The sequence below is a fragment of the Pimephales promelas genome, chromosome 4, assembly GCF_988280905.1.
Source record: "Pimephales promelas chromosome 4, fPimPro1.hap1.1, whole genome shotgun sequence".
In the NCBI taxonomy this organism is placed as follows: domain Eukaryota; kingdom Metazoa; phylum Chordata; class Actinopteri; order Cypriniformes; family Leuciscidae; genus Pimephales; species Pimephales promelas.
This window is the reverse complement of record NC_142772.1, coordinates 3,717,486-3,778,433: the sequence shown is the minus strand read 5'-3', so window position 1 is coordinate 3,778,433 and position 60,948 is coordinate 3,717,486. Positions and strand designations below refer to the sequence as shown.

General features: G+C 36.7%; 3 protein-coding genes across 6 annotated transcripts; 2 read left to right on the top strand and 1 right to left on the bottom strand.

The window, feature by feature from the left end:
- Nucleotides 1–611: 611 nt before the first annotated feature.
- kif1ca (kinesin family member 1C, a) lies at nt 612–43,460 on the bottom strand. 2 transcript variants are annotated; one of them, XM_089129847.1, is made up of 25 exons: nt 43,037–43,460; nt 42,899–42,947; nt 33,832–33,965; nt 25,448–25,524; nt 23,155–23,334; nt 22,112–22,177; nt 19,857–20,035; nt 19,627–19,738; nt 19,473–19,550; nt 17,676–17,741; nt 17,429–17,507; nt 15,640–15,718; nt 14,371–14,519; nt 13,417–13,577; nt 12,842–12,921; nt 12,371–12,446; nt 12,157–12,236; nt 11,984–12,078; nt 10,925–11,008; nt 9,964–10,144; nt 9,067–9,139; nt 6,880–6,978; nt 5,045–5,215; nt 3,492–3,863; nt 612–1,997 (listed from the first exon to the last, which is right to left on the bottom strand). In XM_089129847.1, exons 3-25 carry the CDS (start codon nt 33,935–33,937, stop codon nt 1,128–1,130), a joined length of 3,513 nt encoding a protein of 1,170 aa, XP_088985973.1. In that variant the 5' UTR covers nt 33,938–33,965; nt 42,899–42,947; nt 43,037–43,460; the 3' UTR covers nt 612–1,127. The 2 variants fall into 2 exon arrangements, with proteins under 2 accessions (XP_088985973.1, XP_088985972.1); XM_089129846.1 differs by having other exon boundaries at nt 42,899–43,460.
- On the top strand, nt 41,914–48,716 carry LOC120471840 (uncharacterized). 2 transcript variants are annotated; one of them, XM_089129848.1, is made up of 6 exons: nt 41,914–42,189; nt 44,562–44,654; nt 44,764–44,830; nt 46,028–46,191; nt 47,194–47,383; nt 48,180–48,716. In XM_089129848.1, exons 1-6 carry the CDS (start codon nt 42,155–42,157, stop codon nt 48,375–48,377), a joined length of 747 nt encoding a protein of 248 aa, XP_088985974.1. In that variant the 5' UTR covers nt 41,914–42,154; the 3' UTR covers nt 48,378–48,716. The 2 variants fall into 2 exon arrangements, with proteins under 2 accessions (XP_088985974.1, XP_039517693.2); XM_039661759.2 differs by lacking the exon at nt 41,914–42,189 and adding an exon at nt 44,063–44,272.
- A 988-nt stretch (nt 48,717–49,704) lies between these two features.
- On the top strand, nt 49,705–56,914 carry tnfsf13 (TNF superfamily member 13). Of its 2 annotated transcripts, none has more exons than XM_039661796.2 (6): nt 49,705–49,973; nt 51,892–51,991; nt 52,082–52,132; nt 52,765–52,847; nt 55,438–55,576; nt 56,342–56,914. In XM_039661796.2, exons 1-6 carry the CDS (start codon nt 49,749–49,751, stop codon nt 56,449–56,451), a joined length of 708 nt encoding a protein of 235 aa, XP_039517730.2. In that variant the 5' UTR covers nt 49,705–49,748; the 3' UTR covers nt 56,452–56,914. The 2 variants fall into 2 exon arrangements, with proteins under 2 accessions (XP_039517730.2, XP_039517728.2); XM_039661794.2 differs by having other exon boundaries at nt 52,729–52,847.
- Nucleotides 56,915–60,948: the final 4,034 nt, after the last annotated feature.

Below are 60,948 nucleotides of genomic sequence, written 5' to 3'. Positions count from 1 at the left end.
GTCATCCAAGATGTCCAAGTCTTTCTTTCTTCAGTCGAAAAGAAATTAAGGTTTTTGATGAAAACATTCCAGGATTTTCTCCATATAATGGACTTCAATGGGAACCAAACGGTTCAAGGTCCAAATGAGAGTTTCAGTGCAGCTTCAAAAGGCTTTAAACGACACCAGACGATGAATAAGGGTCTTATCTAGTCCCTTCGAGTCATGACTCGAAAAAAGAGTTCGAACAGGAGAGTCACGAACGCTCATCACATTAGCTCATCGCATTTGAGCAAATAAAACTTTAACTTTGTTATTTATTTTTGAAACGAGCGATCATTTCGCTTGATAAGACCCTTATTCATCATCTGGAATCATTTAAAGCCCTTTGAACAGTTTGCACTGAAACTGTCTTTTGGACCTTGAACCATTTGGTTCCCATTGCAGTCTATTATATGGAGAAAATCCTGGAATGTTTTCACCAAAAACCTTAATTTCTTTTCGACTGAAGAAAGAAAGTCATGGACATCTTGGATGACATGGGGGTGAGTAAATTATCAGCAAAAGTTTTTTTAAAAAGTGAACTTTAACAGTTTTAGGATTATGCATCCCATGTCTTTTTATCCCCCAACAACAGAAGACAATTTCTAAAACACATGCCCCTCAGGATGCAAGAATAAAAGGACATAAATGAACAGCAAGATAAAAAAGGAGGAAAAACAGCAACTTTAAAAAAAGGTTATGAGGCTAATAAATCACCAAATTCTTTGGCTTTTCAAGAAGGCACAATGTAAAAATCATCAGATTTCCAACAAAACTCTCCAAATATCTTCATTCAACCATCGCATAATATAAACGTTGCAGTGCATTGTGCGACATAAGAACCTCAATTCTCTTGCAAATACATGTTTTCAATTGATAACCTACTTTTATATATATACATCTGAATAACATATAGATATGTGCGCACATGTCGAAACTGCAATATGTACATAAAAAATTCTGGTGCATAAAATGTTTCGTCTTCTTTCGTACAGCATTGTTATTGCACATTTCATCATCTAAAACCCTCCCACAACAAACCACAACACTGTCTCTGAGGGTCCCGAGGTTTCCTTTCCGAGAACAACGCGCAAGATCAGGTGTAATCAGGTCTCCATGGGGGTGTTGTTGTAATCTGGGATAGAAGGTGGATTGGGATTGGCTTCAGACCTAAATTGGGTCATCTCTGGAGGGTTGTCCTGCGTATGAGGGTGCTGGTAGTGGTTGGGGTGTTTGTAAAGACCTTGGCGGCTTTGGTTGTAGTTATAGTGCTGGAATCCATCTCCAACAGACTGGTCTGAAGCAAAATTGGGATTGTACCAGGTGTAACGTGCTCTACCTTGCTTGTGCTGCCCACCGTCTCTCCGCTCAGCGTTCCCAGCCTGCTCGTTGGTTAAATATCCATCGAATGGATTGCGTCCCCTGTTTCGTGGCCGTTGCCTGTTACCCCAGTTCCCCTGATTGCGCCGTTGTTGTTGATGATGATTGTGTTGCCATTGGCCCTTGTTTGGTACGGGAGAAGATTGGAAGGTATGAACCAAATCAGTGGTAGACTGAGCCGATGGGTCCGGTCCACCTTCTTGGTGTGCAGACGGTCCCCAGAAGAAGCCTCTGTGCTGGGGATTATTCTTAAACGGGAACTGTAGCTTTCTCTCTTGAGGCGGCAAAAAGCGTCCGGTGCCTGGCATGAAAGGCCCGTTGGGGTTGCGAGAGCTTTGAGGATTGAAGGATGGATTTGAGAACCGAGATGATGCTGTACTAAACGGGTTGTTCTGAGAGTGTCCCGAGGGAGCGGTGTAGAGGACGCTGTTCGGCTGATTGTTGGTTCCTCTGCGGCGTTTAGGGTCGTGGTACTTCTCCGGGTACTGCCAACGATGACGACCCCGCCGGTACCCAGAATCCTCATCGCGTCGGTGGACTTGTGCTGCCGGTTTATCATCTCTGGCCCCGTCAATTTCAACGTCCTCATCGTCTCCCTGAAATACAAAAAATACCAAGAGAATCTTGACATTGGATTTAAAGGTACATAGAGTGATTAGTGTTTTTACCTTGTTGCTTCTAACTCTACTTTATGTGTTTGGTTAAGATTACTTCATTACGTTCCAAAACATAATATCTTACTTTTACTCAAGAAAAACATAGTTTCTCACTATTTCGAAATCGAGATCTGCTCCGAGAGTCAGTGAAAGAAGAGATTAAATCAAAATAAAAGTCCCACTTGTGCGAAGCATTAAAAAAATAAAATGAAATATCGGCTGATTTTTTGGCCTTGGCACTATATTGGTTGACCACTACATGATGTCACGCCTTTAAAGGAGTAGTTCACTTTAAAAAAAAAAAAAAAAACTTTTGCTGATAATTTACTCACCCCCATGTCATCCAAGATGTCCATGTCTTTCTTTCTTCAGTTGAAAAGAAATGAAGGTTTTTGATGAAAACATTCCAGGATTTTTCTCCATATAATGGACTTCATTGGGAACCAAACGGTTCAAGGTCCAAATGACACTTTCAGTGCAGCTTCAAACGAGTCCAGTCGATGAATAAGGCTCTTATCAAGCGAAACGATCGCTCATTTAAAAAATAAATAAAAAGTTTGAGTTTTATGAGCACAAATGCTCGCCTTGCTCTGTTCGGTGATGCGCATTCGTGACTCTCCTGTTCGAACTCGTTTATCAAAATGAACGAATCTTTTTTCGAGTCATTTGGTTGATTCAACGAACAAAATGAACGAAATTACTCGAAAAAAGATTCGCTCATTTTGATGAACAAGTTCGAACAGGAGAGTCAAAAACGCGCATCACTGAACAGAGCAAGGTGAGCATTTGTGCTCATAAAACTTTTTATTTATTTAATTTTTATTTTTTTTTATTTTTTTTATTTTATATTTACTTTTTATTTATTTTTTAAATGAGCGATCGTTTCGCTTGATAAGACCCTTATTCATCGACTGGACTCGTTTGAAGCTGCAAAGAAACTCTCATTTGGACCTTGAACCGTTTGGTTCCCATTGAAGTCCATTATATGGAGAAAAATCCTGGAATGTTTTCATCAAAAACCTTAATTTCTTTTCGACTGAAGAAAGAAAGACATGGACATCTTGGATGACACGGGGGTGAGTAAATTATCAGCAAACGTTTTTTTAAAAGTGAAGAACTCCTTTAATACAAGTATATGATTTGTATTTCCTTCTTCAATGCTTAATTGTTAATTGCAGTTTGTTTTGAAGTGTCGTTTCGGGACAGGTTTATCGAAAATAATGAATGCCAAATTAACACATCAATATTTTAATTCAATTAATAAATAACATATATTTTTAAGCACAACTTAAGCACAAACGTTGCACCGACACCTGGAAGTTGCGTATGGCGAGTCTATCAGATTTTTAGCCAGTTTCGTTTGCATCATACAGTTATAAAGTGGACCGGGGAGAAGAAGTGTGGCCGATTCTACAGTAGATATACAAGCGTTACCTGAACTTCGACAGGGAATATTTTCTCCATCTTCACCATGCGATCCCTTAGCGATCGTATCTCCTCATCCTTCATATTATTCTGTATCTTCACTTCCTGCAGTATATCAGTCAACTTGTCAATATGAGCCTTGAGATCTCCCATATCGGTCTTTCCTCCCTCGTTCCCTCCTCCTCCTGCTGTTGTTCTTTCCTCCCGGTCTCCCTCCTCTTCTCCGATGCCCACAGTCTCGCATACGTCCTTCGCCACACTTTTCCAAGTCTCTCGCTCCTGAGGGTCTTTTTGCCCGTATGTCCGACAAAGCTCCTTCATCCTGACAATGGCCAAGGCCTCGATCTCTTGCCGTGTGTGCCGAAAGTCTCCAAGCGCCACCTTAAGAGGAGGAATAAAAAGAGGTGCTCCTATTAATGTAAATTAATGTCTTGCAGACACTTACATAAGCAGGTGACAAGCCAATCAGCTTTCTGTGTGCTAAAAACCCATTTATACAAAGGACGATAATTACAATTTTTAAAATGTAAAAGTACACACTAAAACGGGATAGAGGAACAATAATATTGGAATTATTTTCAAAATCGTTAACAGTGGCCATGTGGTAAATATGCTGGGCAACGTTCGCAGATCCTTCATTGACCTCAAACTTGAAATATGCTAGTAGAAGCCTAACATTAGTCACTTTACACGGCCACTCATGCGAACATTACAGGAGTAGTTCACTTTTCAAAAAACTTTTGCTGATAATTTACTCACCCCCATGTCATTCAAGATGTCCATGTCTTTCTTTCTTCAGTCGAAAAGAAATTAAGGTTTTTGATGAAAACATTCCAGGATTTTCTCCATATAATGGACTTCAATGGGGACCAAACGGTTCAAGGTCCAAATGAGAGTTTCAAGTGCAGCTTCAAAGGGCTTTAAACGATTCCAGACGATGAATAAGGGTCTTATCTAGCGAAACTATCGCTTATTTAAAAAAATATATAACAAAGTTCAAGTTTTATAAGCACAAATGCTCGCCTTGCTCTGTTCTGTGATGCATATTCGTGACTCGAACTCGTTCATCAAAATGAACAAATCTTTTTCCGAGTCAAATCATTCATTCCGCTCGTTGAATCAACCAAATGACTGGAAAAAAGATTTTTTCATTTTAATAAACGAGTTAAATGATAAACAGGAGAGTCACTAACACGCATCACAGAAAAGAGCAAGGCGAGCGTTTGAGCTTATAAAACTTAAACTTTGTTGTTGTTTTTTTAAATGAGCGATCGTTTCGCTTGATAAGACTCTTATTCATCGTCTGGTGTCGTTTAAAGCCCTTTGAAGCTGCACTGAAACTCTCTTTTGGACCTTGAACCGTTTGGTCCCCATTGAAGTCCATTATATGGAGAAAAATCCTGGAATGTTTTCATCAAAAACCTTAATAAAAGACATGGACATCTTGGATGACATGATGGGGGTGAGTAAATTATCAGCAAAAGTTTTTTCAAAAGTGAACTACTACTTAACCTAAATAAATGAGCACTATTTTTAGCCACGTATGGAACACAATGAGGCACCTCATAGCAGATCTCTTTAACAGCCTGTGTGCGAAGCTCTTCCAGGCTGAGTCTGTGTTTGGGCTCCTGGGAGCCGGGTATGCGTCGGCGCTGTGGGATCTGATACACACGCAGCGGCTCCCTCCTCTTCCCACTGCTGGGCAAACCACACTTCTTCACGATAGACTGCATCTGCAAACATTTAGTGAGAACAGAAGACTCACTTCCTGGCCAGAGACAGAAATGAAATGTTCAGAAACAGAATGCAGTGTTCTCGAGATGAGCTTTTAAAACTCAATCTTAAAGAAGTAGTTCACTTTTAATAAAACTTTTGCTGATAATTTACTCACCCGCATGTCATCCAAGATGTCCATGTCTTTCTTTCTTCAGTCGAAAAGAAATTAAGGTTTTTGATGAAAACATTCCAGGATTTTTCTCCATATAATGTACTTCAATGGGAACCAAACGGTTTTAATCGATTCCAGACGATGAATAAGGGTCTTATCAAGCGAAACAATCGCTCAATTACAAAAAAAAAAAAAGAACTAAGTTTAAGTTTTATAAGCTCAAATGCTCGGCTTGCTCTATTCTGTGATGCGCGTTCGTGACTCTCCTATTCGAAACTCATTCATCAAAATGAACGAATCTTTTCCCGAGTCAATTCGTTCATTTTGTTCGTTGAATCAACCAAATGACACGAAAAAAGATTTGTTCATTTTGATAAACGAGTTCGAACAGGAGAGTCACGAACGTGAGTCACAGAACAGAGCAAGGCGAGCGTTTGAGCTTATAAAACTTAAACTTTGTTATTTTTTTATTAAATGAGCGATCGTTTCGCTTGATAAGACCCTTATTCATCGTCTGGAATCGTTTAAAGCCCTTTGAACAGTTTGCTGTTTGCACTGAAACTCTCATTTGGACCTTGAACGGTTTGGTCCCCATTGAAGTCCATTATATGGAGAAAATCCTGGAATGTTTTCATCAAAAACCTTAATTTCTTTTCGACTGAAGAAAGAATGACGTGGACATCTTGGAAGACATGGGAGTGAGTAAATACTACTTATTTAAGATTGCGTCACAAAAACACTCAAGGTGTAAGATATTATTTTTTTTAGAAATATGACAGCAAGATGCAATGATTGATTGTTTATTATTTAACATCATGCCACCAAACACTGCTATATCCATTGCGAGCAAAAAAGGAAAACATAACAGATAAAAGGCAAGTAAAAAAACTTTATTTTAAAGTTGATCTTTGATAAAATAAAAAATAAATCTGGTCTCCCTAAATAAGTAAATAAATATTTCCTCTCTTTCTTGGAAATGTAAAATTATAGCAAAATACTGCATATTATGGAGCATAACATGTAAAAAAAAGTATTTTCATATTCTCACTCTTAGTTGTTCCAAACCATAGCTTATTTTATAGCATGGATCACAAAATCAGAATTTAATAATATCCTGGCCGCTCTTTACAACACAAAGAGAGAGAACGAAGACTGAAAAATGCCTAAATAAGGTCTCATAAAAGTGGTTCATGTTGACGTGTGCAAAATTTCAAAATAAGTCTTCTGAAGCCATATAAAAGCTTTGTGACAAAAGTATGTGTAAATTAATACGTTATAATGTACAAAAACACACATATACACTCCTGAGAACAAAACACACATGACAATGAATGAGATCCCAAAGCCGCAAAGGCAATCCTCCAAGGTTAGCAGCTTATTTAAATGAATCAATAACCTAAGCAATTTCAAAACAAGTCTGATTGTGCGTGTGTTAGAGAGACAAACCAAGTGAATAAGTCAAATGGGTTCAGCGTCAATGTATAGGTGTTCCAGGGGTGCGTGTCTGACCTTGTTAGCAGGCAGTTTCTCTCTGAGAGAAGAGATGAGCCTCCAGCTCTCCTCACAGGACCTCTTATCGGAGTCATCGCCGCTGTCGGAGTCTGCATACTGCACACAGAGACAGACAGACACATTAGCTGCTTTCTAAAACCTAGTGAGCTCAATTACCGTAGCTTTTATGGCAATGCGCTAACTGTCACGGGACTGCTTAACGGACTAAATTGGAGCGCTTTGCATACATTAGGCAGCCATTATGCACACCACACACACTGGACACATGATATGATGCCAAGCTTGGTTCACATTGAAAATCTGGAATTCAAATTACTTTGGGATTAAAGGGATAGTTCACCCAAAAATGAAAATAAAAGTTCACGTAGTGTAACACATCAGAACGTAGGCTCACACTCATGACTAGGGTTGGGTATCGAGAACCGAGACTAACTTTTCGTTTTTCCCGGAATCGTTCAAAAGTTAAAATTTCGATTCCTAGTTTCGATATTCACAATCCGCCGAGCGGAAGAAGAAACCGCTCAACAACACCAACGAAGAAGCGTCTACCGGAAGTGTTGGCATAACCGCGCGAGTCGAACATGAGTAGCTTACGTCGGCGATCCAAAGTGTGGCTTCACTTTTTTTTTTTAAATTAACGAAATCTCGGCAAAATGCAAAATTTGTGACAAAAGGAGTATTTCCTTCAGAAAGACTTGGTTAGCAAGGTTAGCTAAACTTTTTTTGACCCTGCCTCTTAAAAGAATCGGAATCGAGAATCGTTAGGAACCGGAATCGAAACAGGGAATCGGAATCAGAATCGTTCAAATTCAAACGATACCCAACCCTACTCATGACCAGCGTCGGCCAATAGTGAGCCTACGTTCTGGCTACGGGAACTTTTTAACTTTCCGGTCCGGTGTTCTGACGGTTCATGCTACCCATCGAGATTTGCTACTTATCGGTTATGCGCATGTGCAGTCTCACTTTTTTTTTTTTACAAAAGGTACATTTTCCTGTTATAATGTATAACTTCCCTTTAAAAAATGCTTACTACCATGTGAATATTTGTACGGTCAGCCAGCTGAAAAAGAATAATTCAAAGTTTCAGTTACTATGAGGAAAAGTGTACTTTGACAAGTCAAACATGAATTTTTTTTGATAATTTTTACTTATCACACTGTTTTAAAAATAAAAACAGTAGTCTACAGTATACAGTAGCTACTCATAACTTAGAATTGTATTATAATTGCATTTCATACGACTTTAATCGGCATTCTGTGATCAATTCGCGCTACGGTAGCATTTTTCGACAAGGCAGCAAAAATCGACAGAACACCGGCAGTTTTCAATTACAATAGAAGCCTATGGAGGAGTGATCCTGCTCTCAGGTTTAATCAAAAATATCTTAATTTGTGTTCTAAAGAGAAGAACGAAAGTCTTACGGGATTGGACCAACATGAGGGCGAGTAATTACAGACGTAATTTTCATTTTAGTGTGGGTGAACTATCCCTTTAAAAGTATTTTGCAGTATTGTGGATTGTTCATTTCTTATGTTCAGTTCGAAAAGGTCAGCCATGAGTAAATCATGAACACACTAATGGAGAGTCGCTTTATTGTAGAAAATTAAGTCTTAGGCCCATTGCACACCGAGTCCGAAATTCGCACACGTTAAAAAATAAATACGATCTCACGTTATGTCAATGACGCTTGCACACTGCCTCCGAAAACTTTCGTCCATCATAAAAAAAAAAAAAATCGAATCGGGTCCGATTTTCTGCGTTTTTCGCATCCATAGCAAGCAGTTTGAATGGTGTTTTGACAATTCAGAGCCACCGAATCACGAATACGAAAAAACGCATATGAAAATTTCGGACTCGATGTGAAAAGGGCCTTTACGTCGAATTTAAAGAGACTGTTTTTAAAGTTTAATACTGTAAAGCTGCTTGCATTTAAGCTATCTATTGTATAAAGCGGTATATAAATAAACGTGACATGACCGGCGGACTGAACTGCACATGTTCACATCACTCTGAACAGTTGCTTTCTTAACTGATGTCATTTTTGTTGTATTCATTTTGTAACTGAGAGAAAAGCTCAGATGTAAACGACCTAAATCTGCATCACGAGACTCTGGTCCTGGGGAACCCCCATCACTACACATTTTGGATGTCTCTCTCATCTTAAACAGTGTCTTTTCTTACTAGTCTCTGCTGTTCCAGTATCTGGTCGGCCTCTTCCTTCTCTTTGCGGTACTGATTCTCCAGATCCTGCAGTCTAAGAGAGGGTGGGTTTGAAAGATAGAAAACAATAGCAAGGAAACGAAAGAAAACACTGAAACCAGGTTTTACAAGATCACCGAACAAACCAGCATCTTAAAGGGATAGTTCACTTTCAAATTAATTTTTGGTATGTTTTAGCTTATGTCAAGGGCATCCAAGATGTAGGTGTCTTTGTTTCCGCAGTAGTTTCAATTTTATATTTTTAGGTCAAACCGTTCTTGTCTGTCAGTCATATAATGGAGGTCTATGGTCACCACCTCAAAGAGCATGCACAGAGAAGTCCAAATTAAACATGATTTAATGACTCGTAAATGATGGCCTAAGACAAGAAACGAGCGGTTTGTGTGAGAAAACGAACAGCATTTATATCGTTTTTACCTCTCGTAACTACAGCCACAAAGCGCCCGCGCCCTCAGATCACTATGGTAACAAGAGGTAAAAACGATATGAATACTGTTCGTTTTCTCACACAAACCGCTCGTTTCGTGTTTTAGGCCATCAATGTGTACTTACATTTACGAGTCATTAAATCATGTTTAATTTGGACTTCTCTGTGCATGCTCTTTGAGGTGGTGACCATAGACCTCCATTATATGACTGACAGACAAGAACGGTTTGACCTAAAAATATCAAAATTGAAAATACTGCGGAAACAAAGACACCTACATCTTGGATGCCCTTGAGGCAAGCTAAAACATACCAAAAATTAAATTCAAAGTGAACTATCCCTTTAATGCATTTTAATACTCATTTCACATATATATTTTTACCTGAACACAGATCCATCCATATAGGTACATTTGTTAAATGTGTATTTACCTCTTCTCCATCTCCTGCTTTATGTCAATGCCTTGTTTCTCCAGCAGTTCTTCCTGTGCGTAGCTCCAGTCCACTGGCTCCCCCTGCTGTTCCTGTGTGGCACTGCGCTCTCTCTCCAGGCGGGCCTGCTCAGGGTGGTTAAACCTGAACACATGGTTCTTCCCCATCACTATACGGTTACCTATACAAGAACAGGACAAAGAAGAACAAACGGGTTTTCAAGCTACGGTAAAGATGCATGATGGGAATGAGAACTGTACACAGCATGACAATTTTCTGTGTGAGAAGAACATCCAGATGACCAGTGACGTTTCCCATAAAAGGCTTGGGTTCCCATAAAAGGTTGTTGTATCCCACAATTCAAAATGACTTTCCTTCCCTAAATGGTTAGTTCACCCAAAAAAGAAAATTACTTTCGCTCACATTCGGAAGACACATGACATTTTTAATGAGAGCTGAGATATTTCTGTTCACCCAAAACTCTGATGCGTCAAAACATTCATAAAGAGATTGTAAAACGTATCCATATGAATCAAGCGGTTTAATCAAAGTCTACGATCGCTTTATATGATGTACAGAGTGTATTTAGGCTAATATTCACATAAAAGCTCAACCGAACCTGTTTGTTCTCATGCTTGAGCTTCCATTTACCAAATAAAATGCTTTATGTTTGTTTGCTGACTATGCTGAACAACACAAGGGTGAGTAATTGATGACGAATTTACATTTTTGGGTGAACTAACCCGAACTAATTTAAAAATGCATTATAACTGCAGTTATTTCCAAATTAAAGTAATTGAAATGTTTACCGTTGCATGTTAAGTCCTGTATAACAGTGTTTTATATGAAATAATAGTAGGCAGGTTTGAACGGTGAGGTCTGTAGTAAACAATACACTAATATTCCATTCTGAACCACAAAATTAAAAACACATGAAGAAGTAAATTGAAAAAAAAGTCACCTTGTTTGAGTACAACACCGTCATTGATGCGTTTGCCATTGACGTATGTTTCTGCTCCAACTAACGGCTCCAAAGTCACCACCACTGCAGACACACACATGAGATTACATTAAAAACATCAAAATGGTTTTGTCATGCCTAAAACATCACATCAACATTGTTGATGTGGCAAAATACATTGTCACTGCATTATATAACTACTATACGAGTATATGGCTACTTCTGTGACTTTTAAAAGTTTAAAAGAACCGTTTTCTATGTGAATAGATTTTAACCAACAAATTCGTAAGCTAATACCTTCTGATTACGTAATAATCAGTATGAAAGGTGCATTTCTCTCTAAAGGTGCATCCAGAGATGGAGATATTTTTTTAGCTCATTATTTTTAAGTTTTGAAAATTCAACAACCGTTCATTTTTTCGTTTTGCAATTACGGGTTAAATAAGGGAAAACGATGACTGTTTGGACATAATATGAGATAGAGTTCTTTATTAAATTCATAAAAGAACCAATAATTACAGGAATAGCCTACTGGACTCTAAACCTCAAAGAAATGCCACAATCAAGACCTCGGAGCAGAAATGAGGGAGAAACACCCAGGAACTCCGTGTCTTTCCCTGCCATTAATGTTTGGATAACACACCACATCTCCTTCTATTAATAATAATAATAATAATGTCTAGTGCGGTGGCTGCGATATACTAGGTTATAAACCTACCAACGTCCGCTGCCATGATTTTTGGAATGACTTATCGCGAGAGGAAAAAAAAAGACGTTTTAGTCGCATAACATCGGTTAATGGAAACGCCGTCATTTCGCAATCGTTTTTTATCAACATTTAAATCTGTAATGGAAACGTGCCTACTATTATTATTATGTTGAAAACAATGGTGCTGTGTGTGGAAACCATGATTTTTTTTTAAGGATTCAAGAGCGTTTACTAAACTTTTTAATGAATAGAAAGTTCAACAGAACAGCACTGATTTTAAAATAAATGTTTTTAGTGTCAGCTTTTGTGGGACTCCAGAAATGTAATGAAAGTCATGCGACTGCTCTCACCCTCGTTATTTTCATTGACTTCACTGCAGAAGACGCAATGCAGCTCCTTTATAAACTGACCACTGAGACGAATGTCCACATCCTCCTGACCAACTCTGCAACACACACAGTCATGAGACACACAGTGCAGTATTTACAAAGAAACAGATCAGTCCTTCAATCTCACTGCTCACCTAGTGACTCCATCTTTAATATAATAGATCAGACACTCTGACATCAGAGGATCCTCGTTCAGATTCACCAGGTTGGGCGTCTGGGGATAAAACACACATCCTGATTCATGAATTCATATCGAAATGACTGGATTCCGTACATGTGACCGCACCTTTAACAAAATGTGTATTGTAAACAGTGCAATACAAATGAATATGACTTGACTTGACTCACTTTTTTGGGTGAGAAAACACCCACTGTACCTCCATCCTCTTTCACAGACACACCCATCTCAGCCAGCAGTGACTCCCTAATGTGTCACAACAGAGAAAAGCTGTGGGTTTAGTCTCACTTGACTATCAGAAAGCACACATGGATTATCCAACAAGAGATTTTTTGCTGTAGTTTAGGCTGGAATCTAGTGGTGTGCGATATGGATCGTCTATAATATCATAATTTATAATAATAGAGTTATTTCCTATCACACAGGCACAGAACGCATGTGTTAGTTGGTTTTTGCAGTGGATTCAAGCTCAACTTTTCAGCCCAGATGCTTTCGTCGGCACTAGTTCTTGTCAGTTTAGTATATCTGGACATTTACATTCACAGGGTACATTTATTCCATGAATTATCCACAGTTTATGTTATAATTGTGCACACATTTTGAATACTGTCAACACTTCACTGGGTTGTGCCTGCTCTCACCTGTCTTGTCGTATCGACTCGGTTTTCCTGAGTTTCTCTTCCCATGTTTCATTCAGCTCTGCAATTATCTTCTCTGTTTCCTGTTAGAGAAAGTCCAACAATTTCAGTCAGACATATTTTCTCTATTTTACACTTATTTTTTGGTAAATATATATATATATATATATACATACTGTATATATAAATATACACTGTATATATATATATATATATATATATATATATATATATGAAGAGTTCAGATGCAAAAGCCTCTAAATGCCATTTGAAATTTTCTTCTAAAATGATCATTTTTATCAAGCTTGTATATTTAAGTTCAGTAATTTCACTTAAATGGCAATGAAGATTACCTATTAATTGTCATTTAAGTGAAATTACTGAACTTAAATATACAAGCTTGATAAAAATGATCATTTTAGAAGAAAATTTCAAATGGCATTTAGAGGCTTTTGCATCTGAACTCTTCATATATATATATATATATGATGCATATATATATATATATATACCAAAAAATAAGTGTAAAATCACTTATTCAATGATGTTGGTAACAGAAGTGTGTCTGTCATGTGTACCTTGAGTCTCTCCACAGCCTCCTCTTGGCTGATGTGCTCAGTTGGACTAGCGGGCGTCTCACCCTCCATCGGTGCATCAGAGGTAGACTGTACATATGAGAGCGACGGCTGACAGAGCTCACTTGATGCAACTCCCAAAGACGGGCGGCCCGTTTCAGACCCTTAGAGAAAATGAGCATCCAAGTTATTTGTTATGGAAAATTACTTTGACTGTGTACAGCTAAAAAATACCATGAAATCAAAATTCAAGTTAGTGGCCTTTAGTCCAGTTCTGATAACTTCTGTGCATCAGATTTCCCACCTCAGCACTCACTACTGTAATGCAAAACACATTTAATTTCTCTAATGAGGAAAAATACACTACCAGTTTTTTTTGTTTTTTTTTTTACTTTTGTTGCATTAAATTGATCAAAGACTTCTTTCAAAAACAAAACAAAAAAAATCTTGAACAGTATTTAATAGTACTTTATTACATTTTTTTGTGCCGATATAAATAATAAAACACTTTTTTATAATAGAAAATAAATACAGTCCTTTATTATTTTAAGTAATAAGAATCACAAATGAGAATGATGAATAATGATGTCCATGCAAAAATCTGGTCCTAAATATAGGCTTTAAAATATAATTTTGCTTTATTTATATTTTTATTAAATATTGCAGTATTTAATATAAATTATTTATCGACTCCTTCTTGCAGCAACAGGGCGGGGCAACCTGTCACTCACATGAGATCGACCAATAGCAAACCACAACCATGCAATCAATTTCCTATGGACAAAATTAAACCCTGCCCTACATCATCTCTTGTTCCAGACGCCATTTCACTCAGACACATCTCAATAGGCAACAAAAGAACACAACTTTCATTTCATGCCGACGTGTTACCCATGTTGATACCTATTTTGGCACCGTCCACTTGTGAACAGACCTCTCTGACAGCTGTAAATATACCTGAGGCAGTGATGAGGTTGCTGAGTCCCTGAGACAGCAGGAGCTCTTTGAGTCTGTTGACCTCGTCTTTGAGTTCCCGGACGAGACGTGCGTTCGGATCCTCATTTATCACAGCATTGCACTTTATCTGCTTCGCTCTGTCTGCATACCTGCAGTGGGACACACAGTGCTGGAGCTTACGTAGTATATACAGGACAATGTTGTATTTTCAAAATACTAATTACTTGTATTTTATTTACAGTTTTTCTCAATTGTTTACACACAAATTTTGGTACTTGAGACACAATGACCACAACATGTAACTCATTCACCAACCCCCTGAACCAATTCTGCTAAACTACAAGCACAATTCCTGCTTTACACTCAAATTGCAGTTCTAAAACACACTTTTTTCAAACACTACACACAATTATCTGCATTTGGCACAATTTTCATCCAGAAAATCTCTTGTTTTCACGAGGAAAACACTGCCATTCAAATATTCACACTGACTCGTCACATGGGTAAACACATGTCACACTGTTTTACAATTAGCAATCAGAGCTTTAGCATACAAGACTGAAACAGAAGAGAGGATGCAGCATATTTATTTATTTATTTATTTGTTTTTTTACTGTAACTCTATAAGTACATTTTTCTGTTGTGTAGACCACTGTATGTGCAAATTTGTGTTGCTGGGATGTACGAAATGTGCGATCTATCTCCCTTTGTTTTTGTGGGAAAAATAAAATATATTTGTTACCGTGTATTTGTGTGTTCTGGGTATAAAAACAATATTCTCAAATATTTTACAACACACTTTTGTATGTAATGTCTGTAGTAGTAAGTGAAACACTGAACAAAAAAAAAAGGCCTAAGTCATTATGATGAATGGACTTTTACATTGAGCACATCAGTGTTCAACTGGTTCTTATAAATGTCTATTCATATGATGGTTTGTGTGTGTCATTTGAAAACAAAATAACATTTTGAGAAGATATAACATTGTTTTGAATGTAAAGTTTCATTTTGCACTAGAATTGAGGGGTTTTGCCCATTGTGTGTGTGTGTTTTTAGATTTGTGTGTAGAGTTCTCAGAGTATTAGGCACGCTTGCAGGAAATGTGTGTATACAATCGAGAAAAACTGTAAATACATTATTCACATCAGTATTTTGTATTTTATTTAAATACATTTCATGAGCCAGTATTTTTATTTTGTAACAAAATACTTTTTGATGTATTTGTGCCCACCTCTGACCTCAAATGTATGCTGAAAAAGAAGTTTTCACCTGAGAGTGCTGAGTGTTTCTTCATAATTAATATCTGCAGGGCTCAGAGCAGCAATCATGGCCGTGCGAGAGTTTCCACCTTCAAACACAAACACTCGTGTAAACATCCGTGTTTAAAGACTCGTTCGATCCAAGAACACACTATTTTATGTAATCATTAAAGCTACAAATAAATACATAAATCACAAATTAAAATAACGCAATGGTATTTAGCTTATATAGAGAAAAGAATTTCTCAATTAAGTGACTTTTCAAGTTTTTCTAGAAAGACAGTAATAAGGAAATAAATGAAGAGAAGTGGTTTGATATTGCCGTTTGATTAATATTAATAAAATAGTAGAGAGTGACAGGTGTATAAGGCCTGTTTATAAATTACGGTTTAAAAATAACATAATACATTATTAATGTTTTGAAAGAAGTGTCTTCTGCTCACCAAGGCTGCTTTCATTCAACCAAAAATGCAGTAAAAATATTCATTTTGTGAAATTTTATTACAATTTAAATAGGGCTGTCAAACAATTAATGGCGATTAATCGCATCCAAAATAAAAGTTTAATATATGTGGGTGCACTGTGTATAATTATTTTATATATATATTCATGTCTATACTGTATATAGATTTATATATAATTTATATTAAATAAATATATATTTATAAATTTATTAAAAATATATTTATTTTATTCTGATAATATTTTTTTTAAAAAATATTAAATTTACATGTCTATTTTATATATAAATATTTTTTTTCTTAAATATACATGTATGTGTGTGTATTTATATATATATATATATATATATATAGATAGATAGATAGATAGATAGATAGATAGATAGATAGATAGATGGATAGATGGATAGATGGATAGATGGATAGATGGATGGATAGATGGATAGATGGATAGATGGATAGATGGATAGATGGATAGATGGATAGATGGATAGATGGATAGATGGATAGATAGATAGATAGATAGATAGATAGATAGATAGATAGATAGATAGATAGACACAAAAATAATCATATTTTTGCTTAAAAATTAATCATATTTTTAAAGCTTAATCATATTTTTGTGAAAACCATGATTTAAAATGTTATGTAACATTATCTTTACAGTCATTTTTGATCAATTGAATGCATACTTGCTGAATACAAGTTTTTTTTGTTTTTGTTTTTTTTTAAATAAAACAGTAAATTATTCTGGTTTCATTGACTTTCAGGACAGAAATCCCTCATGTTATACTAAATTAATCTTTATTTATTTATATATATTTCAAGTCAGTGATGACAGAATATTGGGGTTGAATTAATCAATTAAATATAGCAATTTTCTTAAGACAAAAAATAAATCTAAATCATAGACAAACAGCCAATATCTGCATCTCTGTAAGTATGATACACAAGATTTGCTCATCATTTATCTTTTGTTGTGCATTGTGTTTGTCTTCAGAAGCAAGTTAGAGACAGAAGAATGTCTCAAGGTTTTTAAAAATAAGACAATGTCTTAATGTTGGACTGATCGAAGAGTTAATTCATAAATATCTGGATATTAACTGGTATTAGGTGTCAGACCAAACTGGTTTTATAAGCAGGACAAAACAGATCTTCTGATGGGACATACAACAGGGTCTAACAACACATGAACCAAAAGCATCTTATTGGTCGATTCGTTTATTTCAGTGACTCTAAACGGAAAAAAATTGTTTCGCCCCCTGTACCAGTAGATCTATAGGAATGTATCGGTGCAATAGAAAGCCTGTGAATAGGCCTTTAGACAGAAAGACATACCTAGATTTTCTCTCAATAACCACGTGAGCACAGAATCCCTGTAGGGAATGAAATCAGAGCGTCTCTTCTTTGTGCCGTGCTGTGGAGGGGAAGTTATAGTGTTAGTCTTGACAAAGAACTCAACATATGAGACGAAGACAAGTGAAGACAAGGAGACGACAGATGGGAAACAAACAGAACTGAAGCAGCAGAAAGAAACAGAGGAGCGACCGGACGATTTATGAGCACAAGAAGGAGTAGTTCTCACCATGTCTGCCAGTGCTGAGATGACTTTACCCAGTGTTGTCAGAGATTTGTTAATATTGGCTCCCTCCTAAAAACAAACAATACTGTTTAAATGATCTGTTAATACTTGAGATTAAAAGGTTAATTCAACAGAAAGTGTAATTTGTCATAATTTACACAACTGTGCTGTACAGAAAAGCTTTCTGAAAAAGAAAACTCATATTTCATAATATGTGATTCCCTTCCGCTCATATCGCTTATTACAACTTCCACATTTACAAATATATAATTTATTGTTCTTTTACACATATCATATATGTAGCAACAGAAAACTTAATATAGAAATTTATCTCTCTATTTATCTATCTATCTATATATGTATATATATATATATATATATGTATATATATATATATATATATATATATATATATATATTAGGGCTGTGCAAAAGTTAATTGCGATTAATCGCATCCAAAATAAAAGTCTGTGTTTACATAGTATATTTGTGTGTGCTGTATATAATTATTTTGTATATATAAATACACACACATGCATGTATATGTTTAAGAAAATGTGTTATTCCTATATCAAATATTTATATAATATAGATTATGTATTTATATATATATATACAGAATTTAAGCGCAAATAATTCTTAAATATATACATGCATGCATAGGTATTTATATATACAAAATAATTATATACAGCACACTCAAATATATTATGTAAAACAGAATTTTATTTTGGATGCGATTAATCGCAATTAACTTTTGCACAGCCCTAATATATATATATATATATATATATATATATGCACACACACATGGTTAAGTTTAAAATAATTAAGATTTTTGTCTTTTTTTGGTTTTGAAAGAAGCCTCTTCTGCTTACTAAGGCTTACTAAGGTTGATCAACAACAGTAAAAACAGAAATATTGTAAAATATTATTAAAAATTTCAATTATTTTCTATTTGAATCAATATTTAAACTGTAATTTATTAATGTGATCAAAAGCTGAATTTTCAGCATCATTAGTCCAGTCTTCAGTGTCACATGATCATTCAGAAATCGGTCTAATATGATGATTTGATCCTCAATTTTAATAATGGTTCTTACAATTTTGAACGGCTGTGTTAGTGTCTCTCTGTGTGTGTGTGTGTATGTATCTCTATCTACTTCATATACAAGTCATATGAACTACTTTTATGATTTGTTTGAGTATTTTAATTCTGACATCCCCTTGTGCTTCCACTGTATGAAAAAGAGCAGCATGAACATCCTTCAGAATATCTCCCACAAAAACTCAAAGTTAAAGGTGCAAAACGCAAGTCTCTGAGTTTTTGCAGAACTACGCCCCCTCTGGCGACAAGCGAAACTGCAACCAGAGGTGTGCGGGCTCATGGACCACACACACACGCACTCTTCCACTTTTGCCGAAAGTTGACTAAAGTTGTGTCGCTCGAGTTGTCTTCTCTGATACGGAGATTGGTGGTGAATACACAAACCTGAAGACTAGATGAGTGTGAACGCGCATGACGTCATGCCCAGTCTCAAATTCGAACCCCTCTTATTTATTTTACTGTACAGGATTATAGAGTCAATCGCAGTGATCAGAGAAGGGCTCGTTCAGCCCATCAGGCGATTGTTTAAGCATGTATGGGGTAGAAAAACTGGTATTTTTACATTGATTTGTTGCATAATGCACCTTTAAATGGTTTTACAACAATGCTGAGGGTGGGTAAATGATGTCAGCTTGTTGTTTTGGTTTAAAATCCTTCCTTTAATCCATAACTAATAATGACGTCAAACACACCTTCAACCTCAAGCCTTTGGCTCCAGATGAGTCTGCTCTCTCACTTCCTGCCAGATCAACCAAGCTGATCTTGCTCACCTGAGAGTTACACAAAGAACGCAGAGTGAGAAGAGAAGAAGAAAAAAAGGATTGTTTTCTAATCTCTAACACACACCTTCTCAGTGTCCAGGCTGGTCATGTGGTCGTGTCGACGCTGTGTGAAGAGGATGGTGAAGACCGCGTGCGAGCGACTGCTGGTCTCGTTCATATTGGTAGCAGCAACCGTCCTTTAAGTAAAAGGAAAATGATTTTTAGTCTTTTATCTGCTTGATTAAAGTAATCACTGATCCAGTATCAATCAAAAGTGCTTATTTTCAAACTGAATCATAATCATGATGATAGTACCTGGCTTTGTTGCCAGTGTCCATGAGATCTGCGATATCGCTGTAGTTTGTAACCGCCATTTTGGAGAGGTCTTCTACGTAAGGGCCCATTATAGGATGCTCTCGGACCCTCAAGGACCCTCTGCTTTTTGGGTTCAACAAGTCCCGAACCCGCTCGCAGTAAATCTCCATATATGAAACCTAAAAACATATTATATCAAATACTTAATTGACTATATAATATATAAAGAGTTTTATTGTTTTATATCAAGAAATTATTTATTCACAGTTTAAAGGAGTAGTTCACTTTTGAAAAAACTTTTGCTGATAACTCACTCACCCCCATGTCAACCAAGTTGTCCATGTCTTTCTATCTTCAGTCGAAAAGAAATTAAGGTTTTTGATGAAAACATTCCAGGATCTTTCTCCATATAATAGACTTCAATGGGAACCAAACGGTTCAAGGTTCAAAAGACTGTTCAAAGGGCTTTAAACGATTCCAGACGATGAATAAGGGTCTTATCAAGCGAAACGGTCGCTCATTTTTTAAAAAAACAACAAATTTTAAGTTTTATAAGCACAAACGCTCGCCTTGCTCTGTTCGGTGATGCGCGTTCGTGACTCTCCTGTTCGAACTCGTACATCAAAATGAATCTTTTTTTGTGTCAATTGGTTCATTCAACGAACAAAATGAACAAGTTGACTCTGGAAAAGATTGGTTCATTTTAATGAACGAGATTGAACAGGAGAGTCACGAATGCTCATCACAGAACAGAGCAAGGCTTGCTCCGTTAGAAACCGTTTGGTTCCCATTGAAGTCCATTATATGGAGAAAAATCCTGGAATGTTTTCATCAAAAACCTTAATTTCTTTTCGACTGAAGAAAGAAAGACGTGGACATCTTGGATGACATGGGGGTGAGTAAATTATCAGCAAAAGTTTTATTTAAAAGTGAACTACTCCTTTAATCTGACGGCATATGCTTTATGAGTCTATGCGTCAATGGAAAGTCATCCGTTTTAAAGTATTTTAAAGATTCCTCATTTTATTTCGGAAGTGTTTACATGCAACCAAGTTCAAAAAACACTTTCTTTTTCTCATAATATACATTGCAGCATCTGCTCTTTTCTTAAAGTGTCTGAAACCATTCGGCCTCACAAAAATTTTCAGAGAACCTGCCCTGCTCTGATTGGGCCGGTTCTCGGAAAGTTTCGTGTCTGTTGTGATTGGTCGACCTCTTACGCCGCCTTCACACTGGCAGTTGAAATCAGCTCCGTAATACGCAATACGTTCCCAACGGACGTCGTACTACACAGTGAAAAGCGTCGGACACGGGTAGAACAAAAATGGCAGAGAGAGAGATTAAAGTTTAATTCTGTTTTTTTTTTATTATTAAAGTTTGATTCTGTCAGTTCTGTATGATCTCTCTGATGATACGTTGACATGTCAGGTCAGCTAAAATATGTGATATAGTGGTCAATAGTTCAATGTCTACCTTCAATTTAATTGTATTAACTGCCCTTATAAACGTTAGAAAGTCATGAAAATAAAAAATGACATGACAACTTATCGTTATAAAATCATAATTTATTTCATTAAAAGTTAATAATTCAGGTTTGTTTATCAGTACCATAGCAACGCTCAACTTCTGCTGGAATTGTCGGATAGGAACCGTCCGTAGCTTTTCGCACGAGTTCAAATTTTTTGAACGCATCCGGATGACCAACGGACACGATTTTCTTCGCACCGCACTCGGCCGGACCCACTTCGGACCCATTCGCATGCGGTCTGCGAATCTCCATAGGAAATGAATGACTTCCGGTCGTTTCGCAGCCGCATCGGAGCTGATTTCAACTGCCAGTGTGAAGGCGGCGTTAAGGTGCGTTTCGGAAAGCAAAGACCTATTGTCATGTATAAATGTCTGCTCTAGATCTCCCTCACACTTAATAGACCGTGACATGAACAGTAATGATCGGTTTTAACAGAATCAATTCCAGCGTGGGACTCATCCTTTAATGAGTGCATCAAACTTCTCAAACCAAACTCTTCCAGTCGCAGCTACAACGACGCTGACGTAGACGCTGTTCGCTTGCAGCCAATGAAGAGCATAGACTCGTTTCAGTCAGTTCAGAATCAAGTCTCTTTTATTTGTTGTGCACTTTCATCTTATCAGACTGTTTACATTCACATAGATACTTTACACAATGCATGAAATCTATTATTCGAAAAAGCATAATGGGGCTTTTTAAACACAGTGGTTTAAACACACACACATACCTCTACAGAGAAGGACAGGTCAGGGTCAGTGTTATTTGCTGTTTGTCTGAACAAATCCTCACACATCTAGGGGGGAAAATGCACAATGAGAGAGATGTGATCAGTAAAAGAGCTCAATTCAACACAAGTACAGAATAAATGATTAATTACTTCAAGTAATGAGAACCACTCACTAATGGACCCTGCTGTTTTTGTTCATTACAAATTGCAAGCATTCTTGAGCTTCTGTTTACCAAATTTGTGTGCTTTATGTACAGATCAATCTTTATATGTGATTATTACACGGCTCTGTGGAATACTTGATTCTGATTGGTCAATCGCATCATTCAGCGGTAAAATATTCTCAGATAACCACCACATCCGGGTCACTGAAGTCAGCAGCGATATACACTTGCTAGGAACGGGTTTTCTTTGTGGATGTTTTGCGTTTGGGGAGTTAATGAAATATTAAAACTCAGTCGAATCAATATTTTGTGTACAGGTATTTAATTATGCCATCCAGTATCGTGGACTCGCTCTCTCTTGTTTCATTTAAACGCTGCTGCCATTTTGTGACTATTGTTTTATACACTGTTGGATTATGAGATACAAACAGGTACGATTTTAAAACAGTTTAATCTGAAATCAATATATCGAATCCTTATAATTATTAATGTGGTGAAATGCTGTGTAATAAGAGATATGAGTGACTGTATACCGTAAGATGTTCAGTCACTGGATTTTGTCAATACTTACAGTATTTTCTAGTACAAATAGTACAGTATGTGAAAAGATCAAAGAATATTTGATGCCTCATGCCAAGACGTTTCTCAAGAGCCGTTCATTCGGTTATATGCAACAACAACAAAAAATTAGCACCAAATTTTTTTTAAAAATGCAGCACTTTTAACAGATCAATCGAATAGTTATTCAGAAAACCCAAACCTACTGGTAGATTTTGAGAATATAGCTTTACTCATCTACAGACTACAATCAGTGTTGTGCCTGAAGTGAACGCGTTCATATTTTGGAAGGTTTCATTCATGCTATCTTCATACAAACACCTGTGGTATGATGCCTTGCTGCCCCGGATCTTGTTTTCCCATCATTGTGTACGACTTCCCTGCTCCAGTCTGTCCATAAGCAAAGATGCACACGTTATAGCCCTCGAAAGCATGAAGCAGCATCTCCTCGCCGATGTCCTGATAGACCTTCTTCTGAGATGCAAAGGATGGGTCTTCTTCCTGCAACACAGCAAAAAGGGACAAAGTCAGGAGTTTTCAGTGATCAGATGAATGTCCAAGGAAAACAAGAGTGTTTAATAAAGGCCCAACTCACATAATACTTTACAACTAAAAGTGCATATACATCAGTGTTTTTTTGTAATCGATATGTTGTAGGGCTGTTAAACGATTAATCGCATCCAAAATAAAAGTTTGTGTTTACTGTTTACATAATATATGTGGGTGCACTGTGTATGATTTTATATATATATATATATATATATTTGGGCTGTGCAAAAATGAATTGCGATTAATCGCATCCAAAATAAAAGTCTGTGTTTACATAAAATATTTGTGTGTGCTGTATATAATTATTTTGTATATATAAATAAACACACGCATTTATATATTTAAGAAAATGTGTTATTCATATATCAAATATTGATATAATATTGATTATGTATTTATATCTATATATAAAGAATTTAAGTGCAAATAATTCTTAAATATGTTTGTATTTATGTATTTAATGTATTTATATAGATACAAATAATTATACATGGTGCACCCTCATATATTATGCAAGCACAAACTTTTATTTTGGATGTGATTAATCGTTTGACAGCCCTAATATATTGACTATTATATGCAGAGCATTCACAGCTAAAATGTGCATGCATACAACGCAAGTACATACTTTTAAATATGCAGTAATAGAGTATTGGATTGCATCTAAAATTGATGTATTGCGTACATCAATTATAAAGTATCATCTATTGCGTACTTTGTGATTGCATGTAAGATGTGGCATGGCTATCAATCAGGTTTTTGAGGAAACCGTTTCGGTCGAAGCCCACAGTAGTAGATTGTCGAGTTTGCGCGTGTGATCATTGTTAAAGGGTTAGTTCACCCAAAAATGAAAATTCTGTCAGTATTTACTAGAGCCCTACCGATAAAGGATTTTGAAGGCCGATACCGATACAAATATTTTTGGGTTTTAAAATCCGATATTTTATTTATTTATTTATTTAAACTGGACAGTCACAAACTGATAGTCACAAATTTTGTCATGCTTATTTGAGTTAAGAGAACTGATGGGGATGATCTTTTAATTGTTATTCCAGCAATGTATGTCTCGTGACCAACTCAACGAGTGTTGCCAAAAGGAACGGTGTAGAGTGCCCTCTGGTGGACAAACTATACAACTCCAACACTCATGAAATGGTTCAAGCGTGTTTCGTCTGTTTTTATTTTATTTTTGAAATATTCATTTATCGGCCATTATAACTGCCGATACCAATTGTCTGGAAAATGCCTAATATCGGCCGATAACATCGGTCTGCCGATATATCGGTCTGGCTCTAATATTTACTCACCCTCATGTTGTTCCAAACCTCGATGTGTTTATTTGTTCTGCTAAACACAAAGGAAGATATTTGGAAGAATGTTTTAATCAAACAGATTTCATTCCCCATTGACTTCCATAGTAGGAAAAAATACACAATGGTAGTTAACAGGGAATGAGATCTGTTTGATTAAAACATTCTTCCAAATATCTTCCTTTGTGTTCAGCAGAACAAATAAACACATTGAGGTTTGGAACAACATGAGGGAGGGTAAATACTGACAGAATGTTCATTTTTGGGTGAACTAACCCTTTAACTAAATGATGTTCAACATATGATTCAGATGAAGGTTCAGTGGCAGGTTTGAGATGATATTCACCAATGATCGCGCACGTTAACTCGACAATCGACTACTGTGGGCTTCGAACAAAAACAGGAAGCAAATACAGGTACGTGAGCTGGCTGAATTAACATCATTCTTATTCATATCTTTCACATCTACTGCAGTCAGATTGACCGTGGTCACTCTTAATAACACCACTCACATGGCTGTGCACTTGTAATGACAAATCAAGGATGTTAAGAGGCTAAAAGCAGGTTTAGAACATGCCCCAGGTCAACAGGGTGCGAATTTTAAAAACAACACTGTGTAGTCAACACCGGTTGTCGTTTTTGTCTGTACTGACAGCACTCCGAATGTACAAAAAAATGAGCTCAATGTTAAAATTGACCGGAGTTCTCCTTTAATGACAGATTCATACAATTAAAAAAAAAAGTTTTCAACTTACTGAGCTGTGTGACCAGTATGAATAATCAAACGTGAAGTTCTTGGGCGAATCCTTGGGTTGTTTGGGATTAGTAATACCTGTAAAACAAACACATAATTCAGACTAATTTTGCACATAATACTGACAAAAAAAAAAAACTGTATTTTTAGGTAATTCCAGTCTAATAATTATGACATGGCCAGAAATAAAAAGCTGAGAGTGTTTCTCATTTAAATAATTGGATGGGAGGCAGACTACAATGTTTGGTGTATATAATACCCGAGGACCTGGCAACCCTGGTTAAAACAACAGGTGATTCATAGGGTCAAATAGAGCCTGCTTTTAAACTGTTAATGCATTGCTGTAATGTTAACTTCAACACAAGAGTTTCATCACACAAAGTATTTCTGACATGTTTTCCCACCCCCTTTTGATTGACGGGATATAATCTGCCCTGATCATGGGCTAATTTCAAACAATCTGCTTTAATGGGTCGATAACTGGCAGACGCCTCTACATCAGTGCATCCCAGGGATTCCTGAACACATACTAGTTGAATAATTGTTCAAGTGGTTAGTATATTACATAATATAGCATAATTTAGCATGTCTGGAAAGCTATACTGACCAATCAACATCCAAGAACGGTGTTTAATTTACATTTATTAGTAAGCAGTCCTTGCTTCTTTAAAAGTTGAATTGAATGGGAGTATCAAGGAGCAGTGGGGGCTTTTCTACTATTACCAAGGCATGTCAACACACAGTCCCGTCCATCCATCATGAGCTTAGAAAGATCCCAGCTCTGCAAACACTGCAGGGAAACAGTGCTTCCCCTCCACACACATTTCTTTCAGTAGCTTTAGAATGACCTTTGACACCATATCCCTACTAGGAAAATCTCCCATCTGCATACAAAACGTCTCAAACAGACCTCAAAAGTACACTTAAAGTACATTTAAATGCAAGAATGTCACAGATAAAACGTCAAATCAAGTGGCGTCAATTTATATAGTGATGAACAGGAGACTACAGCAAATACAGCGTTTCTGCAGACACACACACAAACTTCATCACAGTCAGTCACAGTAAAAAAATGGTCATTTGTACATTGCTTTGCCCCTTCCAAACTTTATTGAAGTTTAGAAACTTATTCAAGGATTTTATGTGTGTGGAATTGGCAGCAGGAAGAACTGTCTCTAGCACACAATTGTGCCATTGTGACGTTAAAAATTAACATCATGGTCGATTCTGTAGTTTATAATCTTATTCTCCCGCTACTATTGTAATGGGAATTGCATGCTCTGGTTAGCTGATGGACATGATGCTAAAAACAAACCAGAACTAGATCAGTTTTGCCCTTTCTAAAATTCAGTTTGATATAGTTCATTTGAGATGAAGGTAAAAGTGAAACTCCAGTGAGCAGGGTCATATAACACGCTAGAAACATAATTATCACGGCAATGATGACTCAATCATTGACTCTTAAAGGGACACTTCACCTCTGGAAAGATGAATGTGTATTTAAAATGAGTCATTGATGTAAAATAAATGTGAAATTATTTTTGAATTTGGAGTTTTCTAGACTGAGAAAAGCCAGAAAATGTATTTTTGGCTTATGTGGATGAAAGAGAACAACTCCCAGAATGCACTTGCTTCACTGCCCTAGGAGGCCACGCCTACCGGTAACAGAGCGCAGTAGTTAAACAACAAGTCTAGGCTACTAGTGAGTCTCCGTGATGAGTCTGCCCGAAAGATCGCCCAAAATGTCCGGGATTGGGCTTTTGCGTTCTTCAGTCGCCGTTCATCATGTTTACTGTGGCGAGCGGGACGAGTGAGGGCCGCGGGAGAACGGCGCGAGGCCGGTGGCGTGATTACCGATGAGCGACACCTGTGAGACGCACCGGTCTCGTATCTCTCACGAATTTTCTTAGCAATGTTAAAACACACATCAACCGATCACTTGTTTAGCGTTCATGTAAACACTACATTCAGATTCACCAATCGGAACGAATTCGGTTAGATTGAAACAAAAGCGGTGCATGTAAACAGTGAATGGCGACTGCAGAAAGCAAAAGCTGAATCCCGGACATCGACGGCCGGACATGTCCTGGAAAAGCGGATGGCTTTCAGCTTTCTCCACAGAACAAGAGCCTGCTAGCTTAACTTCCAAACAAAGATGGCCGACACTATGTGTTCATTCTGTGAGTGAGATCGCACTCTATGGGCGGGTTGAGGACATGCGGGACAGACCCGACTACTGACTGTAGTCTTTAGTCTCTGGACAAAAAAAATCCTCCGATGATGCGAAATGATGATTTTTGCTTGATCGGAGGCAAAAAATACATAAATCTCTCGTCTCAGGGGGATATGAGGGTGGAAAGCACGGTAATTCGAAAATACTACAGGTTTCCTACTAATACAAAGCTTAATGCTAAATCCTGAAGTATCCCTTTAAGCATTTGCCTATTTAAATCCAAACTTATATATGTAACATAACATACATTCTGGTTAGCTGTTATTTTGCTGATATTGTTAATTTAGTAATGGCATGATGCAGAAAACAAACCAGATCTACATCAGTTTTGCCTTCATTCAATTTGAGATGAAGGTAAAAATGAAACTCCAGTGAGTCGGGTCATACAACACGCTAGAAACATAATAATCACGGCAATAATGATCCAATCATTGACTCTTAAGCATTTGCCTACACTCTTAGAAGAAAAGGTTCTATATAGAACCTTAAAAGGTTCTATCAGCGCTACGTATTTGGAACCCCTAAAAGGTTCTATACACTCTTAAAAAAAGGGTTCCTCTGGGTTCTATATAGAACCCTGGGGTTCCATACTTGGCCAATAGAACCTTTTACAAAAAAAAAATGGTTCTATATAGAACCATTTTGGAGTTCCATATATGAAGCGGGGGATGGAACCATTTCTGGTTCTAAATAGAACCCTTTCTTCTAAGAGTGTATTTAAATCTAAACAGAGACGTATGCATGTAACACAACATACATTCTGGTTAGCTGTTATTTTGCTGATATGTTATTTTAGCTACAGTACATGACGCAGAAAACAAACCAGATCAGTTTTGCCCGCTCTAAAATTCATGATGTGGTTAATTTTAGTGTAAAAGCTAAACTTCAGTGAATAGGGTCATTAAAAGGAAGCCAAAGGGTGGAGAAGGCCCCAGCATAATAAAACACTGCTGGGTAACAATAGAGCACTGCTGCCTTGAGCTCACACAGCTCAGTGTTTGTGTTGGAGGGGGGTCAAACCAAACAGACTGCCAGGCCGGCAGATTCTTTAGATAGAGAGTGCGAGAAAGAGAGAGAGAAAGAGAGAGAGAGGAGTAGGGCAAATGCAGTGGAAGACAGAGTGATGTGGAAACGCTGTGTACAGGGAGACGGGAATGTGAGGTCTGGCAGCCGGGACTGTGTGTGAACGGCAGGATTTCACTGTGGTTTGGAGGCGTGTTTCCAAACTCTCAGAAATTCCCCCTCTTTCAACATGTGGGTGGAGACACAAGTATTTTTGGATATCACCATGGAAAAGTGTGGAGCAAGGTTTTTCAGCCGCTCTCAAAATTAACTTTTTTTTTTTACTTGGGTAGCAATGGTTCTCTCTCAACTTACCGGGAAACATTTAGAAGCACCAACCTAAACATAAAAAAACCTGCTGAAAATACTAAGGTCTTTAAGAGATGAAAACATGATCAAATATTAATTTTATCATGTTTAACCTTCAAATGGTCTCCGTTTCCTGTTTACACTTCTGGGCTTCGGGGTCTATACGACCCCAACAATTGATTGAGTAATTGTACAGAAAAATACATTTTTAATCATACAAATAATATATAATTCTTTTTTGTTTCGTTCACTTCTCATCTATTCATTAATGCTGTGTTTTTGGAGGTATAAAGTACTTTTGTATCCATATACCACACAATTCCTCAACTACAGCATTGGCTTGCATATGAAATATAATTTTTTTATGATACATTGTATTTATGCTCTAGTACTAAGCCTTCATTTCTGTGTAAAAAGTTTCAGATTAATGCTGGATTATTTTTTTTATTTTTTTGACGCATGAAGAAAATATATTTAGTTTTTTTTTTCCCCATTTCCCATTCATTTCAATTTGGTTACACGAGGTAAAAACTATATAAATACGGTTCGTTTTCTCACACAAACCGCTCGTCTCATGTCTTAATCCATCAATGTGTACTTACATTTACGAGTCATTAAATCATGTTTAATTTGGACTTCTCTGTGCATGCTTGTTGAGGTGGTGACCATAGACCTCCATTATATGACAAGGACGGTTTGACCTAAAAATATCAAAATTGAAAATACTGTGGAAACAAAGACACCTGCATCTTGGATGCCCTTGAGGTAAGATAAAACATACCAAAAATTAATTTCAAAGTGAACTATCCCTTTTTATATACATATATACACATATAGTATATATAACATTGTTTGTAGATCATATACATACAGATATATTATATATAACATTGCTGATATTATTATTAGAAAACTGATTGGTGTAACCGTATTGATGCCAGTTTCTTCCCACAGATACCACTCCTGCCAACATTTAATAAATGTTTTTGAGTATTTTATGAATGCATGAGAACACTAGCTACAATATTTCTGCTTCAAATTGTATTTATGATGTAAATATTTACAGGCCTGCTTGCCAAAGAGTTTATACATTCTTAGAATTCGTATGGCGCTTACTTTTTTTACAAGGAGCAAATTTTAATACATCTTAATAAACTTTATGTGTGCAATTTAAAATGTATTATAAAAAAACAGTTATATTGTTAACTATTATGACAATTTAAAATAACAGTTTTCTTTGTTCCTGTGATGCAAAACTGAAGCATTATTACATCAGTCTTCAGTGTCACATGATACATGTCTTTACTCTAAATTTTGATCTATTTAATGCATTCTTGCTGATTAAAAGTATTGATATACAGATATTTTATATTCGAATAATATTTCACAATATTACTGGTCTTTTTTGTGTATTTTTAATTAAATAAAAGCAGCCTTGCTGAGCATAAGATACTTTTTAAAAACAGAAAAAAACTTCCTGAACCCAAACTTTTGAACAGCAGTGTACACATAATTTAAATTAGGCTTATCAATATTTACATCATTTATGTGAATATTTACATGCATTTATGTGCTCCTTGGGTAAAAAGTGATGATCAAATAGCAGAATTGTGGCAACAAATCATGTGCAGGGCGATTTGTGTGTGTGTGTGTGTGTGTGTGTGTTTGGGGGAGGGGGGGGGGGGGGGTCGAATGTTTGAAAACTAACCATATTTACCTATGAGTTACCAAAAAAAGCGTAACTCTGACTCAACCACTTCCATGAACTACAATGGATCAAATGTTTGGAATTTATACGTTCACATGAAAGGAATGTTGTCGTTGTTGCTGTTGTTTTTGAAGACAAAGACAAGGCAGTGTCTCTGTATCGAAGAAAGTCAAATCAAGTCACCTTTATTGATATAGCTCTTTTTACAATACAGATATTGTTTCAAAGCAGCTTTACAGAGATAACAATGCAACAAACTTTGTTTCCGGAAGAAAACGGTGTCACAGTCCAGCTTAAGTAAGTGTTTCATTTTGTTGTAAAAAAAGTTATTGGTTTAATTCATTTATAAACTCACCTAAAGGATTATTCGGAACACCTGTTCAATTTCTCATTAATGCAATTATCTAATCAACTAGGGGTGCAACGGATCAAAAAACTCACGGATCGGATCGTTTCTCGGATCAGGGTCACGGATCGGATCATTTTTCGGATCAGCAAAAAAAAAAAAAAAAAAAAAAATTCCCCCAAAATAACTGTAATAGCCTACTGACAAATTCTTTAATAATAAATAGACTTAACATTATGATATTCTGTTTTATTTTAACTTCACAGGGTTCCAGACTGAAAGTTGAGGGCAGCATCACCTCAAATGAGAACTCACAGCGAGTTCTACAAAAAAAATAAATAAATAAAAAATAATAATAATTCTGGTAGCACTGGGGCTGACAATAAATCACTAAGCTTAATTTAGGGTGTAGATGAAATTAACTTAGTTATTATCATTTATAATGACTTAATATCAATTAATAAAAGTAGTGAAAATATCGTACTTTTTTCATTTTAGGACAATCTTTAAAGGATAAACAAAAAATGTGTTGGTAATCACATAAAAAATTCAAAAAAATAAAACATTTATTTATGATATTATTGAAGTGCTGGGAAAAGATGTGTAGTAGGCTACTTGTAAGCATTTGACTATTTCTTACACATTATCATATATAGGCTGATTTGTGGACTGAAGTGTTTCTCCTGGTTTCCACGTCAGCTCTGTTTGATCTGATATGGTTTATAACAGAAACCTGCGCCGAATCGGAGTGTTTCTCACTGGATCTCGTGGTGTTGATGTTATTAATTCTGAGGCGAATTCAATGGATTTCTTCACTGGCTCTAGTAACAGTGTTGCGTGAGCGAGATCGGCCCGCGACTGTCAAGTTCGGGGCTTTATTTTGTCAATGGATCGCTGCTGCTGCTCCACGGTCCTAATCTTAAATGAGTAGCGTATTTTCGTTCCACTTTCATTTTGTTTGCATTCGCTGCTAGGCAACGACTAACGAGTCGATAGATCGCTGATTGCTCAGACGCACATCAGGTTGTGATATTTGTCTCCGTCTCCCTCCCACAGATGTTTACGCGCGCTATTCTTGTCACGGATTCATTGACGCGCCGCTTTACCATGCGTTTAACGTGTGGAAAATTTACTGGTCGCACATGTGCGACTGGATGTAAAATTCTGTCGCACACTCTCAAATTTTGGTCGCAGTCTGGTCTGGAGCCCTGAAATGACGCGGGGCGTTCAAGCTTCTCCGTTCCTCCGCTCGCTATGACGAAGCTGTGCGTTGACTGAACAACATGCGCACGTTTTTTTCATTTTTTTTTTCCATAATCAATCCGCGGATCACGTGTGTGCCGAACCGAAGACATTGATCCGAACGGATCACGGATCAGTGATGATCCGTTGCACCACTATAATCAACCAATCACATGACAGTTGCTTCAATGCATTTAGGGGTCAAGACAATCTCCTGAACTCCAAACTGAATGTCAGAATGGGAAAGAAAGGTGATTTAAGCAATTTTGAGCGTGGCATGGTTGTTGGTGTCTGAGTGTTTCACAATCTGCTCAGTTACTGGGATTTTCACACACAACCATTTCTAGGGTTTACAAAGAATGGTGTGAAAAGGGAAAAACATCCAGTATGCGGCAGTCCTGTGGGCGAAAATGCCTTGTTGATGCGAGAGGTCAGAGGAGAATGGGCCGACTGATTCAAGCTGATAGAAGAGCAACTTTGACTTAAATAACCACTCGTTACAACCGAGGTATGCAGCAAAGCATTTGTGAAGACACAACACACACAACCTTGAGGCGGATGGGCTACAACAGCAGAAGACCCCACCGGGTACCACTCATCTCCACTACAAATAGGAAAAAGAGGCGACAATTTGCAAGAGCTCACCAAAATTGAAGAAAATGTCGCCTGGTCTGATGAGTCTCGATTTCTGGTGAGACATTCAGATGGTAGAGTCAGAGTTTGGTGTAAACAGAATGAGAACATGGATCCATCATGCCTTGTTCCCACTGTGCAGGCTGGTGGTGGTGGTGTAATGGTGTGGGGGATGTTTTCTTGGCACACTTTAGGCCCATTAGTGCCAATTGGGCATCGTTTAAATGCCACGGCCTACCTGAGCATTGTTTCTGACCATGTCCATCCCTTTATGGCCACCATGTCCCCATCCTCTGATTGCTACTTCCAGCAGGATAATGCACCATGTCACAAAGCTCGAATCATTTCAAATTGGTTTCTTGAACATGTCAATGAGTTGACTGTACTAAAATGGCCCCCACAGTCACCAGATCTCAACCCGATAGAGCATCTTTGGGATGTGGTGGAACTGGATGTGCATCCCACAAATCTCCATCAACTGCAAGATGCTATCCTATCAATACGAGCCAACATTTCTAAAGAATGCTTTCAGCACCTTGTTGAATCAATGCCACGTAGAATTAAGGAGAAAGGGAGTCAAACACAGTATTAGTATGCTGTTCCTAATAATCCTTGAGTGTATGTGAGTGTATTAAATAGCCTCTCTGGAGAAAACCGTGATGTCATCGTTTTCATATAATGGTGTCAATGCAGGCAGATCAAAATTATTGTTGAATATTAAATTAAATGTTAAATTTAATGTCCCCAACTAAGCAAGCCAATGGCAATAAAGTTGGAAAAGGCGACAGTGTACAAAAGCACAATGTAGACAAAAACCCCCCATCAGTGTGTGTGTGTTTGTGCTGCACTCACAGGTGCTCTTGTCCTGCATCTGGATCACACACTTGGCTCCTCGGTTTGTCTCTCGGCTGTTGAAAGGCCGCACGCGCACCGCCACCTTCACCGAGGACGACGCCATGACAACCAGCAGCCAAACTCCTCAGCACCTTGAAGACAGAAACAACATCATTACAATTATATTCATGCACCGTTTATTAAAGGCTGAGAGATACCATACTCTATTCTTCATCAGGGTTATCCATTTCTCACAATGTAAAACTTAAGAACATAACAAATGGTGATAAAATAATCATTTCGGTGTTATTTGACCAAGGGAAGTGAGTTTAGCTGGTTAGATGCCGTTATACCATCTGGTGGCAAAAAGCATTTACCTCAATTTTTATTTTTTTACCTGTTGGGTCATTTAATTGGATTATATTAGAGCCAGAGTGATATATTATCGGCCGATATTAGGCATTTTCCATAATATCGGTATCGGCAGTTATAATGGCCGATAAATGAATATTTAAAAAATAAAATAAAAATGGACGAAACACACTTTAATCATCTCTCCTTGGCCATTACTTGTTTTACAATTTGCAGTATGATGTTATCTATTGCTAAATTATGGCTCATCATAGACTAGCTAACCACAAAGCTAGCTAATGCCACTTTCATCAGTGGAAGACCGCTAACGTTAACATTAATGGAAACCACAATGAACTTTTTCTGCCTAAATAAAGTAATGATTACTGTATTTATAACTACATTTAGACATAGAGAAAAAGTATCAAACGTATCTTGTGCAGAAAAGTTAGCTTTTCTTTTACACGTGTGTGAAATCCAACAATATTTAATAAAATAAATAAAAATATCGGCCGATATATCGGAATATCGAATTTTTAAAACCCAAAAATATTTGTATCGGCCTTCAAAATCCTTTATCGGTCGGGCTCTAGGTTATATTTCATATTTTTACCCAGGTACTGGGTAGTTTTTCTGTAACTTACTGTAGCTGCTGGGTAATTTTTACAATCAATTCAAATGATGAAACCCCTCACACACCTACTCATCAAATGCTGGGTCGATATAACCCAATGTTGGTTGTTGGATCTGTGTAAAATCAGTTAAAACTGGATACATTTGTCAAAAATGGGCATAATGTGAACAGTTTCACATTTATGCCATGTAAAATGTTGTTTGTTCAGTGTGGCAGAAGAACTGTTTTCATTCATTAAAACAAACTATTAAAAATTGTTTTTATTGAAATAAAAATATATTAGATTAAAAACTTACAGAAATGTACAGCTTCAAAAAATAATGAAATAAAATAAGTATGAACAACAAAAATTAAATAAAGCCAAAAAGAAATAGAGTGTATATAGACAAACTAAAATAACACTCCACTATATGTTGTTCATGCTTCTCTTATATAATCACCTGATCATGATCTGATCTGCCAGTGTGAGTGAGTGGAACTACCGGTATATTAATTGTGAGAAGTTAAAAGCACTGTCTATTTGTATCATGATCTCCACCACAGTATATTGGACACCATTGTGCATTCAGACATTATTTATCTGCACTCCATGCCATCACTCGTTTCAAGCTGGTGTACAACAAGGTGTCTTCAGCATCAGGGTGAGAGTCTGGCCAGCAGCCAATGAGCCGTCTTCACTTGTCAGCTCAAGAGAACACACACACACAATGACCTCAGGACATTACTAACACTTTAACTACAACAAAAACATGAACCACCCACTGTTACTAACAAAGATGATAATTACTACTGCTGCACGGCATTACAACAGATACAAAAAAAAACCGCATGAAACCAGCAAACAAGAGGAAACCAATGCTTATTCTGCCAATTCCACCACACAAAGACCATTCACACTGCTACTGTTATTGTACGATCAACACAGTCAACACACTGCGACCCAGAGAAAATGAGGAATACTACCTGTCAAAATATTTGGAAACATTATAATTTAAAATTTCTTATGCTCACTAAGGTTGCATTTATTTAAAGGGATACTTCAGGATTTAGCATTAAGCTTTCTATTAGTAGAAAGCCTGTAGTATTTTCGAATTACTGTGCTTTCCACCCTCATATCCCCCTGAGACGAGAGATTTATGTATTTTTTGCCTCCGATCAAGCAAAAATCGTCATTTTGTGTCTTCTGAGGATTTTTTTGTCCAGAGACTAAAGACTACAGTCAGTAGTCGGGTCTGTCCCGCATGTCCTCAACCCGCCCATAGAGGGCGATCTCACTCACAGAATGAACACATAGTGTCGGCCATCTTTGTTTGGAAGCTAAGCTAGCAGGCTCTTGTTCTGTGGAGAAAGCTGAGTAGTAGGGGTTACCGTCCTCTTTTTCACGGACATGTCCGGCCGTCGATGTCCGGGATTCAGCTTTTGCTTTCTGCAGTCGCCATTCATTGTTTACATGCACAGCTTTTGTTTCAATCTAACCGAATTCGTTCCGATTGGTGAATCTGAATGTAGTGTTTACATGAACGCTAAACAAGTGATCGGTTGATGTGCGTTTTAACATTGCTAAGAAAATTCGCGAGAGATACGAGACCGGTGCGTCTCACAGGTGTCGCTCATCGGTAATCACGCCACCGGCCTCCCGCCGTTCTCCCGTGGCCCTCACTCGTCCCGCTCGCCACAGTAAACATGATGAACGGCGACTGAAGAACGCAAAAGCCCAATCCCGGACATTTTGGGCGATCTGGAAACACACTCATCACGGAGACTCACTAGTAGCCTAGACTTGTTGTTTAACTACTGCGCTCTGTTACCGGTAGGCGTGGCCTCCTAGGGCAGCGAAGCAAGTGCATTCTGGGAGTTGTTGTCTTTCACCCACATAAGCCAAAAATACATTTCTCCAAATTCAAAAATAATTTCACATTTATTCTAAAATACACAATCATCTTTCCAGAGGTGAAGTATCCCTTTAATAAAATAATACAGTAAAAAGAGTAATATTGTGAACACTACATCATTACAGTCTTCAGTGCCACATGATCCACCAGAAATCATTCTAATAAGCTGATCTGGTGCTCCGTGAACATTTCTTAATATTATCATGAATGTTCAAAACAGTTGTAACGCTTAACATTTGGTTAAGGCGGGAAACGCAACAATCCTCTTCCATGTACCAACAACACAGACGGTATGAAAACGTACTTAAGGAACAGAGCGTTTACTTCAAAAAATAATTAGTTTACTACAATAATAATAAAATAATATGTTAATATATTGTGCATCCCTACAATATATTTGCCCCACACTTGTTCTCTCTTTGGGGTTAGTGTAACAGCACATGCATGTTACCATTGTAAACACATTCCAGTGTATTTCAGGCATCAGCAGCTTGGTATGAGGGGACATATGAGCTCGTCAGCAATGCACCCTGGGTGTGTGTGTGTGTGTGTGTGTGTGTGTTTGAATAAACAGGGACAAAATTAGTTGACACTGTAGTCTAGGTGAAAAGTAAGTTCACACAAAATAGGATGAGTGGAGGAAAAAGCTCAAGTACAATTAGTAAATGAATCATGTAGAGGCAGTGATGTCTGAACGAACACACTCAAAGATCTGCATTACAATCAAGCAACAGGAACAGAGCTACACCCTTTAGCACAGACAACACAAACACACTCTCTGCCACAGCCCGCATTACACTCATAGTCTACATTACACACATATCGCTGGCTTCTGCGCGTCTCTCAGCCGAGCAGCACGTCTAACGTTTCACTCTCCTGACTCACACACTCGTATCATATCGTGCCGTACTTCTGTTAGTCCGCTTACATGTATGCAGATCTCCTCCTCAAATGATTACATCTCCAGTTTCTGGACCTAATATTGTTGCTTTTGTTTTGTATTATCATTAGGACACGTTTCTCAGTACGTGTGTTGCCTTTTCAAAGCTGTTGTTAGTTGCACCACTTTCTTTTTAAACTTTCATTCCTTTAATGAGGTTTTTTACTTCATTATGATAACAGGACAGATGAATCATCATATTTTTACTTGATGACCCTCTCAAAACAGAAATTAATAGCCATGCTTATTACAGAGAGTTGTCTAATATTTCTGTCATGATGTGGAGACGAGGATTTTTTTTAATCTGTGCACGTATTATTTGAATCTTTCTCATATTATTATTGAATTTGTTGCCCTAGTTTATTAAATACAATACTTTCCTGTGGTCAGTTTGATTATTTTTCAGATGGGTGTAGTAAAATAGATTTCTGTGATGAAGTTCAGTATGCTTTGGATTTATTGTTTATTAATATAAATTAGCTCAATTTAAGATTAAGATTGTTTGATGAATAAAGGTTACATTTTTGAAATCATGATCCGTTTATAGGTTTTTTTAAATGATTATTTTAGCTATATTTTTAAATGATCTTAATGGTTTTCATAAAGAGAAATGATTTCATTTTTTCATTTCATTTTCATTTTTCAACAATAAAATAAAAACAGACGAAACACGCTTGAACCATGCCATGAGTGTTGGAGTTGTATAGTTTGTCCACCAGAGGGCACTCTACACAGTTCCTGTTGGCAACACTCGTTGAATTGTTCACGATACATACATTGCTTGAATAACAATTAAAAGACCATCCCCATCAGTTCTCTAAACTCAAATAAACATGACAAAATTTGTGACTATCATGTCCAGTTTAAATAAATAAATAAAATATCAGCCGATATATCGGAATATCGGATTTTAAAACCCAAAAATATTTGTATCGGTATCGGCCTTCAAAATCCTTTATCGGTCGGGCTCTACTTACAAGTTGTTGTTGTTGTTTTTTTTGCCACAAAATTATGCATTTATTGTATATATTGTAAAAGCACATATCTCTCTTGCACTCTCTCTCCCAGTCAAAAGCACACATATTCAGTGTGGGGACACACATTTTCTCACATTTCATCAGTAAAATAGTACTAGGGTAACTCACTCGCTCGCTAACTCGCTCACTAAGTCACTCGCTCACTCGCTCACTCGCTCACTCACTCACTCACTCACTCACTCACTAAGTCACTCACTCACTCACTCACTCTAAATTAGCTTTACTGGGATGACTGTGTAAATTACCAAACATAAATAAATAAAATAAAACAAAACATTTCCATATTATACATGTCACAATAAAAGTAATTTAAAAAAGAAAGTACAGAGAGTTTGTTGTTTAGTTTTACAAAGTTTAAAAGTCCCTGTAATGTCGTCATAGATTGGGCAGCTGGTGAGGAAGTGTCCCTGATCACAGTATGGGCAGACGCGTCTCTCTCTGGGCAGCAGTTCTGTCTGTCTCTGCCCATCTCTACAGTCAGAGTGTGATTGCTCAGTCTGTACCTCGTCATCCTTCTTAAAGGATTGGTTTAAAGGTGAAAATAAAAATGTCATTTATGTCAGATAAATGATGTCATTAATGATCACCGTCATGTCGGACATCGTCGGACATGTCGGACATCGTCCCGAGCCCGTCAGACATCTGTTCATCTTCAGAACACTTTTTTATTTTTTTCTTAAATTATTGAATTTTTATATTTTCGTAAGCTCCTCAAAATAACGAAGACGTAAATCTGAATCGTCTGGTTGTCTGTGTGTTTGATTTGCAAACTCTCTCTCTCTCTCCATGATCCATCAGGGCAGTGTGAGGAGGAGGAGTGTGTCGGCCCGTCTCCACACACAGACTGCGGCCGGTCACTAATATGCGGTACCTTGTCATGAGCTTTTGGGTTTGTCTATATTTGACCCAAATTTGGGTTGAAACAACCCAGCATTGTTTAGAGTGTAAAAGGCAACAGTTTAAAATATTGCTCATTGCACAAAATGACTTTACAAAAATTATCGTTCTTAAATATCAAAATCCATGTGAAAATAGCGCATACCTATTATTCTTATTATTCATCTTTTTATTATCACTTATTTATTTCGTTTTTAATTTTTTTCTTCAATGGGATGTTGGGTAAAGTAGTGTTCTCTATATTTGTATAATTTTTCTTTATTCGTGGATGTAAAAAAAAGCAGGTTGCTGTTTTTCATATATGTCATGCACATATTGTCTTTTAAAATCTGATAAAAAAAAGAAAGTAAATAGTTCATGCCTAATAAAATAAAATGCCATGTATACACTGTTGCTGGCTTCTGGCACTGCGGTTCTGCTATGTGGTCCGGCTGGTCATATGATTGCAACATCATCCCCCATGGTATAGGTGACCGGTTATAATATTTTTAGTGATGTATTTTGTGATGACAGCAGCAAAAATGGCACTGGCTGGTGATAGTTTTGTGGTAAAAATCTATAAAATAATCAATTCTCTGAAAATCAATTGTCTTTTAAAATATGCCAAAATCAACAAGAGTGCTCTTCATGCTCTTTAACTCACTTTCTCTTTCCTCTCTAGCACAGTGTCTCTGTAACGTCTGGAACTTTAATGCTGGTCACATTTTAGTCATAAGGGTAGGAATCTGGAGCAGAGAATCGAATCACGGCACAATGCACAGCTGCTAACACAGCCCTCTCTGAGCACACACTGATAAAAGAAAAACGCTGATCTAAGACCAAATCTTCCTCTGTCAATTCTGAACTTTGTTATTATCCATTTAAAGGGGCAGTTCAAATGTCAAACTTCTGTCATCTACTCACTCTCATCTTTCTCTGTGGAACACAACAAGAGATATTAAGCAGAATGTCCAAAACATATGTGGAGATTTGGCATGTCAAGCTTTTAAACAAAAGCCATTGTTTCAAATGCAATCCATATGACTCTCAAGCTAGATTACAGCTCATCTGAAGTCATAAAAGAGGTTTGTGTGAAAAACAGAGCAAAATTGTGTTATCTTCATGTACTGGACGAAGGTTTGCTCACAATGTTTCTGAACAGCAATGGTTTTCCTGTCTCTTGACAGCTAATTTGAATATGCACGGCAAGAAAAAGCTTCACACACACAGTGAGACGATTGAGACGTTTCCGTCGTCCTGAAGAGTGTTGTGTGTAAAAGCCTGAAATAAGTCTCTGTGGTGAACACTAGTGTATTTCTCAAGTAAGGCTGTCGAACGATTAATCGCATCCAAAATAAAAGTTTGTGTTTACATAATATATGTGGGTGCACTTTGTATAATTATTTTGTGTATATATATATATATATAAAAACACACACACGCATGTATATTTAAGAAAAAATAATATTTATATATAAAATATTTATATATAATATAAATTATATATAAATCTATATACAGTATATACATGAAAATACTTCTTAAATACATACAAGCATGTGTGTGTATTTATATATATATAAAATAATTATACACACTACACACACATATATTATTTAAACACAAACTTTTATTTTGGATGCGATTAATCGTGATTAATCGTTTGACAGCCCTATTCTCAAGCTTTAATCTACAACATTAAATACATCATATCATCCTGTTGTGTGTGTGTGTGTGTGTGTGTGTGTGTGTGTGTGTGTGTGTAAGGAGTTTGATAACAAGTGTCTTATTGGAACAACAGGTTATAAACATCACAAAACATCCTCAGATTAACACTTTCAGTTTATAATCGCCCACAAACTAAAACTATTACAACTCAAACTTTGATATGAAGTGTGTGTGTGTGTGTTTGTGTGAATGAGAACCATTGACTTCAGGGATGGAAATAATGTGTTATTGAAATTTCCCTGGTATCTTACATTTTTTAATTTCATTATAGTAACCTTATTTCCTTATACCTAATTGATATATTTTGTTTTTTTTAATTTGTCTTTTTTTTGCCACAAGTGTTTCAGAGTGAAGCCCGGCACTATAACATTAATCTGGGAATGCAAATCTAAGTTTATATTCCTAAACCTTTCCTCTCAGCTATGTGTGTGTGTGTGTGCAAGAGCTAAACTATGTCACGTTAGAGACGGAGCAACTCATGTAATTAACTTCCAGCCAGATTATACGTTTTGGACACGAGCCATAAGAGAGAGAAAGAACGAGATAAAAGAGAGATGGACAGCTAAAATGAGAAAGACAGAGACAGACAGCATACCTTTCCGAGACGGAAGAATGTTGGTCTGGTCTGTAAGTGTGTGTGTGTGTGTGTGTGTGTGTGTAGTCCCTAAAGACAAGCAGCTGCAGGCATGCAAACTCAGTTTTCAATTAAAGTGCCAGAGAAGAAGCTGAGAGAACAAATAGAGTATCAGAGCAAGCCAGACACAACACGTTACAAAGAAGAAGGAAAGACACATTAACAAATAAAAGGGTCAAATAAAGTGCATCAATACACCTGAACCGAAACTAAGATAAGAAAATATTGTTTCTTCTCAAAACCTCAGCGATGTCAAGGCCACAACCAACCCGTCCGTACAAAAGGTCTGTAACACAGACTAAATATATTATGTATACAGTACTGAAAATTCATACACCACAATGTTTACATGATACTACAGGGAATATCATAGTTTTATGATGTCCAAACTAGTCAAATCAATCAAGCAGAGCCTGGAGCAAAAGCATGAATGAAACTCCAGACACCTGTAAAGTAACTCAACAGGTTTATTCATGAATTCAAGAAGCTACAAATCATCTGTTCGAAATAATTCAAGGACAATCTAATGGATCTCAGTGCGAGTTCTCTTAAATTATTCTAATATGTCAAACAAAAACTAGATAAACAGTTGTTGAACTATGACCCCCAATAGGATCCTGTATGACTTCAAAAGGAAAATATGAGGGTGTTCACTCTCACTGTGATTTCCTTTACATTATTATGATACACTACAAGCAGGTATTTAAACACAAAAATAAACTTAATTCTTACAGGATGGAAAATCAAGTCTATTTGAGTCATATACACAACTTTTGGACAAACTGAATTCTACTGCAATCAAATATCCTACTGGATACACTTAAATTCTGAACAATGAAGTGGAAGATATGAGTAAGGCTCAAAATCAGTATGAAAAATAATAATGAAACAGTCACATAATGTAACGTTACATAAACATAGGCTATAATAACGAAACAACCTTGAGTGTTTGTGAATGTGAGCTTCGCAGAAATAAAGACATTTACCACTTACCAGTTCTGGGTAGTTGCTTATTTAAGCCACCAAGTCGTGAAATTAAATCCTGAGGGAGTTTCAGAAGAAAACAGATTTATTTTTAATTCGATTCCAGTGTTTTTCTCCCTGATGAAACAGCGGCTCGTGTTTCTCCACCTGCTGGATCACACGACGACCAACAGCAGGAAAACTTGGGTGGAAGTTTTTCCGTCCACTGGAATCCGTCCACACAAAAGCCAACGAATGTCCAAAAGAAGCAGAAAGCTAATTCTTCGTTTTCTTCCCAACACTGAAAAGTTGTTTATTACACTTCCATATATAAACGCGATCCGCATGCGTCCATTTAACGTGTGGCTATCCTAAATCTCCGCACTTGAAACAAACAAACAAAAAGCTTTAAAACCAAGAGACGCGTTCTCGTCAGCGAAATCTAACAATATTATGAATGATAACAAAACTTTTTTGTACTCTTAAGGACACTGACATATCTTTCTAGATGAAGACGGATGAATTAAAGTATCACCGGTGTGTGAAAGTTTAGAGCCCTGTCGTCACTCTTCCCAAAGATCAGAGCATGACGTGAGCAGACTCAGAGAGCAGTTAAAAGTCCTCCTCGTCTGCAACATCTTTTTAATTTAACTGATATAAATAAATAAAACTCATTTTCTTTGGCTGATTAAAAGTTCTATTCGTCTGCTACATCTTTCTGATTTTATTTTAAATAAATAAATAACCATTTTCTTTGGCTAACTAAAAATCCTGCTATTCTGCTACATCTTTCTAATTTATCATTTAACTGAAATAAATAAATAAAACCAAATTTCTTTGGCTGATTAAAAGTAATATTCGTCTGCTACATCTTTCTGATTTTATTTTTAAATAAATAAATAAATAAAAATGTTATTTGGCTAATTAAAAGTCCCTTTCGTCTGCTATGTCCTTCTAATTTAATTGAAATAAATAAATACAAATCCTTTTCTCTGGCTAATTAAAAGTCATGTTCTTCTGTTACATCTTTCTAATTTTATTCAAATAAATAAATAATACATAAAAAAACATTTTCTATGGCTGAATGGCTATATATGATGGTGTATTGGAGGCCTCCTCTCACGCGCAGTCATGATGTCAATAGCGCGAAAAAACTCTTATAAAAAGTCTATCGTTTTTCTAAGAGATATTTTCATCATATTTTAGGTCTCATATTCCTCATAAGCTAACCTATTTCAGCCGTATATCGCTTATATATAATAAACGAATACAATATACGTTTGGTCTAAGATTAACTTAGTGTTTTTCTTGCTAATATACACGGTTAAAAGAGATGTGGACCACGAAATGTCTGTCACCGCAAACTGAAGAGGAGAATTTTGACCCATTTCCGCCTTTCGCAAAGTAAGAGTTTCTGTCAAAAATGACAGAAAATAAAGCAACATGCACTGTAAAACAATATTTTTTCGAAGTTGTGGATAAAACACATTATTGGAGTACGCTTTTCCAAGAAAATTTCTGTTTTTTACTTCAAAATGTCACGTTTAACGTAATGTGTTACCTGCCATCTCTTTATAACACAATTTACGGGCAATTTCTGAGGAAAAAAATGTTTCTAAACCAATTTTTTCTAAACCTAACCAACATATTATTTCTGGGCATCCCGGTGGTTATGTTATTTTGCCATCTACAGGCGATCAAAGGAAGTCAGTCGCCACCGTGAGGAGAGAGGACCTGTGCAACCTCAATATGAGCCTTACTGGGGACCAGATGTGCCAGTGCCATGGTAAAACTGTTCATTCAACAGCCTTATCTCAGTGGAAAAGAGTTAAAAAAAAAAAAAAAAAAAAAAAGCTTTGGACATCTGAATGTGTTTTTATGGTTGTTGTTGGCAGTAAGGAGTCGTTCAGATATGAACCCTTTCTTGATCCAGGCCTGTTTTCCACTTCACACGCTGGGATGGTGAGTAGCTAGAAGTCAGATGATGCACCTGTAACATCTTTATTTAAAGTCATCATTAAACAAACTTTGTTCCCTTAAAATGTGTACCTGATGATGTTATTGTGCTCTGGGGGAATCATAGGCCGGATATTCCATAGAAAGGTTTGTTTTTGTATTTCTTTCTTTGAGGAAAGATAAAGCAAGACTGAAATTACTTTCCTTTCCACCAGCAAGATTCCAAATGTATTGTGGTATGACCACATTTTTCTTTGATATGATGCCATTCTAGTCATCCCATGGTGTATTTGAACTACCTTTCTTTATGAAAAAGTTCACTTAAGTATACTTTTTAAAAAGAAATAACCTATATTATTGTATATATTTAAGTTTGAACTGAATATAATGTTCTAGTTGCATGTTAACTGCAAATAAATGAAAATGATTTATAGTTTAAATTTATATTAAATGCAGCTATAGCTGAACTTTAGAGTGACACTTAAATAGGAATTAAGTTCATCTTTATATGTAATTTCATTATGACAAGCATTTATGGTTAACTAAAGTTATATGTCTGTTTTTTTTAATATATTGGTAATGATGAAGTTCCAATTTAGTACATTTAATTTAAAATAACTTGAATTAATATAAAATAACACAACACAGTTAAAATTATATTTCAATATTTTGCACATAGTTTAGTCAACACATCAAAATAAGTGTACTTCTTTAAAGTACGACAAAATTCTATTTAAAATGTACTTTAAAGTAAAACTTTTAATTTGACATTATTAAAAATTGCACTTAACACTTAAAAGTGTCATGAAAGTACACTTACATTATTTAATTAATAATATATTATTTGCATGCAGATACAATTTTTTTACAATGTTCTTCTTACACGTTACATGTAGTTACTGTATTAATAACTATAAATTGTACATAATTACACGCAACTAACATTAACCACACCCTAATCCTGACCCTAACCCTATAAGTATATTGACTAGTACTTAAATGTATAATCACACTGTAAAACAGACACCTTAAATAAAGTGCATCTGATTCTTTTATATTCTTGTGTTTAAAGTACTCTACAAGTTCACTTTTACAATACCATTAAGCACTTCTTTTTCACACGGATTGAAGAACTCTGGAAAGGAATAACCATCACTTTACTATGGTAAAATCACATCAGCTGCTGTAAACTCTTTCTTTCAGGTGAGCGGACGTAACGGACTGAACGTAGGCCTAACCCATGAGAAGCTGCCGCACCCGTCAAGGCTGATGGGTAAAAAGAAGAGAGATCAAGGTCTGCTGCAACCGACTGCAAACGTTCTCAAACATATTGGAGAACTCAGGATGAGACAGCGTCATATAAATGCGTAAGAGAGAAAAGGATTGGAGGGAGAGGCATTAAAGGAGTTCACTTTCAAATGAAAGTGATTTACCCACCCTCAAGCCACCCTAGTGTATATGACTTTCTTCTTTCAGATGAATAGAGTCAGAGTTATATTAAAAAATATCCTGGCTCTTGCAAGTTTTATAATGGCAGTGGATTGCAACCAACAGATTGAAGCTCAAAAACGTGCATCCATCCGTCATAAACAAACTCCAAACAGCTCCTGTGGGTTAATAATGGGCTTCTATAGGATTGAAACTTGCCGGCCCAGAAAAGTTATTACATCGTTAAAAATAGTCCGAGTGACAGTGGCTCAATCTTAAGTTTATCAAGCGACGAGAACACTTTTTTGTGCAAAAAAAAAAAAAACCAACAAAAATAACGACTTTATTCCACTATTCATTTCCTTCTCTGTGGGCCTGAGTGAGTTCACGTAGTGTAACAGCGCAGCTCTTTTGTGTACGTCACACGGAGGCTCACTATTGGCCGACGCTCACTATTGCTCTTAAATCTCAGATTTAATAAAAAATATCTTAATTTTTGTTTTCCGAAGATGAACGAAAGTCTTAAGGTGTTTGAATAACACGAGGGAGAGTAACTACTGACAGAATTTTTATTTTGGGGTGAACTATCCCTTTAAGTGGAATCCGTATGTTCATTTGGCCGGAAGCTAGTTATTTTACTTTATTAAGTTTTAAATATGAATATTCTTCATACACAAAGTCATCGTTTTGCTTCGGAGGGCCTTTATTAACCCACAGAGGCCTTGTGAAGTTCGTTTATGGATGGATGGATGGATGCACGTTTTTGAGCTTCAATCTGCTGGTTGCAATCCACTGCCATTATAAAACGGACGATTTTATATTATTTTTTAATATAACTCCAATTGCATATACACCTAGGATGGCTTGTAATTTTAATTTGAAAGTGAACTACTCCTTTAAGGATTATAGCATACTGTATGTGATAGATGAGTGTATTCCAGGTTGAAGGGGGACAGATGGAGGGGTGCCACTACTGTGTCCAGCCCAGAGGAGAGCCGAAGTCCAACCGAGGCCGGGAGCGAGCAGCTTCTTGGTCTGACTGCTGAGATTAGCTTCAGTACGAAGCTATTGGACAATCCTGATCTGACCATGACAAAGCCTTATGAAGCTGCTTCCTCTCTGACTCATCAGGTAGCATTTATTTGCTGAAAGGGAGGGTTTTTTGTGTCATTATTGTAAAAGCACCAAGTTTAGCCCACTATAAAAATGGTGGAACTTTTTTTTTTTGGTAACACTTTACTTGAAGGGGTGTGCATAAGACTGACATGACACCTTCATAACCATGACATGACATATTATGTCTTGAATATGAAGGAGGTTTCATGCATGTTTAAGTGTCTCGCTCAATAATGACATTTTGTATGCAAATATGACATTAAGATGTCTTTGTTATGACATCTTGACATAAACCAATACATCATAACCTGTCAGTGTCTTAAAATTAAGTTAAGCTTAAGCTTTGACATTGGCTGTCATGAGGCCATTATAACTGTGTCATGAATATTTTTCGTGACCTCAACTACAGTGGTACTAATTGAATTTGTCATTAAAAAGTTATAATGGCTTCATGACAGCCAATGTCAAAACCAACCACATGACAGTTTAATGTAATGTTAACCAATAAAGCTAGGTGATTTCTTAAGTTTGATAATTAATGTTTATGACAGGTTGTGTTGTCTTGGTAATGTCAAGGTGTCATAACAAAGACATCTCAAACAATGTCATATTTGCATTAGAAATGTCATAACTGAGCGAATGACACTTAATGACAGTTGTCACAAACATGCATGAAACTTCCTTCATATTCGTAACATGATTGTGTTATGACTTCAAGTAAAGTGTTACCGACTGCTGTTGTGCTCGAATAAAGTGATGAAGTGACCGAAGTAAAAAGTAAACTAGAAATTTTCTTTTGTGTGTTTCCCAGCAATACTTATTGAGAGGATATGAGCAGTTTCTTGACCTTGCTCCAGGAGGGAACCCCATGATGGCGTTTGTTGCAGGAACGAGCCATAGATCGCTCCTGACGGCTGATGACGCCATGGTGAATCCTACGGGATCGGATGAGTTCCTCAGGAGAATTGAGGATGAGATGAAGCTTATTAAAAACCTTCAGTTCTTCTAAATAATCCTGTTTGAGCCATTTAGGCATAGTTCTATGATCAACCTTGTTTCTCTTAATACCTACAGTTGTTAAGTCTTAAAGGAATTTTATGGTTGCAAATGTTAGAGGACTGTGTTCATGAATGAGTTCACAATGCTCTGTCAGAAAATTGGTTTAACATTTCAAGTGTGGGAGGCATTTGGCTGATGAATGAACCAGTCTGCTTAGTTATATGCAAATTAAATGTATATTTATGAAGTTAAATGTTTACTGTATTGCCATTTATGATTTTGAAGGTGTCTGATTAATCCAACAGATAAACAGAGAGTCAATAATAAAATTAAAAATTGGATAAATCTTTTTTTGCACTTGATGGCTATATTGTTTGTAGCCTATGTAAAGGGATAGTTCACTTTTAAATTAATTTTTGGTATGTTTTATCTTACCTCAAGGGCATCCAAGATGTAGGTGTCTTTGTTTCCGCAGAAGTTTAAATATTTATATTTTTAGGTCAAACCGTTCTTGTCTATCAGTCCTATAATGGAGGTCTATGGTCACCACCTCAAAGAGCATGCACAGAGAAGTCGAAACGAAAGACACGAAACGAGCGGTTTGTGTGAGAAAACGAACAGTATTTATATCGTTTTTAGCCACAAAGCTCCCGCGCCCTCAGATCACTTGGACGTGGCTGTGGTTACAAGAGGTAAAAACGATATAAATACTGTTCGTTTTCTCACACAAACCGCTCGTTTCGTGTCTTAGGCCATTTATGAGTCGTTAAATCATGTTTAATTTGGACTTCTCTGTGCATGCTCTTTGAGGTGGTGACCATAGACCTCCATTATATGACTGACAGACAAGAGCGTTTGACCTAAAAATACCGAAATTCAAAATACTGTGGAAACAAAGACACCTACATCTTGGATGCCCTTGAGGTAAGATAAAACATACCAAAAATTAATTTCAAAGTTAACTATCCCTTTAACTATATATTTCTCACCTGTGCCATGGTAATATACCATGCTGTACATGTACCAATAGTATATCAAATACTATGGTACATAATTATATACATTCACACGCAAATGTTTCATTATTATCAAGTTTTTGGGAATTAAATGGCACACATATTAGGTTTTGTAATCCGTCAACACGTGGATGAATCCTTTAAAAAAAAAATCCCTAAAGGAAAGCTAATGGAATTCCTGTAATACTAGCATGATTATGATCCTATTATTGTTTCCAACTTAGGATAAATGTCCATACAGGGAATAAACCGATGTGTTGACACTTGTTTCCACTCCCACTGCTTTCACATGTCTGATGATGAAAGTTGCGAAACCGAAAGTTAGCGGATCAATTGAAAACGGGAATATCACATCAGAGTTTACAATGAACAACCACAATATGCCTGCGTGTGTTTGGAAGGTGGAAGTGTTGAAGTGGTTTCTCGTGTCCACTGTTGCCTGCTGCACCTGTGTGGGTGTGGTGTATATACAGTGGACACACATTTGGACACTGAGGGCTGAAATGTCTGCAATAACGCAGCGGTTCAGGCCTCTGGAAACAGCGTGGACAGAAACTGGGATATGCTGCGATTGTGCCGTTTTCTACGGGGTAGGTGAGTGCTTTCATTCATGTGCTATTTTAACTGCCTAACGTTCATCTTTTACTTCACAAACAAAAATAGGCTAGCCTACCACTAATGTACTGTTTTGCATCCTCTTTATACCAAAGTATGCTATTTTCTGAAGAAACTTGACATTCGGTAATGTGGTAAATAAATATAAAAGTAAGCTATTGATAGCCTACTTAAAGTAGGCCTACCAAATAACCATGATATCAATAATATGATAATCATTCTGCATTATACAAAAATGTACTGTGGGCAGATGGCAATACTTTGATGCACTCCTGCTTTTGTAGGCTATTTACGTGGTACACTTTCAAGAATACCATGGTACCAAGCATATGGTAATCATGGAGTACCCTATCATTATATCCTGCATTAAATGAGTAGTTCACTTTAAAAAAAAAAAAAAAAACTTTTGCTGATAATTTACTCACCCCCATGTCATCCAAGATGTCCATGTCTTTCTTTCTTCAGTCGAAAAGAACATTTCAGGATATTTCTCCATATAATGGACTTCATTGGGTACCAAACGGTCCAAATGAGAGTTTCAGTGCAGCCTTAAAGGGCTTTAAACGACACCAGACGATAAATAAGGGTCTTATCTAGCGAAACGATCGCTCATTTCAAAAATAAATAACAAAGTTTAAGTTTTATAAGCACAAATGCTCGACTTGCTCTGTTCTGTCATGCGCGTTTGTGACTCTCCTGTTCAAAATCGTTCATCAAAATCGTTTCGAGTCATTTCGTTCAAATGAGCGATCGTTTCACTAGATAAGAGCCTTATTCATCGTCTGGTGTCGTTTAAAGCCCTTTGAAGCTGCACTGAAACTCTCATTTGGACCTTGAACCGTTTGGTCCCCATTGAAGTCCATTATATGGAGAAAATCCTGGAATGTTTTCATCAAAAACCTTAATTTCTTTTGGGCTGAAGAAAGAAAGACATGGACATCTTGGATGACATGGGGGTGAGTAAATTATCAGCAAACGTTAATTTTTTTTTTAAGTGAACTGCTCTTTTAACAAATATTGTTTCAGCATTTTTCTGGAATTTATTTGTGCAACTGATTTCACTTCTTCATCTCAAACTGTTTTACAAAGAATATTAAATTAACAGATCTGATGGATCCAAACACTCAGAATGGATCATGTTTTACAATATCAGAAATTAGGACACCCTTCCAACAAATGTGAAATAAATGAATAAACTCATACCTGAATTCTCTCTTTCAAGCAAAGGCATTTTATTCAAAAGTTTCGTTAATCCAAGTGAGTTTTGTGAGTTCTGCAACCACACAGTAAAAGACTCTTAAAAAGTCTGGGCACAAACTTCTAACCATCAGACATTCAGGTCAAGAAATAATGTTGATTATTACAAATAATAAAACCCCAAGAAAACATATAGTAATGTATGGTTGGGTAGTATATCAGATTCAGAACGATCAACTTTTAAGGGGGAATTATAAAAGTATTTACTACAAGAGAGAGAGAGACCCAAACAACTTTAAATACGGCTTCATAACCAGAAAAAAATGTTTGCTGAAAGTGTGAAACCAAATACAGACTTTAAGGTCTATGGCAAGCAATATAGCATATTATTGGGCCGGTGCTGTTTATGGTAATATGAGCAAAGGTACCGTATGTGAACACCCCCTTCAAATCAGTCTCGCTATTCCAGTAATATCTGTGAGGACAATGACCGAGAATTGGGTTTTTGGCTTTGTTGCAACAGTTTGGGAAGGATCCAATAGGGTTTTTCACAGAACAATGTTTTACGTGAATTACTGGCATTGCAAAACTCATTAGTGGGGTTGCCAGCACATGTCCAATGTAAAACCCAGCTGGAGCAAAAATCATTTGAGCTTTAGTATGTGATATCTAATTTCCAATATATTTTGTTATAAGGCAAGCTGTTATCACAGATTCCCTGAGAGACGGAAACATGAAGACGGCCGAGACAAGAGAGATGTCACAGAACAGAGGAAACCGCGAAAGAGACGACAAAGTGAGTTACTCTCGCTTTCTCCGTCAGTCTTATACAGACAAACACACATTTTTTTCTCTTATTTCTTATGTGAATTGATCTTTCTTTTAGCAGAGCGGCACATGTTTCTCCATCTTGTTCCTGTGTCCATGCAGTCATACAGTGAGTGTAACACACACAGGAATAGATCAACCGCAATAAAACACACTCTGAGCCAATCCAATCCTGTTTGAATTCCTTCCTTAAATAAATCTCATGTGCTTCAGCAGACGCAAAAAAAATAATAATATCATAAATATTTTGATACATAATTTACTCACCCTCATGTCATTGCAAACCTGTATGACTTCTTTTTGATAGATAGATAGATAGATAGATAGATAGAACCATAGAACGATACATAGATAGATAGATAGATAGATAGATAGAACGATAGATAGAACCATAGAATGATAGATAGATAGATAGAACGATAGATAGAACGATAGAACGATAGAACGATAGATAGATAGATAGATAGATAGATAGATAGATAGATAGATAGATAGATAGATAGATAGATAGATAGATAGATAGATAGATAGATAGATAGAACGATAGATAGATACTGTAGATAGATAGATAGATAGATAGATAGATAGATAGATAGATAGATAGATAGATAGATAGATAGATAGATAGATAGATAGATAGATAGATAGATAGATAGATATGTTGGAGATTGTTGTTTTTCTCTCATTTCTTCTCTGTTTTCTCAGATGATCATGACACCACTGTTCTGTCTTGGGCTCTAGGGCAGAGCCGAGGGGAGGGGCTTCAGGTGTCAGGTGACACAGTAACAGTGGAGGCCGAGGGTACATACTTCATTTACAGTCAGGTTGGTATTGTTTGGTACTGATACTACAGCGTTATCAAAGTACATTATCAACTGTCAGTCGTTCAAGCACAATTGACTTTTTCTGTTAATTATTTATTTCTGACTTTGTAACAAAGTATTTCGGATTTATATCGAGTTTTTTGGGGTTTCGCAAAATTCTGACATGTTTGTATCTGCAGCTGTGGTAACTAGAGAAGAGCTGGCAACCCCGAATGGCGCAACACTACTGAGTTCGTGATTGGTAGATCGGTGACGCATCAGAACAAAACACAACATGACAACATCAACATCAGTCAAGGGCTGCGACTTCACTTTTTAAATGACAATATCCTGGCCGGACTACTGTTGTCAGTGATATAAGTATTTGAAATGAACGTGATTTCTTAATGTCTAGTGACATATAAGGGAATATTTATGATTAATTGAAACAAATTTCTTGCATACAGCTCATTTAATCACAATCTCAGGATCCATGAAGCTGTCTACACCGCACAATAAATCATTTATTCACATCTCGTCTAGATATAACGAGAGGATTCGCGAGCGTTCAGCACTGAACACAAACTCTGGTGTTTTGACCGGTGAAATGAATGGCCAAAACACATAAAAAGTTTTCGTTTTTAGTTGAAAATGGTGTTGTGTAAACAACACCCCCACATCGGCCATTGCGTTCAAGAAATCAATGGATATGTTTGTGATTTGCTACGTTGCCCAATGCTGCAACAACACGTAAATAGAAACATTTGATGCTCTAAACCATAGATATGTATATAAAGGCTAGATGTGTTACGGCGGAGTTTCCATCGTCATCACCGGCGGCCATCTTGTCACAGACAAGCTGATGTAAGATGAGTGGTGAGCACGAACACAAATACTCTTATCTCGTTGAAATCTTGACGGATTTCAAACGGTTTGGTTTTCTACAAACGTTATTAACATGGCTATAATTATCTGGATGATTATTTATTTATACACTTTTTATTCATAAGTATGCAGTATCATAACTACATCTCTGACGTTTATAACAAAACAAACAGTTTGAAAATCGGTAGAAAATTGAGCAAGTTATGGTTATTTAAATAGTACAAGTACCATTAACACAATGTTACGAGTGAGCGAGCTGCCTGTGACAAGATGGCCGCCAGGTGCAGACGTCGACCTCCATTGGCCAGCAGCGTGGACGACATATCTAGCCTTTATATAGCTATCTATGCTCTACACTGGATCGCTTGCCAAATCTGTTTCGCTTATATGCTATTATACCGAACTAGACTGATCCTAGACCAGCAGTTCTGTGCAGCTTTTAGGCCTGTTCACACCGGGATGAATTTCACGTGCGACATTCGCCGACGTTTAACGCCTTGTGACTAATCAAAGGGCGCCAATGTGTGTGTGCACACTGACGCGGAAAATGCCACGCGTAAAAGCGTCATTTCTTAAAAAATGCCTCGGGTTAGTTTTTTTAGTTTGACGCGTCGCGTCAAAAACTATCCAACCAATTAGAGTGGCGCTTTTGCTCACGTGTTTGGAGCTTCTGAAGTTACAGTAAAACACAACTTGGGGGCGCTCAAACACAAAACGGTCTTGCCGAGCAAACATACGCAACGGAGAAGAAGATCTACGCCACGTAGCGTCGCCGTTTACACCATAGATATCTATATAAAGGCTAGATATGTCGTCCACGCTGCTGGCCAATGGAGGTCGACGTCTGCACCTGGCGGCCATCTTGTCACAGGCAGCTCGCTCACTCGTAACATTGTGTTAATGGTACTTGTACTATTTAAATAACCATAACTTGCTCAATTTTCTACCGATTTTCAAACGGTTTGTTTTGTTATAAACGTCAGAGATGTAGTTATGATACTGCATACTTATGAATAAAAAGTGTATAAATAAATAATCATCCAGATAATTATAGCCATGTTAATAACGTTTGTAAAAAAACTAACCGTTTGTAAATCCTTCAAGATTTCAACGAGATAAGAGTATTTGTGTTCGTGCTCACCGCTCATCTTACATCAGCTTGTCTGTGACAAGATGGCCGCCGGTGATGACGATGGAAACTCCGCCGTAACACATCTAGCCTTTACATACATATCTATGGCTTACACAGCCAGGAAGAAATAAGACGAGGAAGATGCGAGGCAAGATGAATTTAGAGCTGCTGTTAGAACATAAAGAACTATATGACAAACGCGACAGATAAAAGAGAACTGATATGGAGTGGTATTGCAGTGCAAATTGGCGCCATCTAATGTCAGGGAATGAATTTGCATGTTCACTCGGCTCATCGTCAGCGAAAATCGCTTGGTGTGAAGTGAACACAAAAAACGAGTTGAAAAACGCGCGCCGATATTCGTCCCGGTGTGTACAGGCCTTTTCCCTGCAAAAGCAATCAGCTTGCACCTGTAAATATTTATATTTTAATTGTTCTTGTTGCTTTCGTGCTATTTTAGATAAATGTTTGTTTTAAGAGTCACGCAAATCATTTTTTTTCCCACAACCGTTCGTTCACCCTCGAATATTGTCCCGCGCTGCATTCCGTCTTACTCAATACAATAAATTACTTTTATTCTTTTGCTTGCCACAGGTGCTGTATAAAGACACCACCTGGCTGATGGGTCATGTGATCACGAAGAGGCTGAAAGGGGCGGAGACTAAGCTGATGAAGTGTTTAAAAAGCATGCCCAGTAACGTCAGCCAGCCGCTCAACACTTGCTACACTGCTGGTGAGTTATCAGGACAACAAAGTTCAAAAGTGAATTAACTCTTGCATTATTTATGCACTCAGGCTGTGTCCGAAATCGCCCCCCCATACCCCTAAATAAAGCACTAGGGACAGCCGTTTGTAGTGGTGTCCGAAACCATAGTGGACGTTATTGGGTGCACTCATTTAATCCCACTATGCACCGCAATAACGAGTCTACAACCGATGTACGCTCAACGGCTAGAGAATTAATTCCTACGTCTGACCACAAGATGGCGCAGAATCATCCATTTTCCAAACCGCTGGTCCAATGTGGTCACAAATGTTTATATTGGAGCTTTTGCCTATTCGCCTTTCTTCTACCTACACCACTCCATGACATCCGGCGCACTCAGTGTCCGAATTCTCTCTCTCGTTTTCATTCACTATTTCAGGCGAACTATATTAGTGGACTAATGTAGGGAGTAATGAATGAGGGTTTAGGGGGGGATTGGGAACACAGGATCAGACTCTTTAAAGTTTGTGCCTTTTAAATGAAAAAAATCAAAAATTTTTGTACTTTAAGTGCACAATTGTTTTTTGATCGTGTGACTAATTAATTATACGCATCATTTGTTGCTAATTAATCAGTAATTAGCAACAAATGATGCGTTTATTTTGTGATGATTTGAGAAGTTAACTCTATTCTCAAATGCTTGAATGAGGTGAGATCTGAGATCTCTTGTTGTATAAGTTCATACAAAAACCTTTAAATATTTGTAAAATATTGACTCTGTTTCTGTGATAGGAATTTACTTCCTGGAGTCTGGATCCACCCTTCAGCTCTCTGTTCCCCGCAAATCAGCAGAGCTCATCCTCACAGCTCACGCTACCTTCATGGGTCTCTTCAGCATATGACCTGTCCTGTAACTCACGTTTAACTGTCAGAAACCTTTTCATCCTCTGCCTGCTAGTTTTAGTTACGCATGCGAGAATTTTATAGTTTCATTCCTAACCAACAGTGAACGTCCTGCCACTGCTTTTTAATGTGGTGAATGGGTGACACCTAGTGGACAGTTGATTCACTGGCAAGTTTGAAATGGTACTAATGTGGTATCGTAATTCCATGTATTATTAAAGATCCATGTATTATTATGTTGAATATGGTGCCATAAGAATATGGTAATAATCCAGTACCATAGTGTATCACAATGCCCAGGTATTATTATTTGTTATTTTCTGATCTTATACAGGTGAAACTCGAAAAATTTGAATATTGTGCAAAAGTTAGAATTTTGATGATTATATTTTAAGAAAACCCCAATTTCAAAATCTCAGAAAATTAAAATATAACATGAAATCAATAAAAAAAAAAGAATTTTGGTGGTAGTTAGTTGAATTACTAAAATACATACTTATTTTCCTAGTTTCACCGGTTTATACTGTATAGGCTATTGTACGGTACAATGGCACTTCCCCTTCATTTTGATTTCAAAATAAATTATGTCTTGGTGATATGCAAGGCACAACATACAGCTTTCAAATAATAATAATAATGCAACTACAATAACCTTTCATACAACATTTTTTTAGAGTTTACAAGTTTAACATAAAATAAATGAACATAAATAAAGCATAAAAATGAGTTATGCATAGAGGAGTGTTTTCTGTAAACACGTGCAAACACGTTTATCCTTCGTTTATCCACGATCAGACTTTATAATCTTCCTATCTTCTGTTTCTAATGAAGTTATTATTACTATTTATTGCAACTTTATGTGGAAAAATTACCAATAATAGAATAATTATTAGCATTTAAGAAGTGGTTTGTAAGTGCAGCAATATTTTCGCATAATTAACTATTTCTCTCACTGCAAATAAACATGTAAAATCAGGGATTTGCTTTCTGCTTTTTATTTTATTATTTCTGATTTAAAATAGTTTCTACACCTTTTTTGTGTATGCAATACAGTGTTCACTTCTCTCTACATGTTGAGTAAGAAATATCTGTAGAAATTCGCTTCTTATAGCATTTGTTCAGGAATGACCTGCAATGTCATAAATACTTGAGTCATTCAGATTCAGGATCTCGAGTATGTTATTATTTACTCTTGTTAATGAATATAAATCTCATACAAATTACCCTTCAGATAGATAGATAGACAGACGGACGGACAGACAGACAGGTACATAGATAGATAGATAGACGGACGGACGGACGGACAGACAGGTAGATGGATAGATAGATAGACAGACAGTTAGATAGAGAGATAGACAGACAGATAGACAGTTAGATAGATAGATAGATGGATAGATAGATAGATAGGTGGATGGACGGACGAACAGATAGATAGATGATAGATAGACAGACAGACAGACAGTTAGATAGACAGACAGACAGACAGATAGATAGACAGACAGATAGATAGATAGATAGATAGATAGATAGATAGATAGATAGATAGATAGATAGATAGATAGATAGATAGATAGATAGATAGATAGGTGGATGGACGGACGGACAGGTAGATACTTAGATAGATAGACAGACAGATAGACAGACAGACAGATAGATAGATAGATAGACGGATGGACGGACGGACAGGTAGATACTTAGATAGACAGACAGACAGACAGATAGATAGATAGATAGATAGATAGATAGATAGATAGATAGATAGATAGATAGATAGATAGATAGATAGATAGATAGGTGGATGGACGGACGGACAGGTAGATACTTAGATAGATAGACAGACAGATAGACAGACAGACAGATAGATAGATAGATAGACGGATGGACGGACGGACAGGTAGATACTTAGATAGACAGACAGACAGACAGATAGATAGATAGATAGATAGATAGATAGATAGATAGATAGATAGATAGATTTTAATTATTTATGACGCCACTGCAAACTTTATTGTTGTATTTTATATTGTTATGCTGTAGCCTATCATCGTATTCAGTGCAGTTAGTTTGCTTCGCTGCAAATAGAAAAGAAAATCCAGAGCTTCAGTTCCCACTACGACGTTCACTAACTCGTAAATTAGGCACCGATAGTCTCTCATGCCATTATATTGCTTCTGTCCGATCTTCTCTGAACTCTCAGCCTGTTTCTGTGTGATTTAACCTCTAATCTTTTCCCATCATTGCCCAGATAACCTCCCTGACCTGACAAAAGATTGAATGTGCACAGTCAAGTCAGTCATATGTATTTTCTGACTATTGTTCATTAATCATCAGGATAACAATGTGCGCCGGCGACCCGGAAACTCTTTGGACCAACCAAAATAGGCTTACATTCAAATAAATCCCAATCAGATGGAGGTATGGTGGCCCCATTTTTTTTTTTTTTTAGAAAATTAGAAAACAAAATGTCAAACTGTATAGTGACTTGCTACAGGACATGTCCTGTTTTCATGTCCTGTCCTGGCTGTTTTATAAAGTGATGAAAATGTCCTGGTTTTCAATAAACTGCTGGGAAAGATCAGCTTTACAGCAAAATATAGATGGGCAAACAAGGAGGATGAGGGGAAAAAACAGGAAAAAGAGGAAGAATACTAAAGAAATAAATATATTTTGTTGGTTCATTTTTGTAAGTTTGTGAGAGCTATTTTTGTTCAATGTGGAGGTATTTCATTTAGTTATTTATATATTTATTTTTCTAATACAGAGACATTATTTCATTCATTATTTTTGAAACCTGTCATAATAAAACATGTTGAGTAACCTCTGAGAAGCTGAATCTGAATGATGTCATGTTGGTCTTGTAATATAACAACTTTCTATCCATACAGAGGAGATAGCCTACTTTAAATATATTGAAATTAATAAGGCATCTTTGAGTAAACTTCGAGTATCATTACACTGTAAAAATCAATATGCTTTATCTAATCAATAGAATTGTGGCAACAGATTACAAGCAATATTATTAAATAAATTTAACTAATTAGAATTGAGTAATAATTAATCAAATTATTCCTTAAAGTAAAGTTTACACCAAAAAATGTAACAAAAATATCTCACTAACAGACAGACGTCAAAGATTAATTGAGATCTCTTTATTTTATATTGCCAACGTTGAAGACACCTGATGTTAACAAGCAGATTCACTGAAGGAGAAAACAGTCATTTTAAAACAAACACCGATCACCATAATGGGGAATTCAATTTATGTTTTTTTTGGTTGTTGTTGTAAGTTTTACTTATTTTAAATAGTTAACGTTTAAGGAATTAATTTGATTAATTATTAACCAATTTGTTAAATTTAATTCATAATATTGCTTGTAATCTGTTGCCACAATTTTTCTGATTAGATAAAGCATGTCATTTATTTAAAGAGCTTTTTTATATCAGTATGATAGCCTAATTATGGTTTCTGGTTTAAACCTGCTTTGATCATTAGAAGCAAACACTCCCCATAGAACAAATTAAAAGAAACATTTTTAAAAAGTTCTCCAGGAAGCTATATGTCATCAGTAGTGTGTGTGTGCGCTCATACAGTAGCTCAGACTTCCTCACCACTTGTTCCTGCACACACAGAGGTCAGGAAGGCCTTCACTCGGAGGGATAAAACGCAAGAGAACGGACAGAATAGGAATGAAAGGCTGCCTCTTCCTCCCATTTTTGTGGCTGGCACTCGGAGTGACCTTTATTGTCTGGCAGGGTCAGGTTTGGTTGCTGATGTAATATTTAACACACACACACCCCGGCCGCCGCTACAGCTCCTGACAGGATGACTGTGTTTGTCATTACTCAGAGGAGTTTAGACTACAGGAAAGCACTCGCTCAGACACTGACCACACCATTCAGTTCAATGATGTCGTACCACAGTACTTGTGTTTACATTCTTTGTTTTGTTACTGATGAAAAAAAAAACAGTTTTTTGGACATCATTGTACTAACATGTTTATTACGTATCAATAACACCATGTTTTTGGAGAAAGTAAATGTGGCGATATCATGTTCACTTACACTGTAAAAATAATATTGTAGGTTTAACTTAAAAAAGTAAGTAACCTGGTTGCCGTAAAATTTTACGTTCATTGAACTGGAAAAAGTGAGTTAATACAATGAAGGAGATCATCGGAAACTCAAAATTATATGTTATCTGAATTAAATAAATTATTTAAGTTGATTTGACAAAAGAAAAAATGTTATGATTACTACACTGTAAAAAAAATATTGTTGGTTTAACTTAAAAAAGTAAGTAACCTGGGTTGCCTTAAAATTTTAAGTTGATTGAACTGGAAAAAGTGAGTTAATACAATGAAAGAGATTAATTTAATCATCAGAAACTCAAAATAATAAGTTATCTCAACTAAATAAATTATTATAAAGTTGATTTGACAAAAGAAAATATGTTGTGATAACAAATCTTGAAAATATTTTTTACAGTGTACTAAAAA

Excerpts from the sequence above, each read along its gene's own strand:
- LOC120471840 (XM_039661759.2), top strand. The coding sequence starts at position 44,202 with ATGTGGACCACGAAATGTCTGTCACCGCAAACTGAAGAGGAGAATTTT. Across the intron at positions 44,655-44,763 it reads CCAGATGTGCCAGTGCCATG|TAAGGAGTCGTTCAGATATG; the intron begins GTAAAACTGTTC and ends TGTTGTTGGCAG. Across the intron at positions 47,384-48,179 it reads CTTCCTCTCTGACTCATCAG|CAATACTTATTGAGAGGATA; the intron begins GTAGCATTTATT and ends TGTGTTTCCCAG.
- kif1ca (XM_089129846.1), bottom strand. The coding sequence starts at position 33,937 with ATGGCGTCGTCCTCGGTGAAGGTGGCGGTGCGCGTGCGGCCTTTCAAC. Across the intron at positions 17,508-17,675 it reads TCTCAGCACTGGCAGACATG|CACGGCACAAAGAAGAGACG; the intron begins GTGAGAACTACT and ends TCCCCTCCACAG. Across the intron at positions 13,578-14,370 it reads CAACCTCATCACTGCCTCAG|GGTCTGAAACGGGCCGCCCG; the intron begins GTATATTTACAG and ends ATTTTCTCTAAG.
- tnfsf13 (XM_039661794.2), top strand. The coding sequence starts at position 49,749 with ATGAACAACCACAATATGCCTGCGTGTGTTTGGAAGGTGGAAGTGTTG. Across the intron at positions 49,974-51,891 it reads ATTGTGCCGTTTTCTACGGG|GCAAGCTGTTATCACAGATT; the intron begins GTAGGTGAGTGC and ends TTTTGTTATAAG. Across the intron at positions 52,133-52,728 it reads TGTGTCCATGCAGTCATACA|ATGATCATGACACCACTGTT; the intron begins GTGAGTGTAACA and ends CTGTTTTCTCAG.